Raw genomic sequence first — 72,089 nt, forward strand, 5'->3', positions numbered from 1 at the left:
AGGCCACGCCCATTTGCGCCATGATAGATTTTCCGCCATCTTGAATTTTCTCCAAAACACACTTTTTGCTCCTTTTCCTACACATTTTCTTCAAATGTCACAAAAATCGGTACACATGATCCACACACACACACACACACACACACACACACACACAGCTCCACTTCACACGGGTGTGATTTTTAAGATTTATGCCTAATGATATGCACAAAGTAGGGATCAATATGGGCTTCATCTATGATTTTATTAAAATCGTATAGGCTTCATCTATGATTTGTATTAACTTATTGCTATTTTTTCTATAATTTGATTAAAACGACTAGTTTGATAAGTGTTGCTCTCAAGACCCTCTAACTGCCTCTGATGCCAGCTACTCTACTCTACCTTCTTGAGCTTGGAGTATGTGTCTCGGACCAGTTGCCATCTCATGTGCACCCTACTTCCCGGAGAGAAAACAGGAAAAATAAGGCCACGATGAAATGCAGCTGTGATTAATAAAGAAAGGAACCAAACACACCAGGTGTTGAGATTTTGGATCCATCATTGGTCAGGAAGGATGAAACATCACATCCTCAACAATTTTCATATTCTTCCTCTCCAGGTAATCCTGGAAAGGTTCCCTCTGCGTGACTGTGTCCCGGCCTGCATCTTTGAACTTGTGTCGCTCTTCTGCTGGGCATTGATCAGCCTCTGCTGTGTGCTGTTCTTAATAAAGACTGTGGTCTGCTGCCAACTAAACGCTGTCAGCCTGTCACCAGGGCCCTTTCTGACGCTGCCCTCTGCTTCCGTTCCACCAAGACTGCCAGCCTCAGCTGGGCCTCCTGCAACTCACTGACCCGGCTGACAATGACTTGCAAGAGAGAGCAGCCTTCTAGAGACTGCTATCTCTCGCAAGTCAACTGAGCTCTATCCCATTTCCTCTCTCCCTATGTGTGGTTGTTACTTAGGAATGTTGCGACGAAGGTCCTTGACTCCTTGCCACTTGATTTACCTTCACCTGCTTTCTCGTAGTAATCTCTGCCATTGCTTTAACTCTGTTGTCGTGTTCACTCATCTGATGATTAGCTGTCTGGCTGATGAAGCCCCAGCAGCAAACTGTGGGATGTTTTAAGGCATTATTTTTAGAGCAGGCGTTGTGGCTGGAGGGCTCAGGGCCTGGGAGACCTAAGCTGCTGGGAGTGGAAGTGGTGGATGGCTTCGTGTACGTAGACCAGCGGTTTTCAAAGTGGGTGACGTGATGGCAGTCCAGGGGTGCCGCAAGATAATTTGATATTATTTGGACACTTAAAAATATATTTAGTATCATTTTAAACTTGAAGAACAAAGTTATTTTCAGTCAGTTCTAATCAAAATGGCTATTATCTCAACGTTTTCCTCGCAACATAATCACTAAAATATCGTCACTGTCAGGCAGAAACCTTGTATCTCCAAGTTTCAAATGTGTACGTCTTTTGGTAAAGCAAAGCCCTGCTTCATCATACAAGACTATCGCACAAAACTAGTGAAAACAGCCGATCTACAAGCACACGCGATGCGAGGCGTTGTGTGCTTGTAGATCTGCTGTGTGCTTGTAGATCTGCTGTTTTCACTAATTTAGTACATTTTATAGATGATAAATACAAAACAAACGGTTTTGGACATACAAGGTTTCCACCTGACAACGGCGATATGCTATAAATATAAGGTGCTGGGAGTGAAAATTATAATGTAGGGGTGCCTCGGATTAAAAAAATATTTATGGGGTGCCCTGAAACAAAAAAGTTGGGAACCCCTGACATAGACTATGTCTTGTCTTGGCTCCCCTGGTGATGGATAATGATGTCATTGATTATTTTTTTTTGATCCTCTCAGGCAGGGTAGAAGTGGAATTTCTTGTATTTACATTATATATTGTTCCATTATGCATTTTAAATAATCACCCTCAAGGATGTTGCTCTGTGGGTTTGTTGTGCTCTGGAGGTTTTTGCGGAGGATTAAAGTCTTTGTTGAATTCCACTGGCACAGTGATTGTCTCATTTGTAAGACCTTGGACAGACACAACAATGTAACATGCACCACGGCCTGAATGATGAACCTGTGTAAACCATTGCTAAACTCAAATAACTAGATTGCCTGTGTGGAGAGCCTGTTTGCACCAATTTGTTCAGGACTAGTTTTTCATTTCCATATAGCTTGTCTTTCAGCCTTCTGAGAAGAAAATCACAGCAGATTGACAAGTAGTACATTAAAACGAGTACAACCTGCACTTCTTTTTCAACCAAGGACTTGTTCACCCAGCTGTCTCCTTGGGTCTCACTACACCTGGTTGTGTGTTGCTCAGCAGGGACATGCTGGGCCCCTGATTCAGCCCGGGAAAAAGAGTTGGAGGGGCCCTCATTGCACGCTATAGAGAGAGATCTCTCTCTATAGCGCTGCTGCTACTCAAAGATTTGCCATTTCAGATCATGACAAGTGACAAGCCAGTGGGCCAATTACTGTACATGAGTTATATTTCGTCGTCGGGTGGAAACCTTGTATGTCCAAAACCGTTTGTTTTGTATTTATCATTTTAGAAATGATTTAAACTAGTGAAAACAGCCGATCTACGCCTCGCACACAACGCCTCGCGGTGCGAGGCGTTGTGTGCTTGTAGATCTGCTGTTTTCACTACTTTTGTGCAACAGCCTCGTATGATGAAGCAGGGCTTTGCTTTGCGAAAAGATTTATACATTTGAAACTTGGAGATATGAGGTTTCTGCCCGACAGTGACAATTTACTTTTTTTCCCCTAATGGCCGGCCTGGACCGGCCAGGAATGAACCGGCCGTTCGGGAGTTGTCCCGCTTTTCCCAATGGCCAGCACGTCCCTGGGTCTCACTACACCTGGTTGTGTGTTGCTCAGCATCATCTGCCACAGGGCATCTTGGTGCACCATGCATTCTTTAGCTCTTACATCATGAAACGGCAGTCTTGACGTGTCCAGATCAACAATTAGACAGAAAAGTAGAAACAGATCTGAGAATAGAGCATTTATTATCAGGCTCTGTGTGTGTGTGTGTGTGTGTGTGTGTGTGTGTGTGTGTGTGTGTGTGTGTGTGTGTGTGTGTGTGTGTGTGTGTGTGTGTGTGTGTGTGCGCCCATACATTTTGATCGTTAGATGGCCCAGAATGGACCATTGGATGATTAATACATTGCCATGGATTCTGTTGATCTCTGATATTACTTTATGCATTTAATTCATTTCACTGATACATGCTCTGTGTGGAACAAAATGACAAAATATATGGACTCAATTGGGAGTTTTACATAAAATAAAATATAACAGAAAATAATTATTCACATTTTTACTGCTGGCATTCTGCTGAGAGCACACAGTGTGGATTAGGCCTACTGTTAAACTTAAGAATTGTCTTGAGACCTTTGCTAGATTATTTGGTAGCAAAAGGTTCAGGTAATTGGTGATCTCCTCATCAGAAATCAAATCACACAAGTGATCCAGGGATTTCAGCGACCATATGATGTTAATAACGCAGAGCCTGTAGGCTAGTCTGCCTTCAGGCTGAGCGGTGTGCCATGAAGGGTTAATCCTGAGAGTTTTTGGCAGCCAGCCAATCGCTGGCTATGCCTCCTAGTCCCCATGTTGTTGTCATGGAGATTTTTAGAAGCAGCAGCTGCCCTAGTTTTTTTGCCGAAGCAGTGCACCATGCAGTTGAAAGTTGAAAGACAATGTATTCTTATTTCATAAAATGAAGCAAAAGTTTTAATTTAAAGTTATATTAAATAATAATTAACAGTCAGAAGAACTTAGTGCTCAGACAGAGATACAGTACATTTGCATGACTAGGGAGGAATTTGACTTGGTGTACACCAGTGGTTCTCAAGCTGTGGGTCGAGACGCCCAGGGGGGTCCCCAAATTATTTGGGGGTGTCCCCAGATGATTAACTTAATGTGCAACATTGTTTTCTCACTCAACAGTAAACAAACCAACAAGGTTGAGTGTATAGACTAGGGTATCTACACGTTTCTAAAGTGACAATTTAAGGTCTTTTTAATACCTCTAAAATTATAAATTAAACATTGGCCAAATAGAGGCAGAAATTGTGAAATTAGCCGATCTACACGAGGCATTGTGAGCAGGTAGATCTGCTATTTTCACAATAGAACTGTGTTTTACAAAATGTAAGGGTGTGGGGTCCCCAGTTCAAATATGATTATTTTGGGGGTCGCAGGCTGGAAAGGTTGAGAACCACTGGCGTACAGAGTGTAACAGCTTGGAAGTCCAGCAGAACATTATACTGTACGACCATGACCATGAAACACTGGTCAGTCAGGATCAGTGCCATAGAGATATAAATAGAGCTATCACTTATACTGAGAATTACCACCCGCCCAGCCCACCCACCTGATTACATTTGAGGTCCAGTTTCACCAAATGTACAAAACATGAGGGCATACATATTTGCTATGAAGTTTCAGTCTCACTGACAACTCGCAGCATCCCAGGTCTTACATGTCAGATTCCTTCAGGGGTCAGGAGGACCATATAGTGTGCTGGGGGTCAGTCACTGAATGTCCAATATTAGTGATTTGGGGGGGTGCCCACTGGCCTAGTGGTCCAGGCGCATACCACAAATGCTGTGTAATGCAGCATGACAGCGTGTCGGAGTTCAAATCCTGATGTCTCTCTCCACCCTGTTTCCAGTCCATCTCCACTGTGTACTATCAATAAAGGCCCAAAAATATATTAAAAAATATATATTAGTGATTTGGATCCTATAGTTGAGTCCTATCTTTTCTAGGCGCTTTATCCATGTCCAAGTACATCTAAGCATTTCTGCCTTCCATAATGCAAGTGCAAAAAAAAAGAAAAAGTGATATATTATATTAACAATGACATATTATAATATTATGTGTGAAACGTGCACAGAGCAGAACCTTTGCCCCAAAGTTTTCACATGTTGCTAAACACATTTTTGGATATTACTCTATACAGAATACAAATAATGTCCAAACATCACCCAAATCAGTACACATTGTCGTTATTATGTGATCAACACAGATCTGTCTGATTTTTGGAGCTGTGTGGAACACAAGCTCCCTATACGTGGCCGTGTGTGTGGCCGTCCGTGTCTGTCTGTCTGTCTGTCTGTATGTAGCCTCAAAGTTTGGCACGCTACTCCTCCCACAGTTTTTGCACCACACACTCGCGCCATATGTCAAATCGACCGGCTTACTCGGGAATCGTGTGCTAGTAACTTGCTAAGAGAAAGGTTCTATAGTTTAATTGATATTAATTTATTAGTGAATTAATTTTCCCCCTTGACTTATAATGGGAATTGCAAAAACTCACATTCAAGTATTTTTCTCTCGTAAACCATAGGAGCTACAGTTTCAAACCTCGGAGAGGAGATTCATAATGATTTTAAGAATTAATCCAAAAATAATTACATCACTCGGCCTCATGGTGGCGCTATAACGTCCCACTTTGCGTTTTGCCCCGTAACTCTTGAACCGTAGATCGGAAAATTAAAATTCTTTTTTCCCTGGATTCCTTGGGTCAAGACGCATCTCCCCATATAGGCCACACCCATTTGCGCCAGGATAGATTTTCCGCCATCTTGAATTTTCTCCAAAACACACTTTTTGCACCTTTTCCTACATATTTTCTTCAAATGTCACAAAAATCGGTACACATGATCCTGGGTGACCAGAGAGGTGCTACACACACACACACACACACACACACACACACACACACACAAACACACACACACACACACACACACACACACACACACACACACACACACAGCTCCACTTCGAACAGAGGTTCGATTTTTCATATTCTGATTGGCTAAGATTGGCATCTAAACTTTGCAGGAGTGGCTCGTTTTGAACAAAATACCTTAAATCATGAACACACAAATCCGATAGCTGTGAAACTTTGCAAGTGCATCCCACAAATCAGACATAGCTTGATGAAACATATTATGGCTGTGGAGGTTCTTACACTTTTTCACGTCAATGACCCCCAAATTCATATGTAGGTCTATTTGTTTGTCAACAGACACCCATCAGAAAATATTTTGTTGTTATTTTTTTATTTCTTTTTTTCAAGATAAAAAAGATAAGATAGATTGTAGATCGTCTATTTTCAAATAGATGATGTAGACCTATATAAGATTAAAGACAAGTGGTTAAACCAGTGGTTCTAAAAAATGTCATGTCAAGGACCCCCGAATTGACACTTATTAGGGCCACAGACCCACATTTGAAAAGATATGCCAGGGCCCCCATAAGAGAGGATTACGGCTCCAACAGTGATTCTGATTCCCAACCATTTTAATTTCAAGAACCCCCAGTTTGACATGCATTAGGCTACGGACCCCCATATCATGTAATTTCTATCTGGGACTCCAAATACAGTAAAATCAATGTTAATTTAACTCTGAGAGTGTAGCCTACAAATGGAAACAAATGGTCCATTTGGTTCCATTTGTACACTCTCTGAGTTACATACCCATAAGGGTCCATTTGTTTCCTTACTATCATTTAGCTCCCCAAGGACCCCTGGGGGTCCCCGGACCTTTAAGAACCAATGGGTTAAACTGATTAAACCAGTTTTGCTGGGCTCCCCATGGAACCCACACTAGGACCCCCGGGGGTCCCCGGACCCCACTTTGAGAACCACTACGTTATGGAACTATGAGAAATGTGATTGGCCTATTCACCACGTGCTTCACGCACTCCCCGCCTCCCTTGTAAACAACCAACCACGTGACGAACCCCGGAAGTGTTGGGTGTAAGTAAATAAAGGAGAAGTTATTATCATTAACGTCGCATAGCCAGGCTTACTGTATTAACATTAGTTTTGATCATCAACGGACGCAGACGTGCTGTTCTGAAGAAGCAGTCATTTATCTACAAGTGTGCCATAATTTCTTACTTGTAATTTCGCACAGAAGATGAGCGAAGAAAGTAGCAGGAAGTTACAAATAGCAACAAGACAAAAGCTGAACAAATTCAACTCTTTGCGTGGTGAGTTCGTCTCAACTGACACGTTACTTATAATAATAGCGAAATGTGCATGATTCAATAACGCTATTGCTTGAGAGAGCTTTAATAACGTGTTGTAGGCTATGTCCATATTGACAATTTTAATACAACACCCAATGCATTCCGATAGTGGCTGTACAGTGTAGTACTCACATAATCAAATGTTTTACTTGAGTAAAAGTATCTGCAACTATATATAAATACTCTGTTACGTAAGTGAAAGTCCGGAATTCAAAATGTATTTGAGTAAAAGTACAAAACTATTGGCATCATGTACATAAAGTAGGCTTACTAGGCTACCAAAAGTAAATGTACTCATTACGCAGAATGTCCCATTTCATGTTTTCAAATGTACAGTATAAAAATCTATTGAAAATAGCCAATATATATATAGCCTATATATATAGGGCTGGAGTGGTTAATTAATCTATGTTTTGTAATTATAATCTAAACCTACTAAAGTAACTAGTAACTCAACTTTTCAAATAATTGTAGTGGAGTAAAAGTACAATATTATGTAGTGGAGAAGAAGTAAACATATTGGAAATTGGAAATGCTCAACTAAAGTACAAATACCTAAAAATTGTACTGTAGTTACTTTACACCACTGCTTGTGTGTGCTATTCACCCAGGGTTAGCTCAGCCTCATCTCATCTGTTCAATGATTTTGTAAATAATAGGAAGTGTTATTTGCAAAATACACGTTTTCTTTCAGAACTTTCAAATGTATTTATTAGTTTGCATGCAGAATGGCCATTTTCATAATCGTGTTATTGGATTCATTGTAGTAATGAATCCAATTAGTAGTATATTAGTAATGTATGAATGTGCTAATCACTTTGGGTTTGATTTGGATTACTTGTTGTGCTGCTGGGGAGTATAATAATCAGGTTAATTATCAATGAATGCATATTTTGTATTAATTATCTAAATCTGCAAAGTAACTCATAGCTAAAGCTGTCAAAAAATTGTATTGAAGTGTAATATTTAGTTGAGTGCACACACAGCACTCAACTCTTTCGTTACATTCCAATGATTCCATCAAGTAAAGCTGATGTCATGTTTTCGTCCATGAAGGTAAAGAGGTGCCTCCTGGAGAGTTCTGGGATGTGGTGGTTGTAACTGCTGTGGACGAGAGCCAGAGAGATGCATACACGCTGCAGATCAGTGAGAAGATTGCAAGAAAAGAGCTACCTCTTGGAATTCAGTTTAAAGTCTTCTCAGATCCACCTGGATTCAAAGTAGGTGAGTGTATCTGGATCGGTCACCAAACGTGAGACCCTTGACAGCCATTGTTGCGTTATTGTACAGTGAGTGTGACCTTGTGTGATCTTGTTCTCAAGGCAACGGAGGCTCAACACTATATGCATTGCAACAACTGGATGACATCTATGGGAAGACCCTGAGCAGATTCAGAGTCATCTTGATCCATGCAGGTATTGTATTTAACCCATTTAACCCAACCTGATAAATACCTCAAATATTCTTCTAAATCCTAATGGTTTTCAGAAAAAACGAACTGTATGTTTCTTTGTCTGTGATACTCAAAGTTTTTATTGTCAAGGACCCCTAGAATTATATGTATTTGACCGTTTACCCCATCTCAAAATATTCTGTTCCAGGGACCCCCCAGAAGCAAAGGTTTTAGTTATAAATGTTCGCTTTAAAATAATATATATTCAAAGATTTCCCCAAAAAATCATGTTTAAAAAAAAATAGCAGATCTACAAGCTCATATTGCGGCACTCTGTGCTGCACTATGAGCTTGTATATCTACCATTTTTGAATAGCCAAAGTATAAAAAATAATGGTTGAAGTGGTTATGGTCTTTATGGATAAATGTTGTCTACCAGTGCATTCAGGACTATTTTCTCTCAGACTGGGAATCTCATTGTGTCTTAGGAGGGTTTAGCCAGCGTTTGCCCAATGCCAGTGCCCTGGGGAAAATCTTCACCGCTCTCCCGCTGGGCGACCCCCTCTACCACATGCTGGAGCTCAAGTTGGCCATGTATGTGGATTTCCCGTCCCAAATGAAGCCCGGTGTGCTGGTGACGTGTGCAGATGACATCGAGATCTACAGCGTCGCGGGCGGCGAGAGCGTCAGGTTTGACAAACCCGGCTTCACGGCTTTGGCTCACCCCTCTCCACTCTCCATAGGAACCACCCATGGGGTGTTTGTGTTGGACGATCACGAAGAGCGAGGCTCCTCGGAAATGGAGTACACTTCCTGCCTTCACTTCCTGCACAAGCCGAGCATCGGCGAGATGCGAGATAGTGGCGCCGTTTGCAAGCCACATGGCGGTTGTGTGTCTTTAACTGATGCTGAATTTGTCTACACAGACAGTACATATTATGTGGACTATTTAACTGCAGTGGCTCTGGTCGCTCTATTAAAAGAGGTCGGGCCATTGCAGTGCGAGATAGATGCATATGGGGACTTTCTCCAGGCACTGGGCCCTAAGGCCACCATGGCATACACAAACAACACTGCCAACGTCGCCAAACAAGAGGGCAGCCTGGTGGAGATCCGCCAGAGAATTTTCAATCAACTCAGGGGAACTGCCCTGAACGTCATTCTCCTCAACAACTCCAAATTCTATCATATTGGAACCACCGCCGAATATCTCTATCACCTCACAGAGGACCCCGTGCTGAGAAGAGAACTGGGCCTCATTTCCTCTGCCTTTAGCGTGTACGATGAGAATGCAGTTCAGAAGGGTTCTGTTTGCTGCGTCATGCACAGCGTTCTGGATCCCAGCTGTTCCGTGACTCCTCGCTCGGTCATTGAATACTGCAGACTGGGAGCGGGAGCGTCCGTAGGCTCGGGGTCTATTCTCAGCGGGTGCTGGGTAAGCCCTGGGCTCTCTGTACCCGATGGAGTCTTCATGCACTCACTCTGCGTAAACCACCAGCGCCAAACTGGGTTCGTAACCGTCGCCTTCGGCATCGACGACGACCTGAAGCTAAGCGTGGCGGCCCCTGCCTATATGGACGGACTGAAGCTTTTTGGGGTCAGTCTGATGGAGTGTCTACCCTATTGGAATCTGGGTAGTGAAGCTGTCCGTTTCTCTGGCGATAAGTCCAATTGTAGTTTGTGGAACGTCTGTCTGTTTCCCGTATGCCCTGACCTGCAGAGCTCATTCTCCAGGTCTTTAGAGATGGTGCAGGCAGTCCTGGATGGCTCAACACTCACTCTACCCATGGACGCTAAGCTGGTATCCATGCAGGAAGCTTTGCACTGTAAGAACCTGGATGAGATGCTGGAGTTTAGGAAAGGACTTTACAAAGACATCATGCAGGGAAAATGCTAGCCTAGCTGGAGCTAGACTTCATCCCCACACATAGCTGCATTGTATATAGGCTGGCCCCAGGCTAGGAAAATGCAGCCATTGACTGATGTGGCCATGTTCAGTTACAATCATGTTTTTATTTCTGTTATTGTAAGAATTAAATAGAATCAAATGGACCAGTAAGGCTTTCATCAATAATTTTTATGATAGTTATGAAAAAGTAGAAGAATTTGGGGTATGGGGTTAGGGAAATGACATGTACTGTATGTATGTTGTTTACTAAACATGGAAAATGGAAAAAAGTTTACAAGTGTTTGAATTAGTTAATTCTGTGCTTGTGAGTTTACTCTTTTCATTGACTTGTCTTGTAACTTTCTTCTAAAGTAAATTAGCTGCACTTAGTCGTCCTAAGTATCCTTTTTATTTATAGGATATCGTCACTGTCGGGCAGAAACCTCGTATCTCCAAGTTTCACATTTGTGTGTTTTTTCGCGAAGTAAAGCTCTGCTTCATCAGACAAGGCCGTCGCACAAAAGTAGTGAAAACAGCAGATCTACAAGCACACAACGCCTCGCACCGCGAGGCGTTGTGTGCTTGTAGATCGGCTGTTTTCACTTCTTTAAATCATTTTTAAAATGATAAATACAAAACAAACGGTTTTGGACATACAAGGTTTCCACCCGACGACGACGATATGCTTTTCCCACTTCATACACAACAGTTTGTCCATTTAAGCGATGTCCCGCTTGTTGCATTCTGGACTGCAGGAAGAACACTTGAAAGTGCAGCATCAGATCCATAATGCAAGCAGTGGCCTATCATCAGCAGACCAACAATAACCAGATTAGACTTCATGGATCACTGGCCCCTCCCTCTGGACTGCAGCAAGTTAGTATGTGAACGCACACAGACAGACATCTCCGTCAACAGGACTCTAAATGCTCCAGATTCTAGAGCACTAGGCTAACGCTTTGCACTGAACCTGAGAGTGTAAACATGGATAAATTAACAGTGAGGATTTTACTGTGTGGTACTGTGATTCAAATGGAGCTTTTCAGGTTATTTCACTGTCCTACTACACTGTACTGTAATATATATATATATATATGCAGACTTTGTTTCATCATGAGTGTGAAATGGCTGAATTGCTGTGACAGGGCTGTGGACACGCGTAAGGCAATGATAACCTGCAGTTTTGCAGGAGTCAGTGGCTAGACTGGCTACACTCTCTCTCTCTCTCTCTCTCTCTCTCTCTCTCTCTCAGACACACACTCAAACTCGGTTGCATACAAAGGGAGATCAGTTGTCATAGTTGTCAGGCATTCCACTCAAAGATGTTTATTTTTAGCCTCGGCACTGATCCCCCCCACTTTATCTGGCCCAACAGTATTGTGGCAGAGGGGGAGAGATTGTATTACCGCTTTACTCTGGTTAACAAAACTATACAACACATACAGAAAGAGAAGGACTCTCTCAATGGGGAATTACAAATCGAGGCCAACTCAGACATGTACAGGTAATGGTTCAGCGTCAGTGTGGTTAAGCGGTCTAGATTTCTCTTTGGCTAAATCTCAGGGGCTGTTGGCCAAGTTTGAGTAGAATTGGGTTCACTTTCTGTGATCATCATTCGCTTAAATGCGTGCTGATTCTTTTAACAAGGCTGGCATAAATATTATAGTCACTCATTCAGGAGTACCGGTTAAATACAGCACTGAAGTTTTACCGTCTACACTACTGGTTATCTTTAAATAAAATGTGTCTGAAGCTCAAAATGTACCATGGCTGCATGTAATCTGGCACCATATTATATATGAATAGTATTGACAATGTGTTTATGGCTAACACTTATAATGTGGGATGATCTGCGAAGACGAATGGAAGAAGAAAGTGAGTGAATCATACTCTGTGATCATCGAGAAGCTAGAAGATGACCTCCGCATTGAGGAGAACAAGCTGGCGGAGCTCAGACATGCTTTCAGGTGAGACTACAAGCATCTTTTTCAACCATCATTAAGCCATCTTACCCAAAATAAGTAAGGCGAGTAATAACTCACGTTATTTTATTTCTGAGCAAGGAGAGCTTTGAATGCAGCAGCAGACGGATGTTAATGCAAACAGAAGATGTTGATTTTATTCTTTCTCTGGCTCAGCTCTGATGAAGCCTTCCAGAAGGTGAACTTGAGCTACCGGACAGAGAGTGGGCTGTCCTTGTTGCATCTATGCTGTGTGTGTGGAGGTATGCACGGGTGATGATCTCCTATTAATAACCCCTTACCAAAACATCACAGTGGGTGGAAGGATTAGATTGACTCTGTTGTCCACTGCAGTGAAAATGTTTGCCTTTAGCTTTTCGACCCGCAATTATTATTGAAATACAAAAGTACACTCCATACAACAAAACAAATCCAGCGGTGCACTGGGAAAAGCTGCATTGAGAGAATTGTCATAGTGCAGTGTCTTTTGCATTTGCTGCTTTTATTCTTCAGTGAAGTGCTAAACATATTGTATTTAGGGTTGCACAGACCAGGCCTATTTCTTGTACAGATATGCTATTAGCTCTTGTGACTGTGCCCTCTGCTGGATGGTGGCAGCTCAAACAGTGACTTAGAACAGTGGTTCTCAACCTTCTCGACCCAGGGGGGTCCCCAAATTATTGTGGGGGGTCTCCCCAGATGATTAGCTTAATGTCACATTGTTTCCTCACTCACCAGTAAATAAACCAACTTAAAGTTTAAGTGTATAGAGGATGTCTGCCCTACGTCTAAAATGACAAATTAAACATTGGCAAAATTGTCAAATAGGCCTATTAGAGGCAGACATTGTGATAAATGTAGATCTGCTATTTTCACGATAGAACCGTGTTATACAAATGTAATGGCTCAACTCATAGTGCCTGTCAGGGTGGGGGGGGTGGGTTCCCCAGGTAAAATATGATTATTTTGGGGGTCGCAGAACCACTGAAGGTAATTATTATGTGCACAAAGTAGACATTGAATTGTGGCCTGCCAATCACTCTCCAAACAAATGTATAAATTCTGGCCAGCTTACTCTTTGCTTTACTCCAGTGGTTCTCCGCGACGTTGTGAGCATGTAGATCGGCTTTTTTCACAATTTCTGCTTCTAATATTTGACAATTTGGCGAATGTTTAATTTGTCATTTTATAGGTATATTCACAAAGTCCTTAAATTGTCACTTTAGAAATGTGCAGATACCCTCTTGTTTATACACTTATACTTTATGGTGGTTTGTTTACTGTTGAGTGAGAAAACAATGTTGCACATTAAGTTAATCATCTGGGGACCACGCAAAATAATTTGGGGACCCCCTGGGGGTCCCGAGCCACAGCTTAAGAACCACTGCTCTACTCCATGGCTTTAGGTCCCTGTTACACACACACTAGTCTCGCGTAGCCAGACAACTATTCCACAATCTCCGAATGTATGCCGGGAGCATTTGACAAAATCGCGGAGGCAACAGTCTGGCCACGCGAGACTACACACACACTAGTCTGTTGTTGCTATGCTGTGTTGACATAAAGCCTATTATTTTTCATTAAACATGTCATCATGTTACGTCTAATGCTGCCCGGTGGTACAATGCATCATATGTTCTTGTGCAGCCAACAAGTCTCACATTCGGAGTCTAATGCTGAAAGGCTTGCGTCCGTCCAGACTGAGCAGGAATGGCTTCACTGCTCTTCACCTGGCAGCCTATAAGGTGAAGAGAACACTAAAACAGGGGTCTTCAACGTTTTCAGGCCAGGGACCCCTTAGTTCAGAGAGAGATGAAGCAGGGACCCCCACTACGTATTGTATAAAATTGTGTTGCACAAGAAAGATTTTCATGGATTTCTTAGACTTGTTTGAAAGCACTGTCTGGAGTAATGTGTATTTTCAAACATTTAACAACTTGAACCATCAAATACTTTAGTCTGCTCTTCTTTGACAAAAATAGCTGATCTACAAGCTTACAACGCCTCGCAACGCGAGGCGTTGTAAGCTTGTAGATCTGCTATTTTTGGGTAATGTTTGGGTAATGTTCCACTCAGAATAGGGATGCTAGGGTTCAATTGGTTAATGTAAAAAACATGATCTTATCACACAGATTTGGAGGACCCCCTATAGTAACTCTGAGGACCCCCTAGGGGTCCCGGACCCCCTGTTGAAGACCCTTGCTTTAAAACTATGTTTGTTTGTTTCCTTAAAATTAACATCTTCCATCAATCTCCATGTATGGGGTGCTCTGGGATGGTGTGATTTGTCATCTGAAGACCTTCCTAACTTTTGCCACATGGTGGAGTGCAAGCTGCACAAAAGTACCAAAAGAGTTGTGAACACACTTTATACATGGTGCATTTTGGGTATGGGAACATTTGCCAGTCATTGTATTATAAGGAATGTCACGAATTGCTGCATATGGTAATATTACCATAGGCCTAATTAATCCTGATAATGTAGGTATCAGGTAGGGCTGTCACAATTATTACATAATCGTCTAATCGTGATTATTTGACATTATCGCAATTATCGTCATAATCGTGAATGTTGAAAAATGTCCGAAATAGTGGAAATAGCAGATCTACAAGCTCACACTTGTAGATCGGCTATTTCCACTATCAAAGTTATTTTTTAAGTAGTAAGTTGTCAAATATGTCAGTAATATCTTTGTATATTTAGGTTATGTGTCATATTTACCATGTACAACTTCAAAGCCTAAAAGCCAAACAGAAATGTAATTATCAACGACAAAAACACAATTAAATCGTTAATCGCCAATTATTTGAGTGACAATTAATCGTCATGTAAAATGTCATATCGTGACAGCCCTAGTATCAGGGTGACTGGAGGACGAAGGTGAACAAGACATTCACAGTAAAAAAAAACTGGGTGTTCATTTAACACAGTGTGTAAAAATATATAGCTTGTCTTTACACCTTTATGGGTCCATTTCCACACGCAGAGTTAAATGACCCAATACGGGTGTTTTCAATGAATCATAACGTGGTTAAAATGGAGTTTGAAGTTACAGTGGGTTTTTATAGGAAGGGGGCATGTCTGATAAAATGAATATCATTCAAAAGTAAAACTACTGTTAAACATCTGCATTACTTAATTTACAAGTAGTCTACACACAATTAGAGAAGGTAGAAGAAATGTAATGTGATCAACGTTTGCCTGTTATCTCTCCTTAGGTACCACATCAATACAGCATGGAATTGTGGGCAAAATCTTTATCCAGCGATAACAAAATATTCTACGTTTTGGGTCTGAGAGAGGCAAAATCTCATCAAATGGTGGCTCGTGGCCAGGGACGTGCTGGCCATTGGGAAAAGCGGGACAACTCCCGAACGGCCGGTTCATTCCCGGCCGATCCAGGCCGGCCATTAGGAAAAAAAGCTGGGCGCCCAACAAAGTAAATCGTCACTGTCGGGCAGAAACCTCGTATCTCCAAGTTTCAAATTTGTAATTTTTTTTCGCAAAGCAAAGCCCTGCTTCATCATACAAGGCCGTTGCACAAAAGTAGTGAAAACAGCAGATCTACAAGCACACAGTGTGCTTGTAGATCGTCTGTTTTCACTAGTTTAAATCATTTTTTAAATGATAAATACAAAACAAACGGTTTTGGACATACAAGGTTTCCACCCGACAACGACAAAATATAACTCATGTAAATTGGCCCACTGGCTTGACACTTGTCATGCAACTTAGAGATATAGAGAGAGATCTCTCTCTATAGCGTGCAATGAGGGCCTCTCCAACTCTTTTTCCCGGGCTGAATCGGGCCCAACACGTCCCTGCTCGTGGCTCAAATGCCAAATAAATAGTGGGCCTTGAAGAGGGTTGAAAACCACTGGGTTAAAATCAAATCTGTGTTTTAATCCCATGTCCCTCAGGACAACGCTGAGCTCCTGACAGCGCTGCTTCATGGAGGTTCCGACATCCAACAGGTGGGCTATGGTGCCCTCACTGCCCTGCACATATCTACTGTGGCTGGGCACCTCGAGGTGAGAACTGACCCTGCTTAAAACCAGTGGTGTAAAGTAACTAAGTACTGTGCTCAGGGGCGTCACACCAAATTCTGGGCCCTGGGTACAAGGATTCACTGCGGGCCCCCCCATGAATGTTAACAATTGAAAAATAGCAGATATACAAGCTCACAGCGCGGCACCGAGTGCCGCGCTGCGAGCTTGTAGATCTGCTATTTTTGAAAAATTGTGAAAATGTGTGCAAGAAACCTATGTTTCCTTGTCAGTGGTGCTCAAGCGTTTTCATGTTAAGGACCCCCAAGATGATATGTATTTGGCCACGGACCCCCATCTCAAAATATTTAGTTCCAGGGACCCCCCAAGAGCAAAATTTGAGTTACAAATGTCCGCTTAAAAAATACATATATTCAAAGATTTGTACACATTTTCATGACTTTTCAAAAATAGCAGATCTACAAGCTCGCAGCGCTGCACTCGGTGCCGCGCTGTGAGCTTGTATATCTGCTATTTTTCAATAGTTGCTAGGGGCCTAGGGCCCCTCCACCTTGGGCCCTAGTAACTCAGTCCCACTGTCCTCCCCCTTGTGACGCCCCTGACTGTGCTTATGTACATACTTTACTTGAGTATTTCCAATTTCCAATACTTTTACTTCTACTCCACCACATCCCGGAACCAAATATTGTACTTTTACTCCACTGCATTTATTTGAAAACGTTAATTACTAGTTACTTTGCGGATATAAATTATAATATTATTATAAAACATACATAAACCAATTTAGCCCTATTTTATACCGTGGCTATTTGAAAATAGCCGATCTACAAGTTTGTAGATCTGCTATTTTCAAATATTTTGTACTTTTACTTTTGGTACTTTAAGTACATTTTGATGGCAACACTTTCATGTACTCAAGTACATTTTTTAATTTGTAACAGAGTACTTCTACATTGTACTTCTACAGAGTACTTCTACATTGCAGTATTCATACTTTTACTCAAGTAAAACATGTGAGTACTTTTTTTACCCTGCTTAAGGGTGCCCTCACACCAAAATACCTAGAGTGGAATCCGCCAATGCATTTCAATGAGAATGGAGCGTTTTTCTTTTTGCAGAAATCCTCTTCTGGCAAAAAAAAAACGCTCCATTCTCATTGAAATGCATTGGCGGATTCCACTCTAGGTATTTTGGTGTGAGGGCACCCTAAAACAAGAATCTGATTCACAATCAGTTTTATCCAACATATATTATACACTCAACATGTGAACAGGGTTTTGTTCATGTATAGGGGTCGGTATAATGGACAGATTTCAAAAATCACTGATGGACTTTTTATATTACGGTTTGTTTCTGTCAGGGTTCAAGTGGAAATGTGTCTCTTCTGAAATCTGAAATAAAGCATGATAAACATGAGCAGAAGGCCTGCTCCTGTTGAGTAGGGCTGTCACAATTATTACATAATCGTCTAATCGTGATTTTTGGACATAATCGTGATTATTTTTCATAATCATCATAATCGTTTCCATGTTGAAAAATGTTCATATATTTAAATAAAAGGTCAAAAATAGTGGAAATAGCAGCTCTACAAGCTCACAACGCGTCGCATCGCGACACGTTGTGAGCTTGTAGATCGGCTATTTCCACTATCCATCGCGACGCGTTGTGAGCTTGTAGATCTGCTATTTCCACTATCAATGTTCTTTTTTAAGTATAACGTTGTCAAATATGTCAGTAATGATGTGTCATATATCTACCACGTGCAACTTAAAAGCAGAAATGTAATTGTCAACGACAAAAACACAATTAAATCGTTAATCGCAATTGTTTGAGTGACAAATAATTGTCATGTAAAATGTCATAATCGTGACAGCCCTACTGTTGAGATCAAAGATGTCTTACTAAGGATGTTCGTGTGATCACTGCAATACATTTTGTTTGCAGATAAACGAATGAACAGCATAAAAAGCTTGATATAATCTGTCCTTTGTTCAGGCAGTGGATATACTCCTACAACACGGAGCTTATGTCAATGTCCAGGATGCTGTGTTCTTCACCCCACTGCATATTGCTGCTTACTACGGCCATGAGCAGGTACTGACATACACCCGACGTCCACCTATAGTGTTACTATGACTATCACCTACACCTGATATTTACCTAGTCAGATAACATACTTCTCATTTGTTACTAATTCGTCATAGCACTGTAATAGAATACGTTCAGATGGTAACAAATGGATCACGTTTCCTTTGAATCTATATCTAAAGTACTTATATGTACTTCCATATATGAGCATAAAGGGACAAGGACTCAGTAAATGACAGAACTCCATATTTGGGCATGGCTGACATCATTGCGACCGTCAGGGAGCAGTTTACTATGAAAACCTCCACCGGCCGTCCGTCGGTCGGTCACACGTCACACGTCACACCTTTGCCCTGCTCATATCTCCGCATCAGTATGACATCACACCACATGTGTACACAAACCTTTGTGTACGTTGCTGTGGCAACAGTCTGTTGTTGCTGGTTTGTTAGTGTACGTTAGCAACCACCTTAGCAACCATGGTTTTACCCTAGCAACCAACTGTTTACCCTAGCAACCAACTGTTTACCATAGCAACCATGTTTTTTTACCCTAGCAACCAACTGTTTACCATAGCAACCAGATACGCAGAGCAGGGATCTCCATATATGGGCATAAACAGGTGACATCACACTGATGTCAGATACTCAGAGCAGGGATTTCTCCATAATATATGGGCATAAAAGGGATTCTGTTAGGGATCTCCATATATGGGCATAAAAGGGATTCTGTTAGGGATCTCCATATATGGGCATATAAGGGATTCTGTTAGGGATCTCCATATATGGGCATAAAAGGGATTCTGTTAGGGATCTCCATATATGGGCATGAAAGGGATTCTGTTAGGGATCTCCATATATGGGCATAAAAGGGATTCTGTTAGGGATCTCCATATATGGGCATAAAAGGGATTCTGTTAGGGATCTCCATATATGGGCATAAAAGGGATTCTGTTAGCTGTTAGTGATCTCCATATATGGGCATAAAAGGGATGCTGTTAGGGATCTCCATATATGGGCATAAAAGGGATTCTGTTAGGGATCTCCATATATGGGCATAAAAGGGATTGTATCCCAGATGATGCCCTGTTAGGAGATCCACACTAACAGAATCCATATATGGTCCTACCGACAGCTGCTATAAGCCAACCCTGGCGATAAGGTCTGAGTCGAAGAAATGCTTCTTTCCTGGCAAGAATTGCCCCTTTATACTGTAGGGCTCGTTTGTGTATTGTATGACATCACGCCACATCATCGGCTGAGGACTGTGTGATGTCATCATATCTCCATATATGGAGACATAAGTTGCTCATGCCCAAATATGGGCTGGTGAGGTCAGACTTAGTGTGATGCGTAGGTTATCTCCATATATGGAGATTCAACTTCAATGAGTAACCATGGCAAACTGTCAACTGCCCGTATGTTCTTGATAATTGGTAAAACAAATTTTTTTGGCCTATTTGTCGTTGGTCGCTTATCTCCCGATTAGGGAGTCTTACTGGTAGTAAATACATAATGATGACGTGAGCTTTGAATCAGCTTGGCTTAAAACCAGACTGCACAGTGTGAATGACAGTCTGGTTGAGAGACATCGATGAGCCATTACCTATAGAGGGGCTGTTCCAACAGAGATCGTAAGGTAACACATAATTACATTCTTGGACCTTTGCAGCCAGTGCATAGCAGCAGCTTTGACCATGGACCCACTGTTCCCGCCAACCAGCCAGCAGCAAGGAAACTCAGAGGAATCAAGACCTTACAGTCGTCAACAGTCTACCAAGACTTTAACACCGCCGGAAGTAAAGAGACGCCGTCGTCTGACCGACACGGGAAAGAAAACTCACATCTGTAAACAATGTGACAAGAGTTTCAGTTACATTTCTCTCTTGAAGAGGCACCAGCGTGTCCACACTGGAGAAAGACCTTTCTATTGTACATAGACTCAAGCAATCTGAGCAAACACTTGCGTATCCACACTGGAGAAAAACCTTTCGTAAACAGTGTGCCAAGAGTTTCAGTCGGTTAGATCACCTGAAAAGACACCAGCTTGGCCACACAGTGGACCTGGTGTGCTGAAAGTTCATCTTCGCTCCAATTAGCGCCTGCATCTTGGAGGCTAACCTTTCCAGTGATAAAATGACTACCAAGGTAATCAATAAAGTCAACCAACAAATTTGTTTCTTGCAAAGAGTTGCCCCGCTGATCAATACTAAATCTCGAAAGACCCTAGGAGGTGCTCTTATTGGGCCCCTCATTGATTATAGAGTCCTTGTCTGGTATCGCGATGCCCCAGCTGCCTTAAAGTTAAAGCTCCAAACATCCCAGAACAAACTAATAAGGGTCGTGCTTGGTCTTCCTTCTCAGGCCCACCGATCATCACCACGAAGGCGTGGGGTGGCTCAAAGTAGCTGACAGAGTACAGCATCTTGCAATGGGCCTGGTGTACAAGATACACTACACCTCCAAGATACCCATGTACCTGACAAACTACTTCCTGAAGGTCAAGGATGTTCACAATCACAACACCAGAGTCATCAACGTAGATTTAACACTAAACAAGGCTCTAATTAGTTATGTGGAACGCCCTTCCGCAAGCCTTGAAGGAGAGCAAATCCCTAGCCTCCTTCAAAATCGGTATGAAAAGTCACCTTCAGGCGGCTGCTCACATGACTTGTAAATAGACTAAGCCCCCATGCTCCCACCCCCCCCTTTTTTCTGCCTTTGTATTCGATGTTATGCTTTTTCTGCTTTTGAAATTGATATTATCCTAGATAAATGACTATGTTCTATCCGTCTGTCTTTCAATGTTATATGAGATACTTAAAGTGGGGTTCCTGTGGAAATAAGCCCTAGTGCTTTCTAGGATCTCCTTTTAGTTGACCTTGTACCAGTGATTTGTACTGTCATGTCATTGAGAAATCAAGGGTTCCCTACGTCTGTGTGTCTGCACTGACGTCATCCAATGGGAAAACCCTTGACAAAAAAAGTATGGTGACGTCATCCAATACGGAAATCTAAGGATTTTCTACAGAACGGTTAAAAGGATCAAAGCGGGCGCTAATCTCTAGTATTGACAATTTGGCCAATCTCCGGACTCTGAAGCGTGGCCTACATCTGGCCTAGATATGGACTAAATCTGGCCTAGATATGGACTACATCTGGCCTAGATATGGACTACATCTGGCCTAGATATGGACTACATCTGGCCTAGATATGGACTACATCTGGCCTAGATATGGACTACATCTGGCCTAGATATGGACTACATCTTGGCACAAACGGCTCAAAGTTTGTTCCACACCCCGGGGTACCATTGGCCAAGCTTCGCAGGAAGCGCTTTGATGTCGCCAACCAATCTCATCAAGGACGAGGACACACGAAACTAGACCAGGTCAACCTGGTTGTGCCAGACCCCCTGTCTGTCATCATCATTTATGACATCATGCCTTTTGTAGGCATGTCATCATCATGTCATCATCATATATACCCTTTATATAGAAAACCCGGACAGACAGACCGACATTTGCTTATGTAGGCCTACCCATTTCATGGGTCTGGCAATAAGAAGAAGGGACGCTTAATGAAACTAGACAGACACAGTTGGAAATTGCAAGTGTGGTTGCCGTGACTCGAGTCAAACTCGCAAATGAATTCCGTCTTAACATTTGAATTTTCCCATTTCAAGTCAATGGGGAAAATGAATTCACTAATAAATTAATGGCCAGATATGGAGATCTCTGTGTCAATCCATATCCCTTTTATGCCCATATATGGAGATCCCTGATGTCATCCATATTAAGCCCCTATCTTGGAATGATAGGGGCATGGACTGTGTCAGTCTCATGTGGTTTATGATGTCAGACATCTATGATGTCAGTCATCTCCATATTTGGGAAAAGTTACATTTTTAATTAAAGTCAATGGAGAAAATCTATTCATGAATAAATGTACGTATCTCTTAGCAAATTGCACCCCTGTGTGTCCCGATGAAGTCGGTCAATTTGACCTAGAGACTATACTGCACATAGACGTGCAAGCTACGATGCACACACACACACACACACACACACACACCGGGACCCCCCCAAAATAATTTGGGGACCCCTGACCTAAGCTATCCACAATGCTATGTCATTAAGCAGGAAGAGAAAAATACTAATCAGAAAAACACTTTTAATAAAATCTTTAAGAAAATATAGATACTGTATGTACAGTATGTCAAAAACCTGAATTTACTTTACTTATTTACTGAATTTAAATGACTCTTACTCATTGTCCAAATGAAAAGTAACGAAGTACAAGTATTTACTATTTAAATTACTCAAAAGTAAGAGTAAAAGTAAAGCATAAAAAAAATACTCTTGACTAATTACTTGAGTACTTTTACTTGAGTATTTTCCACCTCTACTTATAAATATGTCCCCATCGTCATTCATTCAACTTCAGTCATCTCTCTCTCTCCCTCTCTCTCTCTCTCTCTCTCTCTCTCTCTCTCTCCCTCTCTCTCTCAGGTGACCAGGCTGCTATTGAAGTTTGGGGCAGATGTGAACGTGACTGGTGAGGTGGGTGACAGGCCGTTACACCTGGCTGCTGCCAAGGGCTTCCTGGGAATTGTCAAAATGCTGATGGCAGACGGGAGCAAGACCGATGGTGAGTGGTTTGAATTCACAAACAAAACAAACAGTGTTGTGTTTTAAGTCCCAAGTTCAAGAATCCATTGGATGTTTGGCTGAGAGAAAGGAAAGAAATCTGAATTAAGATAAATATATATTAGATAGATAGATAGATATAGAGAGAGATATTATATAGATATATATCGTCGTTGTCGGGTGAAAAACTTGTATGTCCAAAACCGTTCGTTTTGCATTTGCCATTTTAAAAATGATTTAAACTAGTGAAATCAGCCGATCTACAAGCACACAACGCCTCGCAGTGCGAGGCGTTGTGTGCTTGTAGATCTGCTGTTTTCACTACTTTTGTGCGATGGCCTTGTATGATGAAGCAGGGCTTTACTTTGCGAAAGAACGGACAAATTTGAAACTTGGAGATACAAGGTTTCCACCCGGCGACGACGATATATATAAATTGCGGGTAATGGAATGAGACTCGGAGACCAGCTAGGAGTAGGCTATGAGGCGGAGAGTGTCGTGAACTCATTTGAGTCATAAGTGACAAAGTGACACATACAATTAGCTCACAGCAACATTTTGCCTGTCCTTTAGAACAGTGATTCTCAACCTTTTCAGGCTGCGACCCCCAAAATAATCATGTGTCAACTGGGGACCCCCACCCTGACAAGCACTTGGAATTGTAGGAGTTGGCATTACATTAGTTTGACTCCATCTGTTCCATTGTGAAAATAGCAGCAGTTCTGCTTCCAAGGGGTCCCTAGATAAAAGTTAGATAATTAATCCACCATTGTTACATCTACAAGTAAATAGTACTATAGAATGTAGCGGTGGCTATTTTGATTTTGGTTTCATTGTTATCTCTATGCTACACTAAAAGTAATTGTTCTTAGTTGGTGGTCCGGTGTCAATGCCCGCTCCGCAGCCATTGGACATTGGCTGTTTGTTTTTTGGTTATTTCCCTTCTATTCTTTAAGTGTATAGAGTACTATAGAGGGTATCTGCACATTTCTAAAGTGACAATTTAAGGACTTTTTAATACCTAAAATGACAAATTAAACATTTGCAAAATTGTCAAATATTAGAGGCAGGAATTGTGAAAATAGCCGATCTACATGCTCACAACGCCTCGTAGATCTGCTCTTTTCACAATAGAACCGTGTTATACAAAATGTAATTCCTCAACTCTTAGTGCTCATCAGGGTGGGGGGGGGTCCCCAGTTAAAATATGATTATTTTGGGGGTCGCGGCCTGAAAAGGTTGCGACCCACTAGTTTAACCCCTTTAGAACGGGTACACATTTTGTGTATCATTATTTTATGCTTTAACTATTGAAAAATAGCAGATATACAAGCTCACAGCGCGGCACCGAGTGCCGCGCTGCGAGCTCGTAGATCTGCTATTTTTTAAAAGTCGTGAACATTAGAATTTTGACCCGATTCTATAAGTGTCTTTTGAATCCTTCTAATTCTAGGCCTAAATGGGTTAAACGAACAGAAAGTATTGGTACATTAAGCGATGTTTGTACTCGTCCCTCTAGTCAATGCCCAGGACAACGAGGACCATGTTCCTCTGCACTTCAGTGCCCGGTTCGGTCATCACGAGGTGGTCCGCTTTCTCCTGCAGGGCAACAACTGGCATGTCCAGCCTCACTCTGTCAATATCTATGGAGACACTCCGCTACATCTGTATGTATTTCATATTTTCATAACATGACTGAGCGTAGGGCTGTCACGATTATGACATTTTACATGACGATTAATTTTCTCTCAAATAATTGCGATTGGCGATTTAATTGTGTTTTTGTCGTTGACAATTACATTTCTGTTTGGCTTTTAGGCTTTGAAGTTACACATGGTAGATATGACACATACTGTAAGCTAAATATACAAAGAAATTACTGACATATTTGACAACTTTATACAGTATTTTCTGGACTATAAGGCGCACCTGACTATAAGGCGCACTGTCAATGAATGGTCTATTTTCAAACTGTTTTCATATATAAGGCGCACCTGACTATAAGGCGCACATAATAGACGCTACCGTTGCGTTATGCATCAAACAGATGGAGCTGTGCTAAAGGGAATGTCAATGTCAATGAATGATCCATATATAAGGCGCACTGGACTATAAGGCGCACTGTAGTTTTTTGAGAAAATTAAAGGCTTTTAAGTGCGCCTTATAGTCCGGAAAATACGGTACTTAAAAAAGAACATTGATAGTGGAAATAGCCGATCTACAAGCTCACAACGCGTCGCGATGCGACGCGTTGAGAGCTTGTCGATCTGCTATTTCCACTATTTTTGACATGGAAACGATTATGACGATTATGAAAAATAATCACGATTATGTAAAATAATCACGATTAGACGATTATGTAATAATTGTGACAGCCCTAACTGAGCGCTGGGCAAATGAGTATAGCCCCTGGTGAGATGATATCACATTGATAGAGCTGTGTTTCTGTAGGGCCTGCTATAATGGCAAATTTGAGGCGGTGAAGGAGATTATTCAGCTTTCTGGCACAGACAGCCTATCAAAGGAGAACATATTCAGCGAAACAGCATTTCACAGGTATTTCTATTGAGATCTTTTTATGTAGCACAGATATGCATTTATTTTGAGACGTGCAGGATGGGTCTTCAACAGGGCGTCCAGGACCCCAAGGGGGGGTCCTAAGTTACTACAGGAGGTCCTCCAAATCTTGTGAGTGATAGAACGTTTTTTTCTCCTTTTTAATATTAACCACTTGAACCCTAGTTAAGCTAAAAATAGCAGATCGCACAGCGAGGCGTTGTGAGCTTGTAGATTGTCTATTTTCGGCAAAGAGGTTTGGTGCATAGGGGAAAAAGAGCAGACTAAGTACAAAGGGAAAGGTCAAGTTTATTAAGTATGGACGGTTCCATATTCCAATATCTGAAAACACAAATTGACATGAATCCAAAATACACTGATGATTGTGTTGTCAAACGATGAAACAATATGGAATCTATGATATGGTTGTGTGCTTCATCTCTCTCAACTAAGGGGTCCTTGGCTGAAAACGTTGAAGACCCCTGATGTACAGTATAACTCAAACAATGAAACAAGTAAATCAAAAATGTCGTCTGAGGTAGTGTGTGCATTTGTGTCTCACAGCGCCTGCACTTATGGTAAAAACCTGGAGATGGTTAAGTTCTTGTTGAAACAAAATGCCACGAGCATCAACCACCAAGGCAGGGATGGACATACAGGTGTGTATTGAACTTGTCTTGTAAATCACTGGTTCTCTGCGTAGGGTCCTTATTGCATTGTGACATTGTAGATCTGCTGCTTTCGAAACTTAAGTATTTTGAAAAACTCCAAATGTTTATAGAATAAAAATAATAATGTTACAACTATATATATATATATATTATATATAGCAACAACTAATGTGACACAGATGCTGTCCTGGCTTGAAAGGTATACGTATAACAACGTATAGGTGTAAAGGTCTAAATGGGTTACTGTAAGTGGTTAACTTGCATGGACACTATGTGACCAGTTATGATACCTGTGTCTCAGAGACGTGCAGAGAATGTTAGAGAGGCAGGAGCTTAAATTTCTAAAAGGTTTTTTTTTGGGGGGTGCAAATATTGAAAATAGCAGACCTCCAAGCTTACAACGCGCCACACTGCGACGGGTTGTGAGCTTGGAGGTCGGCTATTTTCAGTACTTGATAGCACACTGAACTAAGCATAATCAAGGCATTACTGGATTTCTACACAGAGAGGGCAATTCTTTCAACATAAGATGCTGAATTCAAGTACAAGAGAGTTTGGACAAGGCAATTCTCTTGAACGCTGCCGTCACCTATGGCATGGAAAGGGGCGGTGCATTTGCATTTCTTTCACCATAGCAAAAACTGCATTCATGGTCTGGAGAGCGGGCACTTTTTACAGACGGATAAAAGGACAGGGGCTCAAGCCCCCTTTGATGTCTATGTGTGCACGTGCCTGCAGGGGCGTCACACCAAATTCTGGGTCCTGGGTACAAGGATTCAGTGCGGGCCCCCCATCTATACTATAATTAAGCGAATGTCTGAGTGTCTGTCTGAGTGAGTGTCTGTCTGTCTCAGCGTTTCTCCTCGGTGGCTGGAGCAATTGATCTGAAATCGCATCACCATCAGCATATGAACACACCTGACATAACTGTGAAGCCCGTTTGTCACTTTCACGAATCGTATGCTGTATAATAGCATTTTTATGGTCTATCTATATCTATTTACAGTACCTTTTGTGACCACACATGTTAAGGGAGGGGCGCTGTTGTTCAGGCCATGCACAATCACACACAAACCCACACACACACACACACACACACGGGGGGGGTGTTCAGGCCATGCACACACACACACACACACACACACACACACACACACACACACACACACACACACACACACACACACACACACGGGGGGGGGGGGGAAGTGTGCAGGCGGGCGGGCGGGCGGGCGGGCGGGCGGGGGGAGTTCTGGCCCTGTTACAGATGTTGTCCAAAATCATGCAGATCGGTACACAGTATCTCTGTAGCCGTTAAATGGAACGGGTATTTCTTACATTGATGCCTCATATACTGTGTGCACAGTGCACATCCCATAATCCACACACTGCACATCATTTCGGAGCTCATATCTTTGAACGGGTAAGGGCTAGTGAATGTTAACTATTGAAAAATAGCAGATATACAAGCTCACAGCGCGGCACCGAGTGCCGCGCTGCGAGCTTGCATATCTGCTATTTTTTTTAAATCGTGAAAATGTGTGCAAGAAACCTATGTCAAGGACCCCCAAGATGATATGTATTTGGCCACGGACCCCGATCTCAAAATATTTAGTTCCAGGGACCCCCAGAAGCAAAATTTGAGTTCGAAATGTTCGCTTAAAAAATACATATATTCAAAGATTTTCACACATTTTCACAACTTTTCAAAAATAGCAGATCTACAAGCTCGCAGCGTGGCACTCGGTGCCGCGCTGTGAGCTTGTATATCTGCTATTTTTCAATAGATAAAGTTATTAGGGCCCCTCCACCTTGGGCCCCGGTAACTCAGTCCCACTTTCCTACCCCTTGTGACGCCCCTGCGTGCCTGCTGTGTCTAGGTCTCCACAGTGCCTGTTACCACGGTCACATCCGTCTGGTGCAGTTCCTGCTGGACAGCGGCGCAGACATGAACCTGGTGGCCTGCGACCCCAGCAGGTCCAGCGGGGAGAAGGACGAGCAGACCTGTCTGATGTGGGCCTACGAGAAAGGTCTGCTGGTCGTACTGTATGCCTTGCATGGTTCTCAACCAACCTTTTACTTTAATGCCAATACTTTTGTACTTTTACTCAAATAACATTTACTTTTACTCAAATAACATTTTGAACACAGAAGTATTTTTATATTGTGGTATTGCTACTATTACTTAAAGGAGTACTTCACCACTTTTCAACCTATCTTCATATAATTGGTCCTCACTAAAAAATAGCTTTTTTTTGTGGGCAGGTCAGAAACCCATTAGTGAGGACCTATTATATGAAGATGGGTTGAAAAGTGGCAAAGTCTTCCTTTAAGTAAAACATTTGAGTACCCTTTCCACCACTGTCAATTTGGATGTCCTTGAATGTTTGAGAATATCTGGGCTTACAGTACTGTAACAGTCAGACCTGCATATATAGGTAGGGCGGCAGGCTCAGGGGTAGAGAAACCGCCATTAGTACACAGAGGGTTCCCGAAGGGTTCCCATTTCGATCCCGGGCTCCCCCAGAGTTGGTGTTGAAGAGTGCTTGAGCAAGACTCTGAACCCCTAGTTGCTTCCGGTGAGCAGGTTGGTGCCTTGCATGGTTTCCTCCGCCATCAGTGTATGAATGTGTGTGTGAATGGGTGAATGTAATGCACAATCTCTGTAAAGCACCTTGGAAAAAAATGCACCATTTACTATATCTTGTGATGCCTCCTACCTTGTGTGTTATATCTCAGGCCATGATGCCATTGTCACTTTGCTGAAACACTACAAGCGACCCGACGACTCCCCCTGCAACGAGTACTCCCAGCCTGGAGGGGGTAAGTCTCCCTGCTGTCCTCATACTATGGATCAGTTGCCACTTAAACATGCGACAATCCATTTAATGAATGTGGACATGTACTCTACAGCATGTACTGTATGTAGGGCTGCAACTATACATTTATTTTCTTAGCGATTGGTCTATTGGTTAATATTTTGATTAATTGATTAATCAAAAAGCATGTTTTTTTTAATATTTTGTATCAACAAGAAAACATTATAATAGAATTTTTAGAATCAACTTAATCGTTTTTTCCTATTAAGGACAAATCCTATTAAGCCAAAAACAAAAGTTTAGAAAATAACAGATCTACAAGCTCACAATGCATCACAATGCGACCCACTGTGAGCTTTTATATAGCTCTTCCCTATTTTCTTTTTAAAACACTGGAAAGAAAAAATAAACTTAATTTAGGGATTTTTATAATGGATTAGTTAACTATATTAACTGTTAACTATTAACTGTTGCACCCCTACATGTACTGTATGTTCTGTGTGCTGTCTTTCAGATGGATCCTACGTGTCTGTGCCATCTCCCCTGGGCAAGATCAAAAGCATGACTAAAGGTAGTGAAGAGTGGTGAAGCCTAAAGTGTACTTCTTGCACTTAAAATCCCTGTCAGCTGGTATGACGTATTGTACACTCTCTCTGTTGCCAAGCGATGGAACATGCTGTAGCTACTGTTGCTGACGATGTCGTTCAGTGCTGTCCCCCGATATTAACCCATTTAGAACGGGTACACATTTTGTGTATCATTATTTTATGCTTTAACTATTGAAAAATAGCAGATATACAAGCTCACAGCGCGGCACCGAGTGCCGCGCTGCGAGCTCGTAGATCTGCTATTTTTGAAAAGTCGTGAACATTAGAATTTTGACCCGATTCTATAAGTGTCTTTTGAATCCTTCTAATTCTAGGCCTAAATGGGTTTTAATAAATAACTTCTGAAATATGATCCAATTTGCAGAGAAAGCTGACGTTCTGCTACTCAGAGCCAGCCTTCCATGCCATTTCCACCTCCAACTGTCTGAGCTGGAGTTTAATGAGATCATTGGCTCAGGTAAATCAATACAGACTCATCATCTCTGAGTTTTTCTCAACCGACATGCTTCCTCACCAGACCAAATATTTTTTACTTGAACGTCACATTTGCTTGAACTTCTCTTCAGGCTCTTTTGGAAAGGTCTACAGAGGCAAGTGCCGGAACAAAGTTGTCGCCATAAAGCGGTAATCATAACTTTAATGCATCTAAAGTTACGTTGTGTCATTGCTGTTGGACAGACTCTTTTTCTTTTTTCTTTTAACAGAACATAGCCAATCTGCAAGCTCAGTGTGATGCATTGTGAGCTTGTGGATCTGCTATTTTTCCCTTAAATAATGTATCCTTTTTGGACAATTTGGAAACTTGTTTAAAAGTTAGTATAGATTTTAACCAATAAAAAGTATTAACAATACTAAATAATAACTACATTGGATACACTGGATCTTCTTTATCATGTCCTGAAAAGTACAGATTTGGACATACTGTACAATGTTTATGCCCAGCAGCGACAATATTTATACCACATCCCTCAAAGTCACTCATTAATGTCTTCTGCCATGCCTATAGCTATCGAGCCAACACGTATTGCTCCAAGTCAGACGTGGACATGTTCTGCAGAGAAGTGTCCATCCTGTGTCGCCTCAACCACCCCTGTGTCATCCAGTTTGTGGGCGCCTGCCTGGACGACCCCAGCCAGTTTGCCATCGTCACCCAGTATATCTCTGGGGGATCTCTGTTCTCCCTGCTGCACGAGCAGAAACGGTGTGTGAATGTTTGTAAGGCACATGGGCTGTTTGGATATGTTATGACATAGGAAATATCTTAAGAGGTTGAGCATCAGCAATGGGTTTTCTCTGTGCTAGACCTAAAGTCTAGTATACATAAAAAGTAGGAATTGAAAAAAATGCCAAAAAGGTAGCACATCCAAAACGTCAAATCAATGGAGGACAAACTTCTTTATTGGCACACACCGAAAAATAACGCTTACGCGTTTCGGCTATGCTCTGATGAAGGCTCATTTTTTTGTGAGGGTACCTACCCTAGGGGACACGTAGCCTAGTAAACGACCAACTTCCGTTATCCAGGAGGATTCCTGCGAGAAACAAATGAAATGGTTTCCGGAAGAGGGCGGGTACGAGGCTAGGGGACATGGGGAGAACATGCAAACTCCACACAGAAATGTTCGCCTTTTATGACATGCACTGAAGCGGGACGCCATAAGCTTCATGTGGTCAAATCGACAAAGTTCCTCTGAATGTACTTAACTGACACGGGAGTGAACAATCAACTGCAAAGTTACTCCGTGTCCAATAAGAACATGTTTACACGACCCAGTGACACATGTCTGATGTGTCTTATCGGTCTCTTCATCTACAGTGTCTTGCACACCAATCTGTTCCCCCTTTTATTTTGTCGGGCTCATCATTGATCCACATGAAGTGTTCCACTAACTGCACGCCCAGGTGCTGCCGTCTTATAGACTGTCCTATTGATCTGTGTTAAGTGGCTGCGGGGTGGTGATTGGCAGGGACCATTGATCCGCCCACTAAGTGGCCCCCCTCCTTTAAGCCCTTTGGTCCGGGATCGCAAATCTGTGTCATGTTGTCATTTGAACCACTTTAACCGTTATTTCATGCTTTAGCTATATTGAAAAATAGCAGATATACAAGCTCACAGCTGCGAGCTTGTGGATCTGCTATTTTTGAAAAATGGTGAACATTTGTGCAAGTCTTTTTGACCTGATTCTATAAATCGGGTCAAATCCTTCTTCTAAATCAGTGGTTCTCAAACTTTTTCTAGTCAAGGACCCCCAAAATTACGGACCCCCAACTCAAAATATTTTTTTCCAGGGACCACCCAGACGCAAATATTTGAGTTACAAATGTTTGCTTTTAAAAAGATATATTCAAAGACTTGAAAAATAGCAGATATACAAGCTCACAGCGCTGTTTTTGAAAAATCGTTTTGTGCAAGTCTTTGAATATTTTTGAGACGATTCTACTTCTAAATCAGTGGTTCTCAAACTTTTTCATGACAAGGATTCCCCAAAATTCATGTATTTGGCCATGGACCCCCATCTCAAAATATGTTTTTTTCCAGGCAGGGACCCCCCAGAGCAAATATTTGAGTTACAAATGTTCGCTTTTAAAAAGATATATTCAAAGACAGGATTTTCAAAAATAGTAGATCTACAAGCTCGCAGCGCGGCACTCGTTGCCACGCTGTCAGCTTGTATATCTGCTATTTTTTCAATAATTCTACGCCTAAATGGCTTAATGATGTGTCAATGGACAGGCTGATCGACCTGCAGTCCAAGCTCATCATTGCCATCGACGTGGCCAAGGGCATGGAGTACCTGCATAACCTCACGCAACCTATCATCCACAGAGACCTCAACAGGTAAGGCACAAAGCCATAATGGGGATGGGATAGGGGCCGCTATAAATACTGTTTTTCTGTGCCTTTTTTAGTTTTTCTTTTAAGAAACCTATAATTGTCAGGAACCGTGCCTTTCATAATTATGACAGTTATCCTGTCAAAGTGACAAAATGCCAAAGGTGATAAATAGAATAACTGTTATTTTGGTAACGAGCACATGCGTTTCCCTTTCAGTCACAATATTCTGCTCTATGAGGATGGACATGCTGTGGTGGCTGATTTTGGAGGTATGTTACAGGTTTAGTACAGCGTTTTCTCTTTTCTTTCTTTTTCTGAAAAGGGTTTGCTATTGTATTGTTTCTGCCTGATTCCAATTTCTTTTCCTGCTACATTTCTACTTGACATAATCATCGAAGGCACACAGGAAATGTTGGTCACAGTTCCAGTTCCATCCAGTTTCCTGGATGATGTGGCTTTGACGCATGTGCTCCTTGCTATCAGCTATCAGTTGTATGTATAATAGAGCAGTGGTTCTCAACCTTTTCTGGCCGTGACCCCAAAATAATCATATTTGAAAGTAATTTTTTTTTTTGTATAACACAGTTCTACGCGAGGCGTTGTGAGCATGTAGATCGGCTATTTTCACAACTTTTTCCTCTAGAGGTATTAAAAAGTCCTAAATTGTCATTTAGAAATGTGCATATACCTCTATACACTTACATTTTATGTTGGATTGTTTACTTTTGAGTGAGAAAACAGTGTTGCACATTGGCTAATCATCTCGGGACCCCTCAAAATAATTTGGAGACCCCTCTGGGGGTCCCGACCCACAGGTTGAGAACCACTGTAATAGAGTATGTTGTTCTGTAGTCATTGCAACCAATCAGTCTAATCCAGCATAAATGCCATAAAACAGGGGTCCTCACTCCTCACCGTGTTCAGGCCATGGACTCTTTATTCGAGAGAGAGATGAAGCAGGGACCCCCACAACCTGATTCGATAACAGTTTCATTGTTTGACAATCATCAGTGCATTTTGGATCCATGTCAATTTGTGTTGAGCAACTAATAAGCTTGACCTTTCACTCTGTACTTAGTCTGCTCTTTTCCCCCTCTACACCAAACCTCAAAACGCCTCGCAGAGCGAGGTGTTGTGAGCTTATAGATCTGCTATTTTTGGTTCTCAGAATATGGACGCTAGGGTTCAAGTGGTTAATATAAATCACACAAAGATTTGGAGGACCCCCTGTAGTAACTCTGAGGACCCCCTGTTGAACCTTTGCCATAAGATATTAACTTCGAAAGTAAAAGGGTGTGACATATTTGTGTTATTAAATGTTCTCTTGCTTCTGTGGCAGAATCCAGGTTTCTGCAGTCCGTTCAGGAGGACAACATGACCAAGCAGCCTGGGGTTAGTCTGTGTGTGCACCGCGTTTTCTTTATAGCTGATTTACGTAACAGCCTTTAAAGCACAGCATGAGTAAAAACCATCAGGTACGTCAGAGTAAAGTCAGAGACGCACTTTGACAGCACATTGCAGTGCTACATATCTCTGCGGGTGGTGCATCGTGGCACTAAACACTGCTAGGATGAAAGGCCCTGTTTTCTCACCTGTACTAAAAACGTCTGCGCCGCCGGTACTTATAATAAGTCCGTCTTATACTCTGTTGCACGACGGTGTCGCACGCCCAGAGAACAACCGACCTACAAGCTCACGAGGCGTCGCTTACGCGACGCCTCGTGAGCTTGTAGGTCGTCCGTTTTGGCCCTAGCGACACCGCGGCGCGGCGGAGCATAACTCAGGCCTCTGGATAAAAGCATTGCATATATCATTATTATAGGCCTGGCTGGAGCTCCTGCCATCAATTACCGTCCGCAGAGAAAACTGCCCTCATGCAAATAGTGTCTCTCAGTGTGTGCTGAGTCATCAGCACCCAGAGTGCTTGGCCCAGCAGTCTAGTGTTAAGTGTGTTACGTCCTCTGGGTACAGCCTGTTCTGAGCAACCAGTTATTCTCGCTGGAGTACAGTGTTTTACAACAGTAATTGGCTGTGGGCGAGTACATGTTCGTGGGTGTGCGGGTGTGTGTGCATGTGCGGGTGTGTGTGCATGTGCGTGCGTGCGTGCGTGCGTGCGTGCGTACGTGCGTGCGTGCGTGTGTGTGTTTGTACGTGTGTGACAGGATGTGTGATTAATGATTTTTCTGTTTCTGTATTGATTTGTTTTGAGGGTTTTATGGTATATAATGTGATTATGTGTGTTTTAAGCAATGATCCCTTGCAGAACAGTATACAGATTTTAATTGAATTTGTGTGTGTGTGTGTGCGTGTGTGTGTGTGTGTGTGTGTGTGTGTGTGTGTGTGTGTGTGTGTGCGTGTGTGCGTGTGTGCGTGCGTGCGTGCGTGCGTGCGTGCGTGCGTGCGTGCGTGCGTGGTGCGTGCGTGCGTGCGTGCGTGCGTGCGTGGTCCTCTCAAGCGATATGGTTGTTTTATGGTTAAAAATATATTTTTTACAGCTAGGCCTACTTGTAAATCTTTTATTGTAAAATATTATAAAATCATTATAAAATATTCAGGTTAGGATTAGGCATTTAGAACTTGGGATTAGAGATGTGCCTGATTTATACTGCCGTATAGCCGGAAGCACACTTCGGAAAATAGTCGATCTACATGTACAATCTCACAATGCGCGACACATTGTGAGATTGTACTGTATATCAGCTATTTTCAACTTTAGAGCAAGGTGTTCATCAAATTAACCTACTAAAATGCTATCATTCTCGTTGCATAGTTACACAAACGTGTCGCACCAAATTCTGGGGCCTGGGTACAAGGGTTCAGTGCGGGCCCCCCATGAATGTTCTTAACTCATTAAAAGCCAACCCCGCGATGTCGCGGGAAAAGTAATAGAGTATCTATAGTGCCATCCACGCGATGTCGCGGGAAAAGTAATATATTACTGTAACGGCGAGTAAAAATACCTAGTACAATGGCCGACGCTCCGGAGACGAAATCCGCGCTGATTTGTCATCATCACGGCTCCACGAGCACACAATAGTCATCCCATAACATTGAGGTGGACGGCCGATCTCATCTTTAATGTCCATTATCTCAAAACTACACTTTAGAAGCTAGGATGGAGGCAGATGCTCGCTTATTTTACACAGTTATAAAAGCTCCCGGTCGGCCATTACACAACTCCACGTGGACACGCATCGGTTCCGGCGCACGATCCGATGACGTCAGACCGGAAGTACTTCCGGTCTAGACTTCTGGCCTTCAAAATAAGACAGCGGCCGTTAATGGGGCCGGGAGGGGGCACTCTGGACCCCCTAATCCGTTAATGTCCTGGGCTCAGAATGAGTTATAGGGGGAGGGGGTTTAACCCATATAGACTGGGAACGCATTATTACGCGTTATTTTGTACTTTCATTATTGAAAAATAGCAGATATACAAGCTCGGTGCCACACTGCGAGCTTGTAGATCTGCTATTTTCTTTATGGTAAAAATCGTCTTCTAAATGTGTCTATGTCAGTGGTGCTCAAACCTTTTCATGTGAAGGAACACCAAAATTACATTTATTGCCCACGGACCCCCATCTCAAAATATTTAGTTCCAGGGACCCCCCAGAAGCAACATTATATTTACAAATGTTTGCGTAAAAAATACATACTGTATATTCAAAGATTTGCACAAATTTTCACGACTTTTCAAAAAATATTTTTAATAGCTAAAGTATAAAATAATTAAGGCCCCTCCACCTTGGGCCCTAGTAACTCAGTCCCACTTTTCCCCCCTTGTGACACCCTCGTGTGTGTGTGTGTGTGTGTGTGTGTGTGTGTGTGTGTGTGTGTGTGTGTGTGTGTGTGTGTGTGTGTGTGTGTGTGTGTGTGTGTGTGTGTGTGTGTGTGTGTGTGTGTGTGTGTGTGTGTGTGTGTGTGTAGAACCTGCGTTGGATGGCTCCAGAGGTGTTCACCCAGTGCACCCGCTATACAGTCAAGGCAGACATGTTCAGCTACGCCCTCTGCCTGTGGGAGCTGCTGACTGGAGAGATCCCATTCGCTCACTTGAAACCTGGTAATATTTCTAGTCATTTATTGATCAGTGACTTGAATTGAATGACAGTACGTAATAATAACAGCTATAGCTTTAGAGACTCGGGGTACATAAAATATACAGCCAACCTATTTCCCTTGTAGGAAATTAAAATCAACAATTATTTTTGATTATTAACCCAAATGTATTCCCTGTAGAATGACGCTATCGCAGAAAATAACACATTTTCAACTAACATCACACTGCATCTGGTGACACTGTTGTGCGATAGAGTATACTGTAACTTGATCTTTAGCAGTTAGAAAAGATTTTCAGTGGAGATCAAAGATGATCTAGCCTAATGGAGATCAAATAGGGGTCCTTGATTTATTTAGCTGGCGATTGACCCTTATGGGTCTGTACTGTACGGTCACTCAGAGAACGTACACATGTAAATGGTTCCATTTGTTCTCTCCCTGAGTTAAAAGAAAAATGCCAGAACGACTTACAATAAGCAAGTTAAACACGTACACAAAATGCAGAGAACCAAGAACCTAGGATCAGTCTAAACAAAATGCTATGAAAATAATGTGTATATTGAGACTATACCATATGGTAAACAATGAAACTGAAATTACATTTTGACCTTGTGGTCAAGAAGAAAACAAACTAAAAAGAAGTCTCAAGTCACAAAAACATGAGAACAACTGACCGAGGTCAGTCATCATAACTAGGTGAAGTGTGGATTTTACAGTGTAGATTATTTGGGTCATAGAGAAAAAAAAAAAAAAGTGAATTTAAATAGGTTGAGAATCACTGACAGCCCTGTCTGCTCCTACCAGCGGCAGCAGCAGCAGACATGGCCTACCATCACGTCAGGCCTCCTGTGGGCTACTCCATCCCCAAGCCCATCTCTGCTCTCCTGATGAGGGGCTGGAACTCCAGTCCAGAGGTACTGTACTGTACTGTAAGCTATTATTGTATCCGTAGGAGGGGATGGCTTGTAAAGGAACGCTTGTTTTCGGAGATGAGACATTTAGTTCCTGTGTTGGACACGACCTTTGACACATCCCTGTTTTTGGTTTGGTTTTTGGACATGAATTCTGACCTTCAGGTCAACATTTACTCATTAAAAATCAGTTGCAGATTGCCGCTTTAATTTTAATTCACAAATGGATAAATGAACACTGAGTATGTATGGTATGGATTATGGTTAGAGCTAACCTAAAGCAGGCAGGCAAAAGTTCATTTAAGTAACGAAATGTAACTAATTATTATTATTTAAAAACCAATTACCCCTTATTTATTCCAATACAAGAGCAAAATGTGCAGATCTACAAGCTCACTTCACGTCTCGCTGAGTCAGCTCGCAGCATAATGACATGTTTAGACACTGAGAGGTGAGTGAGTGAATGCTGACTCTGCTGCTAGCATAAGCAGGTACTGCATTAATGAATGGGACAACAGGCCCGCCCGCGCTATCCCCATGATGCTACATTAAAGCATGGCAGCACATTTATATCAGTACACATGAACTGTGTGCACCTCCCTCTGCATCGGTCGGTCCGCTGTGGTTATAACAGGCTTGCCGTGTTTATTATGTCTCATTAGAACCGTCGTTAGACAACCGGGCATGCTGGCACATTTTGCTACCTTCCCCTCCTCCTCCTCCTCCTCCTCCTTGCCTTGTGCATCTGGCCATGTTGTTTGCCAGGGGAGGTTGGTTGGTTGCCAGCCAACCGCCTCTGTGGAGGTCATGGACTCCCGCTCCCTCTGGGCATTGTCTCGGCCCTGCTTGTGCCCCACACTGTCCCAGGGTGAAAACGTGTGTATTTTTCAATGAGAGACCAGTTTACAGAATTATTGTCTCTGTCAGGTGGAAACCATAGAGTACTCAGGGATACTCAAATAGCTGAACCTGTGGGCCACATTACAAAAAGGGCAAGGGGCCATGCAGGGACCAGTTGATAAAATGACAGCATTAATGATACTTGATAACTTCTGTCTTTCATTGGTGCCTTATATTGTCGATCTTAACAACTGACATTGTTTTCTGGCAAATTAAACATATTGGTATTGAATTTGCATGAGATGGTAAAATGAAAGCAAAAGCATCTGTCCATTTCGGTTAAAGTGCCGTTTCTCTGCATCAACCTTTCGGCACTTGCTGAGGCTTTGCTGCTGCTCTGAATGAGTGCACACAGTTTTCCCTTCCTGGATGATTATTCATGTAATAGTATTTTTTTATACATTTTTGATTGATTGATTGATTGATTGATTGATTGATTGATTGATTGGTGGGCCAGTCAAAATTGTGCCACGGGCTGGACGCAGGCTTGAGTTTGAGTATCACTGAGTTCTGTATGTCCAAAACTGTTATTTTTCAGGATCAAGTTTGAGAATGGCAAAAAGCAGATCTATAAGCTCAGCTTGAGCTTACAGATCTACTACTACTACTTTTGATACTTTTGTGTGACACTGTAGTATGATCAAGTATTAGTAATTTAAAAACAAAAATCACACCCGTGTGAACTGAGCGGTGGTTTACCCCCCCCCCCCCCTTCCCCCCTGTGTGTGTGTGTGTGTGTGTGTGTGTGTGTGTGTGTGTGTGTGTGTGTGTGTGTGTGTGTGTGTGTGTGTGTGTGTGTGTGTGTGTGTGTGTGTGTGTGTGTGCGCCAGGGTTTCCGCTAGGCATTTTTGGGGCCGGCCACCTTGGCCGGCAGGATTATATTTTACCGGCCAATCAATTAATTTATCGGCCATATTATATTGAACGTCACATAGGCCCTACGTGTTTGCAGATGAGATACTGTATGTGCGTGCACCGTGCACCCACCCAACTGATAATTACACCATTTTATGTTTGCGCTGGGCTTCCTTCCTCTTTATCACAGATGCAATTGCAATATGTTCCAACAAAATAATATCCTAACTATCTACTTATGTAGAGGCATCGCTTGCCAAAAAAAGAAGTGAATAGGTTAAAGTGGGCGCGGCACGTTTCGCCTTGTTGTGAGCTTGAAGCTCTGATATTTCCAATGCACGTAACCATCGTACGACGATAGACTGATCTAATGCGCGCAGCACAGTAGAGATGGGATTTATGGCTCTTTGAAGTGAGCCGGATCTCTGGGATCCGTTCCTTTCAAAGAGCCGTTCAAAAGACTGGCTCATTCTAGTAGTTACTTTGTAGATTTTGATTATAATTACAAATAACTTCAACCCTATATACATTTATTTCGGACATATATAGGTACATATCTGCCATTTGAAAATAGCTGATCTACAAGCTCACAATGCTATCGTTCATTTCAAAGAGCCGTAGCATGAAGCAGCATGAAGCAGCAGCAGTGGCGGTGGCGGTGAGCTCCGCTGTCGTCAGACAGACTCACAGCAGAACATGATACAAATTTAAAATTATGATAGGTTTTAATGGTTGTAGCTTTACTACTTTAGACAAATAGACCTACTTATGTGTATAATAAGATTAAATGATAAAATAGCCTAAGAGGCATTTTCCCAGCCGGCCACGGTGGCCGGTGGACTTTATAATTACCGGCCAATTAAACATTTAACCGGCCAATGGCCGGTAAATACCGGCTAACGGAATCTCTGGTGTGCGCGTGTGTGTGTGTGCCTGGTCTGGCCTGGCCTGAACAACAGCGCCCCTCCCTTAACATGTGTGGTCATAAAAGGTACTGCAGGCCTGCAGGCTACATACAGACACACACGCACACACACACGCATACACACACGGCCACGTATAGGAGACGGTGTAACCACCGCTCAAAAACACAAAAAGTTTAAATATGGAGATAAGAGGTTTTCTGTCTGACACACAGCAGCCATCGCAGGAATGTATAAGGCACACATCTCCCCTGAGGCCCTCCCTAAGGCCCTACCTGTTTGGTACACAGTGATCTTCTATGGGTATGTTTTGTGCCACACTGTGATTGCAGGCTCCGTACAGCATGTTTCAAATGTAAAAACCCATGAGACTGTGAGCCAACGTTGCCATGTCAGCTGTTTATATGCTTCTGCTGTCAGACAAAGACTGAAAAGTTTTGTATGAATGGGGAAAATGTAAAACCAGTAAATGACAGATTTGAAGTGCCCTAGGCTCATGAAACTGGAAATATTTAAAATGTAATATTACTTGGTCCATGATTGAGAAAATAAAAATCTTTAATGCTGGTTCAAGATCAAACCTTGATCTATAAGCACAATCTCACATCCAGGGGCACTGTAAGACATTTTAGATTAAACAATGGTTTCGTTTATTTATCCAAGTATCAATATAATTAAAGACACCAACATGTTATGTTGTTTACAGTAGACTGGGTACGATGATTTTTGTACGGTAATGAGAGAAGGTTCCTTTACGTCAATTCAAAATAAAAGCCCTTTGAGGAGTATTCATTTCTTTATTTTCTTTAAATCTTTGCTTTCTTGTGTTCATTGGTCCATGTATGGGTTTTATTCATTAAAAGCAGTACACAGACAGACCTTGGCCCATTGTTGTCAGCAGATGTGATGTATAATTGAACAGCTCCAAGGTGGCACAGTGTTTGTTCTTTCACACAGGGAGAGAAGAGATCTAAAGGTCTGCTTCTGCTTTTGAAGCTCACTTCCTGTGTGGGTGGACTAGAATGAGTGATAGGGGAGGACACAGGTGTGTGTGTCTGTGTGTGTGTGTGTGTGTGTGTGTGTGTGTGTGTGTGTGTGTGTGTGTGTGTGTGTGTGTGTGTGTGTGTGTGTGTGTGTGTGTGTGTGTGTGTGTGTGTGTGTGTTTGCATCTGTTTTAGGCCTAATTTAGACTTTCCACTTATACGGTGCAACACTTTTGCGAGCTTGTAGATCTGCTGTTTTTGGCGAGCGAGTATATATTAAGCATTAGGGGGACATCAACATTATTGCTATCCACAACTTTCCAACATCCCATAGTGCATTGCGCAGAAGTTGCACGGAGCTTCCGGCGCCGCAGCCGAGTGTGATCTACAAGCTCACAACGGCTGCATCTGCGACGTGACGTGAGCTTGTATGTCTGCTGTTAACCGGAAGTGTGGTGCAACAAATTCTCCAGTAAATTCCAGCGGAAAGAGGTGGATAGAGTTCGTTTTTTAGGGGCGGCAGTGGCTCAGGGGTAGAGAAACCGCCATTAGAACATGGAGGGTTCCCAGTTCGATCCCGAGCTCCCCCAGAGTCGAAGAGTCCTTGAGCAAGACTCTGAACCCCTAGTTGCTCCCGATGAGCAGGTTGGTGCCTTGCATGGTTTCCTCTGCCATCGGTATGTGAATGGGGTGAATGTAATGCACAATCTCTGTAAAGCGCCTTGGATAAGGGCACTATATAAATGCACCGTCCATTTTCCATTTACTAGAATCTTACCAGAAACGGCTTTCTCCATTTCAGGACAGGCCTGAGTTCTCTGAGGTGGTTACCAACCTGGAGGAATGTCTGTGCAATGTTGAGGTATGGGGATTGTTTTAAGATAAGGCCTTTATTATTCCATCAAGTTTTACTGGGAATATGCTTACATACCGATTTACTGTAGCTTAATATAAAATGCATCTGCTTCCTATTCAAATCCTGTAATATTGATTGTATTATTCAATATGTATTATCGTAAGTTAGGATGGATTTGGATTCCATTAAGTTCAATATGAAAATCAGCTTGCAAATACTTGCTTGAGACATGAATTCCAAAACATAGCATAATATACCATATACAGTAATTGTGCATTGTCGTTTTGTCAAAGTTATGTTACCATTGTGTTTCAATGCAAAAGCCTAATAACTGATTTGAAAAGTCTAGCTGAAAATAGACCCTGGAGAAAGGATTGATTTTCAAACAAGATTCAAACATCCATGACTTAATAACAACGCAATTATGTATTTATGTTTGGCCCAGTTATTCAGGTGTATGGCAACATTTTAATTCCTTTGGACAAAATGTAAGCTAACAAGTAAAAATAAAGCCACTAACGGGGAAAACGTCTATGTTTATGGAAATATAGGAGAAGGAGTGAATAAAAAAATATTTATCATAGCTTTCCATAGCTGTACTGTTCTTAAAGGCAGGAATTACAGTTATTTGTAAGTTATGGATAGGTGTTGGGGAATGGACTTACAGTGATTGGAATGTCATCATACTCTGTTACAATTAAAAGTCCTGAATTTTACTTGAGTAAACTTAAAAACGTATTGGCATCAAACTAACCAAACATAAAAGTACTCAATCATGCAGAATGGTCAATTTCACAATCATATAATTGAATTATAATTAGTAACGTTTTTAATCACGTTTCGTTCTGCTGACTAGTTAAAATGATAACGATACATTAAGAATTATGACTTAACGTACATGTTTTGTATTAATAATATAATATTAATCCACTAAGTAACTAGTAACTAGTGGTACACTATTTGCCTCTGAGATGTAGTGGAGTAGACATGTTAAGTACAAATATAAAGTAAAATGGAAATACTCAAGTAAAGTTGAAGTACCTCTAAATTGTGATGACCAGCAGAGTCTCCATTGTGTCTCTTGCTGAAGACTCCACCGTCATGGGGTGTGTACTTGATATAAAATAAGTCATTTTTTGGTTGAACGACTCCTTAAGACGAGGAACGCATCTTTGTTACGTTCGATTTTCACCACTTTAACCATTATTTTATGCTTTAGCTATTAAAAAATAGCAGATATACAAGCTCACAGAGCAGCGAGCTTGTAGATCTGCTATTTTTGAGAAATCATGAAAATGTGTGTAAATCTTTAAATATATATATATTTTAAAGCAAATCTTTGCTTCTAGGGGGGTCCCTGGAACAAAATATTTTTGAGATGGGGTCGGCTGTCAAATACATAATATTTCTAGGGTTTCTTGACATTAAAAAGTTTGAGCACCACTGAAACATAGGTTTTTCAGAAAAATGTTTTTAGGTATTTTTCAGGTCCATTTCTTGCGTAAATGTACTTTTTCCACCACTGTTCTCCGCCCACAGTTGATGTCCCCAGCCTCCAGTAACAGCAGTGGGTCCCTGTCCCCCTCCGCCTCCTCTGACAGCCTGGTGGGGCGGGGGGGACCTGGACGGAGTCATGTGGCCGCGCTGCGCACTCGCTTTGAGCTGGAGTACGCTCTGAACACCCGTGCCTACGCCATCTGGAGTCAAAGGTACCACCACACCACCACACTAATTACATTCAAGCATTTACACAATATTATCCTCACCAGGCACGTGCACACATAGACATCAAAAGTGGCTTGAGCCGCCTGCCCTTTTATCCGTCTGTAAAAAGTGCCCTCTCCAGATCATGAATGCAGTTTTTACTACTATAAAATAAATGCAAATGCCCTCTTTCCATGCCATACCCGAAGGCAGCATTCAAGAGAATAGCCTTGTCCAAACTCTCCTGAACTTGAATGCAGCATCTTATGTTGAAAGAATTGCCCTCTCTGTGTAGAAGTCTCCAGTATTGACTTGATTATGCTTAGTTCAGTGTGGTATCAAGCACCGAAGATAGCTGACCTCCAAGCTCACAACGTGTCGCAGGGCAACGCGTTGTGAGCTTGGAGGAATCCTATTTTTGATATTTTCACCAAAAGGCCCTTTTATAAATTTCAGCCCCTGCCTCTCTAACATTCTCTGCACGTCCCTGATCCTCACTATTATTTATCTGTGGTGTAGTTGGCACAACTATTTAGAATTAATAAGCAGGGCCGTAGAGATGTTTGGATCCATGGGACTGTTCTGGTACAAGTTACTCTGGCCACAAATAATGTACACAGATCTTCCACAAAGCAGTTTTTTTACTGAGGCTATTACACATAGTTCCCCCTGGCCTTGGTATTGCTGTGAAAGCACAAAGTTAACAACTAGCGTTTTAACTATTGTTTGTGGCTCCAGCTCCTCTGCCAGTAGGGAATCCAAGGACGTCATGTCTGGGCCTGCTCTAAAGTGTTCTGTGATAGCGATAGCGCACACATATCCCCCCCCCCCCCCCCCCCCCCCCCAGTGCCATCACTATTGTTTGACCAGCAACATGCACAACACTCGAGCTACTTTACTGCATCTGTGAGGAGTGGAGTTGCTCGGATACAGGGCAGTTAAAAGCGAGGCACATGCAATAAAACATGCATGGCACTCTGACTAAAGACTCCACTGGTGGCTTGCCCAGGGGCGTCAATTGGGTATGGCAGGGGTATGCAGCTGCCATACCTTGGGTCCAGGGCGGAAAATAAAAGTTAAGTTTAACTATAAATCCATGAATGTCTCTTTGTCTATCTGTGCTGGTTGTTATGTTGTTAAATTACATTAAATTAACTACAAATGCAAATTTTAACAAAATGGTCACTTTAACAAGGTATTAGAATTATATTCTTCACACTTGTATTCTCCCCATCTTGACAGAATGGTATATTCCCAGGTTCCGCAGGTCAGCTGCACAGGTGCAATTCATTATTGTTAATTGTGGCACCTTTACTAACATGCCAAGTTTAGCTGCACTTGAACAACCGTTCCAGGCTGCCATATCCAGCCCAAGAAACCATAGAAACAGGGGAAAATTTGAATGTACTTCTTTAAATAAATGTATCATGCCTGTTGCTAAGGTATGGCAACATGACTGGTGTCTTGCACGCGCGCGAAGGCGCGCGTGCAAGACACCAGTCATGTTGCCATACCTTAGCTTTTTCTGAACTGACGCCACTGGGCTTGCCCAAGGGTGTGTGTGTGTGTAGCCATATTCACAGAGACCGAGAGACCGGTTACCTTGATCCCGTTCTCAAATGTCCTCTTTTAGAGGGTGGGGTTCTGTGTTGTGCTACGGCGGCACGTAGCCGTCAGAAATTCCTTGGCACTTGATCAAAGGCGTCATCAATTTTGAATAAGCCTATGTATTCTGCTTGGAGAAAGTAAGTGCCCGGATATTGTATACCGGTCATAGGTCATCCTATATTAAACACAAGGGGATATTAGATATGGGATTTTCTCCTGCCTGTACTTAGCTTCACCTCACCTATCTGAATTAATCATGTGCAGTGGTCATAGTACGCCCACCGTAACCAGAACAGCGTCAGTCAGCACTGTTGTTGTAAGTTCTGAGTCAAGGATGATGAGAATATTTCTCAATGTTGTTCATTTTCAGGGAGAGGGAGAACGCAACGCAAGGTCTGACTCTGGATGAACTGAGGCGGAATATGCAGTTTCCACCTATGGACCGCAACGGTTTGTGTTGTCTAGCAGATATATTATAATGTCATTCTAAACACTGGGTTCCCTTTCACTTCACAAAAGTGGATCCCCTTTAAGATTCTAAACTGCCGTGATGTTTTGTCTAAAATACTCCTACTGTATATCAAACTGTCAGAATATTATACCATTTTCAAACGTTACCTTTTTAGAATTGAACTAGTGCAGTACCCACTGTCAGAGTAACTAATGGCCAGTCTATGATGTCAGTACTGTGACGTCCGTCATCTCCACATTGAGAGACAGACTCACGAATGTATAGAGATAGACCCTTGGTAACAGGAAAAGCCGACCTAAAACAAAGTCGACCCAAACTCGTTTCCCAACGGGTCTGTGGCCTTAAGCTAGATGCAGAATAGACAAAAATCTAATCTTTGCTTCCGGGGGTCCCTGGAACAAAATATTTAGCGATGGGGGTCCGTGGCCAAATACATATCATTATGGGGCTCCTTGACATGACAGTTTGAGAAACATTGATAGCAGCATATGTTTTTTCAGGAAAACTGTTAAGACATTTCTAGAATGTGCCTATCAGTGGTTAAGGACTCCCAAAATGTGTTTTTGGCCGCGGACCCCCATCTCAAAATATTTTGTTCCACGGATGGACGCCTATCGCAAAATATTTTGTTCCAGGGACCCCCAGAAGCAAAGATTAGATTTCGGTCTATTCTGCATCTAGCTTAAGGCCACAGACCCGTTGGGAAACGAGTTTGGGTCGACTTTGTTTTGGGTCGACCTTTCATGTATTCAGACCCTGACATCAAAGCAGTCAAGACAGCTACTGTATAGATTGTACTGGTTATCGGTCAATATACTTTGCAAACTGTCTTATCTCTTCCCCAGGCTATGTGTCTGATCCCATGAGCACCATGCGTTTCCGTTCCTCCTTCAGCAGCAACGGCAGTTTTGAGGACAGCAACTAACACTGCTACAATACTGTCATTATTATTCACAAAGCCATACAATGCTTATTTTGAGTTTTCTCTTTGGCTAAAGCAATTGAGTTAATAATGTGTTTACTGCTTCACAATAAGGTAGACTGCATGCATATTCCATTTAGGAATGCAGGTAAAGTCATCAACGTTTGAAGAAGGGTATATTACGAAAGATATCATATAAGTGGGTTGTGTTAATGTGAGAAGTAATCTGTTATGAATTTCAATTACAGACTAGTACAGTACAAGTGTTTCTAAACATTTGTTCTATTCATAATTACTCTGACAATACTCTATTTTGTTAACATAATTACAAATATTATTGCTGTGATTTTGTAAATATTTGTTACTTTGTTTTTGTGGATAATTTCATACTATCAGCCTAACATTTAAATTAAAGTGTTTAAAACCTCAAAGTTATGTATGTAATATTTGTAACTTAAGCTATAATAGAAAAATACATTTCTTTTGAATTTCTTTTGAATGGCTAAACTACCAATCACTCACGTATCCCGACTGTTTAACGGTTTTACTTAATGTTGCGGTAGGACATAACAACACATCACTGTATACGATCCATCTCACAAACTCAATGCTGAAATCCATGTTGCTTGCACTCCAGCTTGACAATGATGGACCTAACCATGCCTAGGGCTGTCACAATTATTACATAATCGTCTAGTCGTGATTATTTGACATAATCGTGATTATTTTTCATAATCGTCATAATCGTTTCAAAAATAGTGGAAATAGCAGATCTACAAGCTCACAACGCGTCGCGATGCGACGCGTTGTGAGCTTGTAGATCGGCTATTTCCACTGTCAATGTTCTTTTTTTAAGTATAAAGTTGTCAAATTGTCAGCAATTTCTTTGTAGGCCTATATTTAGCTTATGTGTCATATCTACCATGTGTAACTTCAAAGCCTAAAAACCAAACAGAAATGTAATGATCAAAGACAAAAACACAATTAAATCGTTAATCGCAATTATTTGAGAGAAAATTAATCGTCATGTAAAATGTCATAATCGTGACAGCCCTAACCTAACCATGCCCCCAAATATGTGTACATTATGTGTCTCTCAAAGAATGAGAATAGTTTCACCCACATCCAATCTTTAATTTATTTTCCACCTCATTTTATGACACGGCTTTCACATTTTCTAGAAACGATTAATGAGAATTCATATCAAAACACTGATTAGAAATGCCAACTCACTAACATACAGCCTTCTGTGCAAAACAAACGCAGTAAAGGTCTCCTTCGCCGCAGGAAGGACTTAACCCATGGGACACGTTCTACCAGGTGAGCTGTCGGGGGAGCACCAAAGCCAAGGTATCACTGTGCTTTTGGGCAGTGGACCAGTCAATGAACATGTAAAGAGTACGGGCGTACTTTGGGGCAAATTGAGCCACAGGAGATGTTACAGCGATGAATTATTCAACTGTTGCAGCGTGAGTGGGGGGTATCTGCTTACTGTTTGGTTGGTAACAGTGACAGTGACTGTGCTCGATACCGCTCACAAACTACGCCTCATTGTTTGCTACCGACAATGGGAAGAGATGGGCCATTATAAGCGTTTAATGTAACCATCAGAATGAATTATGTAGCTTAGTTGGTGATTGAAGGATGATGGCCATTTAAGTTGTCAGTATAAACACAGACATCATATTTCACTTTAGGGCATTCACAGCAAAGTTGCCTTGATCACTGTTCAAATTATAAATGCATCATTAAGATCAACATTTGTGTCATCAAGCCTCATTGATATAGCTTCCCTGTTTACAAGTACCCAAGTGTCACAATTGCTTAATGAGAACTCAATCAAAGCATATTCTCTCAAATCATTAAATGCTATTACATTTTTAAATAGAACTCACAATCATGTGCTGCTTCTCGGTGCGCTGTTAATCATTTTATGTCCGTGTAGTGGTCAACAGAGTGTGTGTAATGTGTCCAAGCGGAAAGGTCTCTTCCACACTTAAAGTGCAAGGGTCTTTATTGAGATCTTTTTTGTCCTCAATCAACTGCACAGTTTTGTTGTCTCCATTTATGCTGCCTTCTGTCTGCTTGGTCTGTGTCTGTCCAGTGTGAGAGTCATCCTGGCTTCCCTCCTCTGATTTTGATGTCAATGTAAGATCTGATACTTCTGTAAGTTCTGTGCTTTCTTCTTCTTTCTTATCTCCGTTGTCTGTGTCTTCCGGCTCGCCAGTTGCTGTTATGCCAGAAGGATCCAGCTTCTCTGGGCTCTCTGAATTCTCCTGATGTCCTTCACTTATGGGCGGGGATGGGGCAATTTTGATTTCTTCAATCATTGTCTGTTTGGCATTTAGCCCTGGATCATCTTGGTTCATTTCCTCTTCTCTTTGATTCTCAGGTCCGTGATCGGATTTGACACTAGCTGCTGATTGATTGGTAACGCTTTCCATTTCAGTTTTGCAAACGTCTGATTGCTCAGTGTCTCTCTGTGCTGTTGCATCTTGATCCTTCCCACCTTCAAATAGTTCACTTGTTTCTTTGTGTTCCTCTGTACTCATCTCCTTGTTTGCTCCCCTGGTCGCATCCTCTCCATCATTTTCACTCTCTGTAATGGGCACCAGTTGTGTGACCCCAGTTTCCTCTTTCACTTGCGGAGCAACTTCGGTGGGTTGGCTTTCACTGGGGGCGTCATCTTTTGAGTGATTACTCTTCAGATCGGAGTGTAGGTCTTCCACTTTTGTGCTGTCTTTAGATTCACTGCCATGATTTGCTGTCATCTCCTTGTTCACTGGCTCTTCATCATTATCCATCTCTGTAATGGGCGCCTGTTGTGTGACTGTGACCCCACTTTCGTCTTTCACTTGTAGAGCATCTTCGGTGGGTTGGCTTTCACTGGGGGCGCCATCTTTTGAGTGATTACTCTTGAGATCGGAGTGTAGGTCTTCCACTTTGGTGTTGTCTTTAGATTCATTGCCATCATTTGCTGCAGGTTCTTGATGCTTCTCTCCTTCCAATAGTCCACTTTTTTCGTTGTGTTCTTCTGTACTCATCTCTTTGTTCACTGGCTCTTCATCATTATCCGTCTCTGTAATGGGCGCCTGTTGTGTGACTGTGACCCCACTTTCCTCTTTCACTTGCAGAGCATCTTCGGTGGGTTGGCTTTCACTGGGGGCGTTATCCTTTGAGTGATTACTCTTGAGATCGGAGTGTAGGTCTTCCACTTTTGTGCTGTCTTTAGATTCACTGCCATGATTTGCTGCGGGTTCTTGATGCTTCTCTCCTTCAAATGGTCCACTTTTTTCATTGTGTTCTTCTGTACTCATCTCCTTGTTCACTGGCTCTTCATTATTATCCGTCTCTGTAATGGGCGCCTGTTGTGTGACCCCACTTTCCTCTTTCACTTGCAGAGCATCTTCGGTGGGTTGGCTTTCACTGGGGACGTCGTCTTTATAGTGATTACTCTTTTGATCAGATAGGTCTTCGACTTTGGTGTTGTCTTTAGATTCACTGCCATCATTTGCTGCGGGTTCTTGATGCTTCTCTCCTTCAAATGGTCCACTTTTTTCGTTGTGTTCCTCTGTACTCATCTCCTTGTTCACTGGCTCTTCATCATTATCTGTCTCTGTAATGGGCACCTGTTGCGTGACTGTGACCCCACTTTCCTCTTTCACTTGCAGAGCATCTTCGGTGGGTTGGCTTTCATTGGGGACGTCGTCTTTAGAGTGATTACTCTTTTGATCAGAATCTAGGTCTTCGACTTTGGTGTTGTCTTTAGATTCACTGCCATCATTTGCTACAGGTTCTTGATGCTTCTCTCCTTCAAATGGTCCACTTCTTTTGTTGTGTTCCTCTGTACTCATCTCCTTGTTCACTGGCTCTTCATCATTATCCGTCTCTGTAATGGACGCCTGTTGTGTGACCCCACTTTCCACTTTCACTTGCGGAGCATCTTCGGTGGGTTGGCTTTCACTGGGGGCGTCATCTTTTGAGTGATTACTCTTGAGATCGGAGTGTAGGTCTTCCACTTTTGGGCTGTCTTTGGATTCACTGCCATGATTTGCTGTCATCTCCTTGTTCACTGGCTCTTCATCATTATCCGTCTCTGTAATGGGCGCCTGTTGTGTGACTGTGACCCCACTTTCCTCTTTCACTTGTAGAGCATCTTCGGTGGGTTGGCTTTCACTGGGGGCGTCGTCTTTAGAGTGATTACTCTTTTGATCAGAGTGTAGGTCTTCCACTTGGGTGTTGTCTTTAGATTCACTGCCATCATTTGCTGTGGGTTCTGGCTCTTTCTCCACACTCTCAGAGTTGATTTCATCACCCACTTTATGCTCATCCATCGTCAACATTTGAACTGGACTTGATGATCTTTGTAGAACTGTAGTGTTTGCAGATTCTACCTCTATAGGGTCACTGAATTTCTGAAATAACTTTCCTGTTTGATGCAGTGTCACCCAGTTTGTGACAAGATTTCTGCTGTCTTCTATTTCCAAGGACTCTGGAGTTACATTATTTCCCTCTGTTTTAGCAGTCTTCTCAGGAACATCTCCCTCCTTGCCTAAGGCACTCTCTTTTGGTTGATCTGCACTCTTGTGTGTAAGCTGTGCAGATTCTGCCTGAGGTTTGAGTACCACACTTGCCCCTTCCTCAGAGGGCTTGCTTGCTTCCTCAGTGTCTGCGCCAGTGTCTCCATCCACAGCAGACGGTGCATCGTTAGTAGAGGCGTTTGCCTCTGAGTTTGTATATTTTTCTATTTTTGAGTCAGAAGGTGCACTGGACTTCTCTTTCTCTTCATCAGATTTGTCAATCAAATTATTCACGGTGTTATTATTTTTTTCATTCATTGTCTTGTCTTCAAATTCGGGAGCTGATTCTTTGCTGTCCGTTACCTCAGTATCTTCTACATTTTCTTTTATGGATTTTTCACTCTCCTCCTCTGCCTTCTCACTTGTCTGATTGTCTTTAACACTCTCTTCCTTATTGGCCTCTGCTCCCAGGGCCTCCTCTGGTGCCTGCTCCTTCCCATCCTCTGTTAGGACCTCATCTTCTGCCTTTACCTCTGTTGTGTCTGCTGACTTCTTGGCCTGAACTGTGGCGTCTCCGCTCCCCTCTGAAGGGCCTCCAGGGCCCGCCTCCCCATCTCCCTGCTTCTCTGCATCAGCTACAGGTGTCTCTTCACATGTGAGGTCTTCCTGGGGCTCCGGTTTCATCTCTGTCGACTCAATCGTTGCCACCTCCACTACCTCTGTTTTATCCTGCGCTGTTGTTTCCTCTGCCTTGTTCTCTTGTTCTGATGGAGGTGACTCATCCTCTTTAGTGCATTCTGTCTCAGTGACCTTCTCTTCTCCCTCTTTCTTTTCCTCGTCTATCTCAGTATCAGTGGGTTTTTCTTCGTTGTGTGACTGGGGTTCTGAAGTCTTGTCATCTACTGTTTTCTTTTCAGAGTCCTCGGATAATTCTTTCTCTTCCGTGTTTTCTTTGTTATCCTCAGCTGGTTCAGATGTTACAGCGACAGGACTCGCCTCACAGTTCACCACTTTTTCTGGCACAGCATCTGTGAATGCAAGGAGAAGTTGGATTGGTTTGTTTGTTTTGGGGGAAAAAAGAAAATATATATATATATTGTATACTATTGTAAGTTGTTGATTATGTTAAGGACAAATGACAGTATTTGTGCAGTAAGAAAACGGGGACAGGAATGTGGGGACATCCTGTGTTCTATTCAAGGATTATTATTCAGCCTTCATGTGGACATTTTAAGTAAAACACAGCGTTTATCTATCTACTGCACAGTTAGGTTTCATGAATTGTGGTACCATTGTTGTCCCGTTGCTGACGTTTCTCTGTGGACTCCTCCTCCTCTTCAGTGGTGGTGTCGCTCAGCTCCGGCTCTGAACTGCACTGTGCTTCCTTCAGAATAGCCTCTGCGACTTTCTCCTGCACAGACTTGGCTTGGGTTAAACATGGAAAACAGAAAGAAACACGGCACATGCAGTGAAATCATTCCACAGTCCCATCTCACAGCACAAGCTGGACTCTCTTATTACAAGCCACACAGAGTGAGTCGGAATGAATGATTTTGATCAAATGCAATGATTGGTTTTTAAACATGATCAAAAAAATCAAGAATGGAATATCAAACCACAAATGAAATTACTTTAATGTTCATAGGTGCCAATCTTATGAAGAATAAAAACAGCAAATCATGCAAAAAAATAATGATTAACATGCAAAGACTAAACAAACTAAAAACAAATTAATAACAATACAACAAATATTTACAAGTGCCTAATAGAGCTGTTAGTGTAAGGATGAAATATATCTCAAATGTAAAAAAAAAAAAAAAAAAGATTAAAGGGCGACTTCACCCATTTTCAACCTGTCTTCATATAATTGGTCCTCACATAATACGACACAATTTTTGTCAACTTGGAGGGCTGTGGGCAGTTCACAAACACTAGCAGTGACATCATCAATAGTCCCTAGTCGGGCTTGGTCATTTCAAACAAGATTTCAAACTTTTTATTGTATTTTTGAGCGGTGCTAACCGCACAAAAATAATAATATCTGGCTTTGACTGTATGTACGCCTGTACATGTTACTGCTAGGCGGGTCTAAACTGCCCACAGCCCTCCTCTGAGACATAGACCAAGTAAGCCTGGTATTCGTTTTAACCCATTTAGGCCTAGGATTATTGAATGCTTTAACCAGTGAAAAATAGCAGATATACAAGCTCACAGCGCGGCACCTAGTGCTGCGCTGCGAGCTTGTAGATCTGCTATTTTTGAAAAATCATGATTTTTTATTTTGCAAGTCTTTCAATATATCTATTTGAAAGCGAACATGTGTAACTCAAATATTTGCTTCTGGGTGGTCCCTGGAACAACATATTTTGAGATGGGGGTCCGCAGGCCAAATACCTGTAATTTTGGGGGTCCTTGACATGAAAAGGTTTGAGAACCACTGATTTAGAAGAAGGATTTAGAAGTCGGGTCAAAGATCGGGTCAAAGATATTTAAAGACTTGCACACATTTTCAAGATTTTTCAAAAATAGCAGATCTACAAGCTCGCAGCGCGGCACTCTGTGTCGCGCTGTGAGCTTGTATATCTGCTATTTTTCTAAAGTTAAAGCATAAAATAAGGTATTTGAGAGTTAGACAGGCCGTGTGATTCGGTCTAGACGTGGCCTAAACCGGCAACAGGCAGAAGAAGCAGGGTCGCTTTGTTTTGGTGCCCCCTCAAGAAGTGCAGTCGTGCTAGTCGCTGCGAGTTTGACTAAAAGATGGATATACCAAATTAACTTTTTACAAAATAAGCAAAACTAAGCAATTATATGAAGACAGGTTGAAAATGGAGGAAGACGTCCTTCATTGGTATAATTCTAGATCTCTATACATTATGAAAAATGTATTGTGGCATACTAGTCATCTGGCTAATAATTTGATTTGAGAAGGTCACTTTATAAGTTTCAGGCATTTGTAAATGTTTTTTTTATAAAACTACATGCAGCTTTAATACATTTAAAGAGATCATTGACACACTTATATTTCATAAAAATGCTTTTCATGCATAATTGAAATACAATACAAACACTTTCATTGCAAATGCAGGACAAAAGTAGTTTCAAGATCAAAAAGAAAAGTCCAAATTTGTGGTCAAAACGTGCTTTGCGCAGTATTGTTATCGAGCTATTTGTTTTTGTTGACTTTCTTCTTTTTGATCTTTACATGCACATCAAACACAAACAATGACACAATTTTCCCAAAGCCCACATAAACACTCAAAGGTATTGGTATTGCAGACATGATCCAATTGTCTCACTCAGGCGAAGGCTCTGACGGCACACGGTCTGCGTGAACTGGGGCATACTTACCCCTCTCGGGTTCCTGTTCCTCGGTGTGCTCATCTATCAGTTTATCAGCTTCCTTTCCCTGCTCAACGGCTCCTACGGTGTTGTTGTCCACTTTGCCCCCGTTCGCCAAGGGAGCACTGGTGGTGTCTGACACCTCCAGTTCTGTGCTCTCCCCGGGGCTGCCCTCCGATCCCGACTCCTTGGCTCTGGGCGAGCCAATGGTCAACGGAGGAACAGGGGAGTCTTTCTGAGCCGCTCTGGTGTCTGGCGCGGCCGGATGTTCGTCTTTTTCCTCGGCGGGTGGAACAGCTGGGGCTTCCTCTTGGTAAACTTCGGGAGCGTCGCCTTCTGGTTCTTTAGGTTGCTCTGCTGTCTGTGCGCCTTTGTTGTGGGCCTCCGTTTCGCTGTCTTCTCTGTCACTGCCTGAGGAGCTGGAGGCGGAACGAGACCGTCTGTCCCCTACGTAAGGAAGATGGAATGATTTAGATTAGGGGTCTTCAACGTTTTCAGGCCAAGGACCCCTTAACTGAGAGAGAGATGAAACAGGGACCCCCTCTACATATTGTATAAATGCGTTATGCAGATTTTCATCGACTTGTTTGACAGCACTGTCACCAGTCTATGTTGGATTGTGTTAATGTTTTTTCAGACATTTAGCCATTTCAATCGTCGATACGTAGTAAACTTGACCTTTCACTCTGTACTTGGTCTGCTCTTTTTGACCTCTAAACCAAAGCTCTTTGCTGAAAATCTCACTAAGAGGTTCTCCTCAGAATAGAGATGCGAGGGTTCAAAGGATTTAGTGGCCCCCCTGTAGTAACTCTGAGGACCCCCTGTTGAAGACCCCTGATTAAAAATACTTTCATAGATTATTCTATACAATAAGATAAATGGTTAACAGTTTATTTTGCAGTGCTGCTTCTTTCCACCATGGTGGATTCTTTTCATTTCAGTATGTTTTGTTAGCTGAGCACCCACAGCCAAGGAAGGTAAAGAGTCTTAGACATTCCAATCTTTATTTTTCAGTCTAAGAAGCAAGTCACACTGCTGAGGGAGTTCTTAAGCCACCTTAGTGCATGATCCAAATTTAACTATGGACACTGGCTTAGTAAAATATCACATGGGGGACCAACCAGGAATTCATCTTTATAGATAGATAGATACCTTTATTATCCCACAGGGGGAAATTCAGTTGCCCAGAGGCAGCACAGCAGTTCAAGGTTACAAGTTACAAAGAAATAATCACACCCAATGTGAAGTGAGCGGTGGTCGTGCTTACATAACGTCATCAGACTAGGATTTGAGTCTAGGATGTACAGGCTATGCTACACACACACGTTTTCTATGGCAAAACGCTGAGGAAAAAGGCTACAGACACATGATGATGACATCACTGATGCTACACACAACACGTTTGCTGAGGAAAAAGGCTACAGACACACGCATAGCCACTCTATGAAGCGGTTTACCACCGCTCAAAAAGAAAAAGAGTACTGTAGTAACATTCAACGTTCATAAGTGACACGTCACACACAAAAAAAGCTATACCAACTTAACAAACAGTGCCAAACAAAAAGTGCACATAACAGTCAATGCTAGTCAATGCAACACAAGTATCTCACCGCCATATCAACACAGCAATAGTACTCAGTTCAACCAACACAACCCAATAGTAAGTAGGTCGGGAGTGGCTTATTGTCGGTATCAGCCGGTAACACGCGGGAGTCTGTCCCCGTTACAATGCGCTAGACCCCTGTGCAGGGCCAAAAATAAGTGACCAAAGTCAGTGCAAATGAATTTTTCTTTTTAAGCAATAAAGGGTGCCACAGCAAGACGCCACAGCAACCCTTTCAGGGAAAAGTAAGTTAGCGGTCAGAGTCATTTATACCATGTTGCCCTCTGACATTTCAACTGGAATTGATCTTTGTAGAACTGTAGTGTTTGCAGATTCTACCTCTATAGGGTCAATGAAGTTCTGAAATAAATTGGCTGTTTGATGCAGTGTCACCCAGTTTGTGACTAGATTTCTGCTGTCTTCTATTTCCAAGGACTCTAAAGAATCTGGAGTTACATTCGTTCCCTCTGTTTTAGCAGTCTGCTCTGGAACATCTCCCTCCTTGCCTAAGGCACTCTCCTTTGGTTGATCTGCAGCCTTGTCTATAAGCTGTGCTGATTCTGCCTGAGGTTTGAGTACCACACTTGCCCCTTCCTCAGAGGGCTTGCCTGCTTCCTCAGTGTCTGCGGCAGTGTCTCCGTCCACAGCAGAAGGAGCATCGTTAGTGGCGTTCGCCTCTGAGTTTGTAAATGTTTCTATTTTTGAGTCAGAAGGTGCACTGGACTTCTCTTTCTCTTTGTCAGATTTGTCCAAATCAACAGCTGCAGGCTGTGAAGACTCAGAAGTAGCAATCACCTCATTCAAACTATTCACGGTGTCATTATTTTTTTCATTCATGTCCAAAACCTTCTCTTCATCGTCGGGAGCTGATTCTTTGCTGTCCGCCACCTCAGTATTTTCATCAGGGTGTTGTTTCGACTCCTCTGTGTCTTTATCTTAGGGAATAGGGATGCGAGGGTTCAAAGGTTTTAATTGAAAATAATTATCCTATCACAAGGATTTGGTGGCCCCCCTGTAGTAACTCTGAGGACCCCCTAGGGGTCCCGGACACCCCTGTTGGTGCTGCTTCTTTCCACCATGGTGGATTCTTTTCATTTCAGTATGTTTTGTTAGCTGAGCACAGCCAAGGAAGGTAAAGAGTCTTAGACATTCCAATCTTTATTCTTCAGTCTAAGAAGCAAGTCACACTGCTGAGGGAGTTCTTAAGCCACCTTAGTGCATGATCCAAATTTAACTATGGAAACTGGCTCAGTAAAAATATCACATGGAGGACCAACCAGGAATTCATCTTTATACCATGTTGCCCTCTGACTGATACTAGAGGGCAATAAATGCTGTTTTACTATAGGGGCCATAGCATGCAATTCGGTGGTGGACTAGATTGCCAAGCCCGGATTCGGGAATCAAACCAGAGAGGACATCAAAGCCTTAACCACCTGGTCATCCTTATGAACTATATTACTCTCATACGGTATCATTTTAATATTGTGATTCAAATGTATCTGCATAACGGACCGGTTCCACCCACCTTCCTTTTTGTCCTCTTCGACGTCAGAGGCATCTCTCTCTCTGGCCGGAGATATCTTCTCCTCTTTCACCTCGCAATCCTCAGCAGGTCCCTCGTCGTCTGCCTCAAAGTCCTCTTCATAATCTATAGGAAGAGAAACGCAACATTCAGAAATGCATTTAGAAATGCTTTGGCATGCAGACAGCATGGGATAAAAATAAAATGTTCTCAATAGAGTTCAATCTTGACTTTCATATAACATTGTTAAAGTTAAAGCCTCAATTAGGGCTGTCACAATTATTACATCATTGTCTAATCGTGATTTTTTTTTGAAATAATCGTGATTATTTTTCATAATCGTCATAATCGTTTCCATGTTGAAAAATGTTCATATATATAAAAAAAGAAACTCAAAAATAGTGGAAATAGCAGATCTACAAGCTCACAACGCGTCGCATCATGACGCGTTGTGAGCTTGTAGATCGGCTATTTCCACTATCAATGTTCTTTTTTAAGCATAAAGTTGTCAAATATGTCATTAATTTCTTTGTATATTTAGGTTATGTGTCATATCTACCATGTGCAACTTCAAAGCCTAAAAGCCAAACAGAAATGTAATTGTCAACGACAAAAACACAATCAAATCGTTAATCGCCATTATTTGAGTGACAAATAATCGTCATGTAAAATGTCATAATCGTGACAGCCCTAGCCTCAATGTCAGTCACCATCTCTGGCTTTGTCCTCCTCCGGTGGTAGATCTTCTTCGATTTTGCTCTCCGTGTCCCGTGGCTGGCTGGCTGGTTCAGGCTCTGTGTGGACAGCAGTGTCTTTCGGGGGGATTTCACTCTCTTTGTCCATTTCTGGAGTGTGCTGGGTGGCGCGGTCTTCAGGACTGGGGAGCCCTCTGTCCTCCCTGATCCTCTTTGGAGGAGGAGTGGGCTTCTTGTCCAACCCCATAGCTATGATACACCTGGAGAACAGATGGTTCAACCGATGATGTCCTTTTGTAGGCAAACCTCTGTCTGCACTGACTGCACACATTTGAGATATTGAAGCTACAATCCAGGACTTATTTTAATTAATAATTTGTCATTTTAACCATTCTGTAAGGTAGAGTATTTCTATATGTAATATGGTAGAGTATGTAGTAGTCGTAGTAACTTTCAAGCCTGGGGTCGGGTAGGAGAACTACTTGTTGATTAAGTCAATAAAGTTAATTGAAGCAGTTGGTGTATTGGACTGGACAGTGGTAGTTCTGAGACATCGTTGCTATTACTTCTGCCTCCCTCTGGCCGGCTGGCAGTATATAGACCAGGATTACTGCATGTTTTTTGTGAGGGTACCTACCCTGGGGGACACGGGGAGAACATGCAAACTAACTCCACACAGAAAGGCCCTTTGGCCAAGCCCACCTAGGGTGGGCGCTGATGACTTGGAGGAGAGAACACACCCCCAGCGCCCACAGCTTGCCCCGGCCGGGAATCGAACCCAGGACCTTCTAGCTGTGAGGTGACAGCGCTACTGACTGCACCACTGTGGCTCCAAAAACAATTGATAACTAAAAATAACAACATCATTGGTACTTCTCTTACTTGTAGCAGGGCGAGGCCCCCTCGACAGCGGTGAAGCCAAAGTGCCCGTGCCGGCCCCCCAGCCTGGAGCCCTTCTTGTGCTTGAACTCACAGCAGGAGCTGAGACGCTCCACCTGCAGGCCGTTCAGGAAGAACGTCAGGCTGAACGGGAAGCCTCTGTGACGCCGCGATATGAACTGGAACGTATCTGGTGGCGATCAGTGGTAGAAAAAGCACTCAAATTCTTTACTCAATATAGAAATACTCTGTTACAAGTAAAAGTCCAGAATTCTAAATGTACTTGAGTAAAAGATGAAATACATGAAAGTGTTGGCCTCAATATGTACTTAAAGTACTAAAAGTAAAAGTACATAAATATTTGAAAATAGCAGAACTACAAGCTCACAACAATTAAGGGAACAATTAAGAGCTCTGGCCAGTTCCCCCTGACAATTACATCCCTCCAAGGGATGAATGTCAACATAAACAGGCAGAATAGAGACAGAGCTATGTGTCTTTCTGCAAGGAAACACCCCAGCACAATAATATAGTGACCGATAAAGGGAAATGACTGCTAAAGAATGTATATAAATAGTCTTAAAGATACCTAGTTTCCTTTAAAAAGCGCTTCTCACCAAACCACCTAACTCCATTGGATCCTAAAGCTGCCGGTCGAACCATCTAACTTTAGGTGGTTTGTCCTCTGTTGATTAGAATGGCCAAGTTAGATGGACAAAAAAAACACTATCTCCACATTAATGGTCAAAAACCTTTTAACTCCACTTGAGCTGTATTTGTGTAAGAATGATAATATAAGGACACATTCAAGTATCTGACAATGTGTAAAGTCGCCATACCAACTTTGATGAGGCAGTATTGTGTTGTTCTAAAAAACATTTTCCATTTCCTGATGATAGGTCAATAAAAGTGCTTGCTCAAGGACACTTTGACCAATCCTTGATGAAACTCTGACCTTTCTAACTGGCCATCGTTTTTTGTAGGGGATTTAAAAAAATGTAAGCTATTATGCAACAGCCTCCCATTGGGTTATGTGGTTGTATTTGTATGCATCTTTATGATTAACGACTGCAAGAAGTCTTTCCACAGCGTTGCACAAACGCACACACGCAATGCACACTGACCTCCCTCGCGGAGCTTGCCCTTGTACACACACAGGTTCTCCCCCCCGCAGTGCTGCTGGAAGACTTTGACCTCATCTCTGAAGTCCATCAGGTCGTGGGAGAGGTGCACCGTCTTCCCAAAGTACACCATGTTGACACACACTTGGCTCTGGTGCACAGAGGTCCTCAGCATCGGTGATTCCTGGCGGGGAAAGCACAGGAATGTGATTCTTGGGAGTGTTACAGAGACTTTATGACCAGGCTAATATGCTGCTTAGCAGGTTCAGTTTGTCAGTGGTTCTCAACCTGACCCAGGGGGGGGGTCCCCAAATGATTTTGGAGGGTCCCCAGAGGATTAACTTAATGTGCAACATTGTTTTCTCACTCAACAGTAAACAAACCAACAAAAAGTTTAAGTGTATATAGAGGGCATCTGCACATTTCTAAAGTGACAATTTATAAGGACTTCTAATACCGCTGAAATGACAAATTAAATATTGGTCAAATTGTCAAATATTAGAGGCAGAAATTGTGAAAATAGCCAACAACGACTTACAACGACTCGCAACGCGAGGCGTGCAGATCTGCTATTTTCACGATAGAACCGTGTTATACAAAATGTAATGCCTCAACTCTTAGCGCTTGTCAGGGTGGGGGGGGTCCCAAGTTAAAATATGATTATTTTGTGGGTCTGAAAAGGTTAAGAACCACTGCAGTATGTGTTCAGGTTCTGTCAAGTGTGCACTTTTTAAAGCATTCTGCACTCCCCTGTATACAGCTTTCCTGTGGTGCACAATCTGCACATAAAATGTAGCATGCGGAGGCTTAAAGCGGCCTACAATGAAACCCTGAGGATTCTACTATAAGGTCCCTAGATGGCATAGTGCCAGTCACCTGTTTGTAACGTGTGGAATGGAATGCAAACATGCGAGGCTCTCTTAAAGGAGTAGTTCACCCCCAAAATGACTTTTTTTCTATTGATTACTCATGCCATGGAGAGTAGAGTTCAATAATATTTTTTGTTTTTTGTCACATTCCTAAGACAAAAATGAGTAAATAGTAAATTTACCCCCATTGATTCCGGATGGTGACCCGTTTCGAAACGGGTCACCATCCGGAACGAATGGGGGTAAATTTATTGTTATCAAATTTTTGTCTTAGGAATGCGACAAAAACAAAAAAATATTATTGAACTCTAGTCTCCATGGCATGAGTAATCAATAGAAAAAAAGTCATTTTGGGGGTGAACTACTCCTTTAAGGCACTCTATGTATGGATTCATGACTCGCCTGGTTGAGTCTCGGAACAGTATTATTGGGATATATAGGTATACTCAATCGTTGGGAAGAGCTGTCTCCGGTACTCTTCCTGGCTGCGTAAACACTGGAGAGTCCGCCTCTATTTACTGCATGAATGTTTTTTTTTTTAATTTTTGTGTCTGGAGTAAAGTCTTGAATTTAATTTGGACCCCACATTTATAATCGGTTGAGACAGTCGAGAATCCAGTCGAGTAGTGAACGTGACCTTTCACTCTGTACTTGGTCTGCTCTTTTTGACCTCTACACCAAACCTCTTTGCTGAAAATAGCCGATCTACAAGCTCTCAACGCCTCGCAGCGCGAGGCGCTGAGAGCTTGTAGATCTGCTATTTTTGGCTAAAGTTCTCCTCAGATCCACAATGGAGCAGATATTATGTCGAAAGAACTTATAAAAAATGTAATAATAATGTTTTTCACATTTCTGTTAGTACAACGGAGAGGCAGACAGAGCGAGCAACACGACACCTGATGAGTCGGATTCTAACTCGTGTCATGTACACAGTACAAGTAGATTCATGCCTGTTTGCTAAGCACACACACACCTCAGGTGCGTGTGGTGCGGTGGTGGGGCGCAGTCTGCGACCCCTGAGGGTCCCGCTGGCCCTCAGTCCCCTCTCTTTCCTCTTGGTGGGCGGAGGGACGGGAGTGACAAAGTTGTTGATGACAGGGAGACAGTAGGGGGAGATCCCACGGGAGAGGTCAGTCACGGTCCGATGCCTCTGGGGCTCCTTGTCCATCTTGGGATGAATTCATTCAAAAGTAATTACAAATACATACGTTATAGGGCTGTCACAATTATTACATAATCGTCTAATCGTGACTATTTGACATTATCGCAATTATTTTGTCATAATCGTCATAATCGTGAATGTTGAAAAATGTCAGAAATAGTGGAAATAGCAGCGACGCGTTGTGAGCTTGTAGATCGGCTATTTCCACTATCAATGTTATATTTTAAGTACTAAGTTGTCAAATATGTCAGTAATGTATTTGTATATTTAGGTCATGTATCATATCTACCATATGCAACTTCAAAGCCTAAAAGCCAAACAGAAATGTAATTATCAACGACGAATAGACAATTAAATCGTCAATCGCCAATTATTTGAGTGACAATTAATCGTCATGTAAAATGTCATATCGTGACAGCCCTACATACGTATTATCTGTCAGGGTGCGCGTGTACATTTACTCGAGTGCTTACTTAGGTAAAAATGTTTAGATACTTTTTCAGTTTACTTATATATATTTTAATATTATACTTCTACTCCACATCTCAGAGGCAAATCTTTGGAAAACTTTAGTACTAGTTACCTTGCAGATTTAAGTTATTACTACAAAACATATTTTATACTTCAGCTATTCGGAAATAGCTGATCTACAACGAGACGCGTTATGACCGGCATATCAGTTAACTCAAGACAAAATGTCAAAAACAACTTAGTTCAATGCAACTTGTAACAGAATATTTTATTCATCGGCGCTGCTACTTTTACTTGAGTAAAAGGAATCTGAGTACTTCTTCCACCCCTGAGTGTGTGTGCGAGTTTATTTATGTGTGACACATAATCCAGCGAGCCGACGGTCTTACGGTGTAGCTGAACGTGTGGTCCGCGTCCGTCTCATTAGAGGAGTCGTGGCGTCTGTAAGGCGAGCCTCGCCGGCGGGAGGCCGTGGTGCTGTTGCTGTGGATCGGCTTCAGTCGCACAGGCCTCTGCATCTTCCCTGGGGCCGTGTTGGGACGAGACGATCCTGGCTGGAGGACACGGTGCGACATTACATTCTCATTGTCACTTCTGATGTTTCACAAAGTACTCGCGGAACCACAATCAGGCACGGGCACACAGAGACATCAAAGGGGGCTTCAGCCCCTGCCCTTTTGTCCGCGTGTAAAAAGTGCCCTCTCTAGACCATGTGAATGCAGTTTTTACTAAGGTGGAAGAAATGAAAATGCCTTGTCTGACTCTAAACTCTCCTGAACTTGAATGCAGCATCTTATGTTAAAAGAATTGCCCTCTCTGTGTAGAAATCCATGCCGTATTGTACACCACATCTCCAGTATTGACTTGATTATGCTTTGTTCAGTGTGGTATCAAGCACCGAAAATAGCCGAAAAAAGCCCCGAAAATAGCCGGCCCCACTGCGGCGCGTTGTGAGCTTGGAGGTCTGCTATTTTCGATATTTTCACCAAAATGCCCCTTTTCAGCCCCTGCCTCTCTGACATTCTCTGCACGTCCCTGCTGGAAGACATGATGCGACCAGCAGACCGAGCACTCTGCTGTTAATTACAGTACACTCTCATTATCACTTCTTGTGTTTCGCAAAAGGACCACAACGACATGTTGCACACACGACATGTTGGCGCATTGCCAATGTTAGTTTTCAGGAAGGTTTTCTATCCCCACGGCCCTAAGACTTCTGAACAAAGAATTTGATATGGGCTGTAAAAGGACAATAGTTTACAGATGTATGTACTTTACAGCTGCTATGACATTTTGTAGCCTATTGCTATTTCATTACTATTTATTTCAGTATTGTACTGCACTTTATAATGTTGTGGCTGTGCTCTCTCTCTCTCTCGCTCTCTCTCTCTCTCTATCTTTATATATGCAGTAAACACAATTTTACGTATGTTTATTGTTATCCTCACTGTTGAGGAAGCTCGAAGAAGTACAATAATTTCACTGTCTTCAGTATGTGACAATAAGCTACCGTGAATCTTGAATGCATTCGTAGGCTATCCCTGGAGCAATTGGTAGACATGGGTGTTGGGTGCAGCTTGACACTTTTATTAAGCGACCATACTTCAACGTAAACATTATATAAACAGTTTTATGAGAAATGGGACGTGAGTTATATGAGCTCCACAAGGTCAACTGACCACAACAAGCCCCAACATGTTGGGAGGTCAATGTTTGCACACTGGAGCCTCAGCAATGTAAACACAAGGATCAAAACCAGGCGTGCGTCAGGTTGTCATGTGTTTGTTCAGCCATTAGGATCTGTGACTTCTTTCTTATATAGTATTTCAAAAGCTGTGATAAAACACTTCTAACTTGACTTTTAATACCCTCCTCCGTGCACAGAACAAACAGCAGGACAGACAAGTGTCGACATAAACCAGGCAGCTGTCAGCGCATGAAGATAAGGAATTCCAACATAGGCAGACATCCATCATGCATGAGAATGTCATGGACTAAGCTGAAGGCATCAATCGTGTCTATGAATTGTCAGGTGTGTTTGAAACGGATCTTGATTTCACGACTGGACATGAATGATCAGAAAGATACACAGCCATACTCCAACATCAACAGTTATACAATGTGTTTCAGCTGGTGACTAAGACCATTTATCAAAGCCATATCCTCCTCTCACACACCCACATAGACTTGTTTTTCTTTGTGTTTTATTACTGGGTAGATACATTAAAATAAACTTCCATATCGTCACTGTCGGGCAGAAACCTCGTATCTCCAAGTTTCACATCTTTCAATTTTTTCGCAAAGTAAAGCACTGCTTCATCATACAAGGCTGTCGCACAAAAGTAGTGAAAACAGCTGAACTACAAGCACACAACGCCTCGCGGTGCGAGGCGTTGTGTGCTTGTAGATCGGCTGTTTTCACTAGTTTAAATCATTTTAAAAATGATAAATACAAAACAAACGGTTTTGGACATACAAGGTTTCCACCCGACAACGACGATATGAAATGCCTACAGCAACCTGTTCAATGGACTCACAGACTCTGAGGACTCGGTGTGTTCCCCCTCTGGCCCAGAGTGTTGTCTGCGGCCGCTCCTGGGTCCTGTGGGCGGACGCGGTGACAGAATGCGGATGGCTTCTTCTTCATACCTTTTAGAGCGATCCAACTACCAAAACAAAGTGACCCACAGCACAACATTAAAACACTTTGAAATGTTCAAATAAACTCTCTATAGACCGATTTCTCAGAGCGGAAACCAAAACGGCGGTGTCAAGCGGCACTTATGTGTGTAAGGGTGATTTTTTTACACCGCAGTTACGCGGCAGCGCTCTGGAAAAAGGACTTTATGGGCAGCAGCTACGCATGCTATCAACGCACTGAATGGGAATTTGTCATGCCTTTTCAGACCTTTGAATGGTGCCATAGGCGAGATACTGAGCTACCAGTAGGTCGTTGTCACCATTCAATGCGTTGATGGCAGCAGGTTTTTGTCATCATTCAGTGGGTTGACAAAAGGGGAAATGAAGATTTACGATTCTGGCCCCCTGGTTTACAACTTCTAACGGCACCGAGTCGGCTCATGCGAACTTCGCAACGGTCGACGCGGCGACTCATTCGCTACTGCTCGTTCAGCGTTGTCTCCTGCGGCTCAAGGTCTCCTGAGACGGCGCGCCTCCGTCATGGTCAATGATTATATTTTATACGGAGGAGCTCCTATACTTTATACGAAGGAGCTCCTGAGCCCTGTCGGTCATTTGTCTCCCAATCAATGGTGTGATTAACCTACACGGTAGCAGTATCTCAGCTACTAGGGCTGCAAGCGAACCTTCGGGGATTCGAACGTTCGTTCGTTACGTTGGCAATCGAAGTTCGAAATGAATGGGTTCAGGTTTTTTTCTTTTTTTTTTTTCTTCTTTTTTTTTACACGAAAAATAATTATCAGAATGTGATAGGCCTATTCAGAAATCATAATATCACAGTAGTAGAGATAGCCAAATACGAAATAAGTTAGGCCTACCGGTAAACAATAAACAGTTAATGGTGACCGTTATAGTAGTTATAAAATGCACCAGAACAGCTTGGAGCGATCAACGACCGTCCTCCGCTCCTGTTTGGGGCCGCGAACCATTACAGCGCCTCGCTGACACACACTTGTTGACAGTAGAGTGAGAGCAGCTGTGTGTGTTGGTGTGTGCTCTGAACAGCGAGCGAACACCCAGCCATCCACGCACCCAAAGATTAAACAGCCTTTCTCCTAAGCATGAGCAAAGATGGATTTCATTGCAACCTCCTAAAGGATCTATAATGCGAGTTCTGGGGTTGTAACATCGAGACCAGTTTAGCCCGAACGAGACGCGCTCCGACGCAGTCACCAAGTCTAATCATCATCCGTGCAACTCCGCTATACATTGAGCCTGTCCGTCAACAAACTGTGCAACATTTTCTCCGATTGGGTTGGCTTTTCCAAGTGTTAGCCTAGGTGTTAATGCGGCCACGCATCCACGCGTTTTCAATGGATAAAACAGCGCATTTAAAACATTTCCTACACTGTTTTAGCTGGTTAAAGGTGCAGTACGTTCGATGGTTCGAACGTTCGGTTTTTATTCAATTGAACGAACCATCTAAGGTTCGATAGTCCGTTCGGAAAATCCCCCCGAAGTTCGAATCCCTAAAACAGGGCTAGATTACAGCCCTATCAGCTACTGCACCATTCAAAGCTCTGAAAAGACAAATTCCCATTCAGTGCGTTGATATCATTCGAATGGGTTGATATGGGCTGTGCAGTGCTCTATTAATGTTATATGACTTGAGAACATGCACTAAACAATGTCCCGCGGCAGAACGTTTGCATGCAAATATACCTTAATCTTATGCACTCTTTCTCTTCTCGTGAACTCCTCCAATTTTCGTTTGATCTCAATCTGATGGACCCGCTGTATGGGAGGGGTACAGGACATTATGTTCATTATGCAAAGAGATCCATAATGTCTGTGCATTTATGTTTTGGCTGCTTTCGGGACACTGTGATTTCTGACCTCCATTTCTAGCACCTTGTGGAAGATGGCCTGAGCAAGACATTCTCTGACGTGCCTCTGGTGGGCTCTCTGGATCAACTTGTGTCTGTACTCCTTATCGGGAACAATACGCCCACTTCTGCTGATCTATTAGCATGCAAACGCGACACACACACACACACACACACACACACACACACACACACACACACACACACACACACACACACACACACACACACACACACACACACACACACACACACACACACACACACACACACACACGCACAATGGACCAATTGGATCTGTATGTGGGCTAGTAACAGTTTTTGTGAATACTTCTTGGTTAATTTGTTTGGCACATACCACAATGTTTAGAGCTAGTCTTCCACGGATTTCAATCTCAAATTAATGTTAGCTTGTTCGATGATTTATGTAACAAACTGTCCTCGCACAGGAAACCCAAACCATCTGATGCCATCGGGCTAATAGAAATGCTATTACATTACATGCAATTTCAAGTTGTGATTATATAGCCCTAGCCTAGGTTTATTCAGTATTTTTCATCAAAAGGGGAGTCGCACCAAATTCGGGGCCCTGGGTATAAGGATTCACTGCGGGCCCCCGCACAATTATTTTGTGATTTAACTATTGAAAAATTGCAGATATATACAAGCTCGCAGCGCAGCACGGCACTCTGTGCCGCACTTGTATATCTGCTATTTTTCAACAGCTAAAGTATAAAATAATTAAGGCCCCTCGGCCCCTTCCACATTGGGCCCTAGTAACTCAGTCCCACTCCCCCCCCCCCCCTTGTGATGCCCCTGATCATCACCATATCATCTTCACGTACCAGCCCAACTCTTTGCAGATGTCTCCTTATCCTTGTGTTGTTGAAGTATCCAGTAAGGTGTTTGTCTGTGAGGCTGTTGTAGGCTGCAAGAAGTCTAGAAATAAGTGAGATAAAAAACACCCTGTGATAGTCAATCTTTTATCTGCAACTGCAGCCTAGGTGGGGAAATGAACACCGTACACCTGACAAATGCTGTTACAAGTTGGCTAGCGTTTGTCTACCCTACCTGCAGGGTTTACATTATTTATGGAAACTCTTATTTCAATGGTCTAGTTTATTAGTTGACTAATTCAAAGCATCGCCAGTAGACAAAAAAATTGGTTCTACCCTGACTGCAGTAGCCTAATACTCCTACAGTATATGCAAAGAATATCTAAATTATTAGCCACTATAAGGACACTAAATTATAATATTATTTCCCAGGTTTGCAGAAACTAGATATTGTTTACCACAACAACTCTGTGTCTACTGTTCATTTGTGTATTGTTGTCGTACAGCAGTCTTGTTCTCATTAACAAGACATTAGTGTCAGCCTTAGGTCTTTAGATCGGATGCAATAATAGGCTATAGTCCAGCCCATCTGAATTAAGTATTTTTTTCCGACACAGATTTAATTTCCTCAAGCGTTTGTCACAATAACAACAAGATCTTACAACTATATGGGTCTATTACCGGTGTCTCATTACCCATAGGAATTAGATATGGATAACACACTTAACCCAGTCGCCCCTCTCTACCCCTGTCTTTTGTCCTGGGCCCTAGAAAGCTACAGATCCCTCTTGGAATGGAGTCATCAGAGCTTGTCCAAGAGTGCAAAGAGGTTACCATCATACATCTACTGTACATGTCAGTTGCGGTTGCCTAATAAGGGCCTAATTCAAAACACGCACGCACGCACGCACGCACGCACGCACGCACGCACGCACGCACGCACGCACGCACGCACGCACGCACGCACGCACGCACGCACGCACGCACGCACGCACGCACGCACGCACGCACGCACGCACGCACGCACGCACGCACGCACGCACGCACGCACACACACACACACACACACACACACACACACACACACACACACACACACACACACACACACACACACACACACACACACACACACTGTATACACTGTCACACATGTATGTATGGGTCAGTGACGTGACGCCCCAAAAAATGTATTTTTAAAAAAACTTTAAATTGCAGGCATAAAAGTTATTTACTTTTGTTCTACTCACTCTCAACCTTATGGAAATACATTTTGTTTTTAGATATTTTATTGGAATCAGACTTTATTCAGCAGTTTGTTGTACTTGTGCCTAAAATCGTCATATGGTGTGACATGAAAATAATTGTTCATAAAATGAAAATGGAGTACATCTTTCTTAAGTTACTCACTTTATCAAAGTCCTTTATCATAACTAACCAGTGATCCACTATAGTTTTTTGAAAATTAATTATATCTGTATATTTTTTTCATAATCGACACTGTGTGAGGCCCATGTTCATGATCTTACAACATATTTTAAATGTATTCTGTCAAAACTTTCTCTAAAATTACACAAATATTTGTGACTCTTCCTGATAATATTCTCTATGTAATCCATAAACATTTTTTTGGTTTAATCATTAATAAAGGTATGATTTTTCACTATTTGGAATGTCACACCAAATGATTTAGTGTCACACCGTATGATCATATCTTCATGTGTCAAAGCAAACTGTGTTTTAACCTACCTATTAGTGAGTACTGAACTTTACTGATTGATTAAACAATTACCCAGGATAACATGGCCTTAATATTTCTGAACAGGATATTATTGTAGGGCTTTAACATGGGATAAGAAAGAATTGTAGTAGTAGATGGATGATGAGGATGTGCACAGGAATGCTACGCACACCTAAGTCTTCTGCCGGCCCACGGCAGAAGGATCCTAAAGAGACAATAAGGCGCATAGCCACACTTGGAGCCAAGGCAACATTTTATTAACACCAATTAGTGGAAACAGAACTCAGCATTCAGGTAAATTGCTTTTTTCCGAAGTCTCCTGAACTTGAACACAGCATTTTGTGTTGAACAAATGTAATTAGGAATCATGACATTACACCACATCTCCACTAGCTAAAGAGTGCTGGGTTGCGCAACTCCGAAAATAGCTGATCTACAAGCTCTGCAGCACAACGTGTTGAGAGCTTGTAGATCAGCTATTTTCGCTAGTTTTGTCTCGGGTCCTACCTTAACACTGTCCACTGTCCAGTCCAGTGAGTGAAAGTACAAAAGTATTAGATCAGATTAGATTATACATTTAGACTGTATTGTACATCAGCCAGTCGTATTTGGTGAGGGTAGCAAACCGGCTGCCTTGTTGCGGTTCTGCTATGCCACAGACAACCTCCTGCTCTTCGTAGAAAATGCAGTCTCGCCCCTTTGGCTCCTCTCTCCTTGCTGGGTCATTGTTTAGTTTCTCCCTGTACTTTCTCGTTCTCTCAGCACTTGTCATTTTCCAGCTGACAAAAGAAAATGGAATGTATAGTTTAAGACAAAGAGAAAATATTGTTTAGATTGAAACAATATGTTAAGGTTTCTGTGAAGGGGTTTCTGCTCTGTCTGATGAATTTGAAGTATCACTGAATGAAGCTAAATTACATTTTATGTAAAAATGTTTAAAACAAATGTTTAAATGTACAAAAGAAACATGGAACTTTGTTATTTATTGTTATATCTGTAGTTAAATACAGTATAAATCATATGGTGTGACAATCAAGTCATATGGCGTGACAAGCAGACATGTCACACCATTATGATTAAGTGTCACACCATATTACGTTTTCTGCATTTAGGTTTACCTTGAGGCTACTATGTACACATTAGCATGCTAACAGCATGCTAGCTATAACAAAGCAACCTAGATCTACATGGAAATATGACCAAAACTTCAAATAACTTAAGCTTTTTTTAATGAAAAGGTGTCACACCAACAGACATCCAAAGTGGTGAGTTTGTCAAAGTTTCAACAAGATGGAATTTCATGAAAATGTTAAAATCATAACTCACCTCAGACACCTGTCTTGCAGTTGTGCTGGGAGTGCTGAATAGCCTTACAGAAGAAGGACCTCTCTAGCCAATAGGTGTCCAAATAATTGCCTGTTTAATTTGTCCAAACTAGTGTCACACCAAATGATTTTGGTTTGGGGGACAAAATGTTTTTGATCAGAAATGACTGAAAACATTATGCTTTGACTTTGAAAAGATATAGGCTCACAAATAGACATTTTTTTAGCCTAAATTCATTTTCAAATGTTTTTTAGCAATTCTTTTTCTTAGTTTTATTCAAGTTCCCACTTTGAGAAACAAGGTCAGGACAGTCACACCATATGAGTTTTGCCATGTTTGGTTGAAAATTCTGAAGAAATGAGGAATTAAATGTTTTAATCTTGAGTAAGTTCACATAAAGCTTAATGTCCTGCACAATATTCAGAAGGTTTTTGACAAATATATTTTTTATTTATACATGTTTGACACCGAGGACAGCGAAAACGTTACCCACCCACATGTGTAGTTCTACCTATGTGTCTATACACACACACACACACACACACACACACACACACACACACACACACACACACACACACACACACACACACACTAATGCCTATGCATGCATATATATATATATATATATATATATATATATATATATATATATATATTTTTTTTTTTTATATATATACTGTCATATAATAGCCTAATAATAACAACAATAATTTACAAAATATAATTAAAATGCGCATTAGTCATGCATGCATAA

At 42.2% G+C, this 72,089-nt stretch overlaps 2 protein-coding genes across 2 annotated transcripts; both read left to right on the forward strand.

Moving 5' to 3' along the window:
- Positions 1–6,811: 6,811 nt before the first annotated feature.
- fpgt (fucose-1-phosphate guanylyltransferase) lies at positions 6,812–10,346 on the forward strand (the record flags this gene model as incomplete). Its single annotated transcript, XM_080730370.1, has 4 exons — positions 6,812–7,017; positions 8,113–8,280; positions 8,379–8,471; positions 8,938–10,346. The coding sequence occupies exons 1-4, from the start codon at positions 6,945–6,947 to the stop codon at positions 10,344–10,346; spliced, it is 1,743 nt and encodes a 580-aa protein (XP_080586496.1). The 5' UTR covers positions 6,812–6,944.
- A 1,455-nt stretch (positions 10,347–11,801) lies between these two features.
- tnni3k (TNNI3 interacting kinase) lies at positions 11,802–46,722 on the forward strand (the record flags this gene model as incomplete). The annotated part of the gene is made up of 25 exons (XM_080722733.1): positions 11,802–11,841; positions 12,196–12,304; positions 12,476–12,561; positions 13,946–14,043; positions 16,220–16,330; positions 18,302–18,400; positions 22,905–23,043; positions 24,562–24,709; positions 25,494–25,598; positions 26,163–26,257; positions 28,150–28,299; positions 29,009–29,092; positions 29,603–29,659; positions 30,061–30,153; positions 30,263–30,320; positions 30,703–30,897; positions 32,431–32,535; positions 32,749–32,801; positions 33,872–33,924; positions 36,457–36,589; positions 37,390–37,499; positions 41,960–42,019; positions 43,553–43,722; positions 45,696–45,775; positions 46,643–46,722. 25 exons carry the CDS (start codon positions 11,802–11,804, stop codon positions 46,720–46,722), a joined length of 2,511 nt encoding a protein of 836 aa, XP_080578859.1.
- Positions 46,723–72,089: the final 25,367 nt, after the last annotated feature.

This window comes from Nannobrachium achirus (assembly GCF_963921795.1).
Source record: "Nannobrachium achirus genome assembly, chromosome: 1".
NCBI lineage: Eukaryota > Metazoa > Chordata > Actinopteri > Myctophiformes > Myctophidae > Nannobrachium > Nannobrachium achirus.